Source organism: Mus caroli, unplaced genomic scaffold (assembly GCF_978045245.1).
Source record: "Mus caroli unplaced genomic scaffold, Mus_caroli_1 scaffold_1, whole genome shotgun sequence".
NCBI classification, from domain to species: Eukaryota; Metazoa; Chordata; class Mammalia; order Rodentia; family Muridae; genus Mus; species Mus caroli.
Genome location: NW_028227256.1, coordinates 107,539,614 through 107,611,702, shown reverse-complemented (window position 1 = coordinate 107,611,702; position 72,089 = coordinate 107,539,614).

Here is a 72,089-nt window from a genome sequence, read left to right as displayed (position 1 = left end):
CAGGGGAGAAGGTATAGAATGAGAAACAGCTAAAGGGCTGACTGGGAGGGGGATGATGTTTGGAATGTAAAAATGTTAAAAAATAATAAGAAGTAATAAGAAGGAACACAAATGAATTAATAAAATATAAAATTATGACACACACACACACACACACACACACACACACAAAAGACAGCCTTACTGCTCCTCCACATATACCCAAATGATTCTCCATGGTCCTACAAAGACACTTGCTCATCTTCATCCATAGCAGCTTCATTCATAATAGCCAGAAATTGGAAACAACCTAGATATATATCAACTGAAGAATGAATTTAGAAAATATGGTATATCTACAAAATCCTATTCTACTCAGCCATTAAAAACAAGTATATTATGGATTTCAGTAAATGGATGGAACGAGAAATTATCATCCTGAGTGAAGTAACTGGGATCCCAAAGCACACAAATGATATTTACTTACTTATAAATGGATAATATCTATAAAACACAGGATTACCACTCTATATTCAACAGAACGAAAGAAGCAAATTAACAAGGAGGCCCTAGGAAGGATGGATGAATCTTTCTCAGAAGGGTAAACAAAATAGATATGGGAGATTGATGGAAGGGGGGAAAATGATAGAAGAAGATATGGGGGAGGGGAGTGAGGTTGCAGGTGAAGATCATAATGTAGCAAGAGAAGAGGGGAGAGAAGCGAGATTGGTGGTGGTAGGGTGTTGAGAGCTGGCCTGAGGCTCACATGGACTGGGGCTACTCCTGGGAGGCAAACTGGGGCTATAAAGAAGGGAACTAGGCGGTCGAGAGAAAAATGGAGCTAAGTCAAGGTTCCTGATCAAAGCTCAGACGTTTAATAGAAAACTGTACTTATAAGGGGGGGGGCACATCTCCTCCCCCCTCCCCCCCCCATTCTTGGAGCCTGGAACAAGTTGCAGTGCAGGATATGGTGTAGTCTCCTACACCAGAATAGCTTAGGGGCCTCTCAGCAGGTAGCAGTGTCTTGAAGGAGAACAGCTGCAGTGGCTGAACAATAGAGTCATCTAGGCAGGAAGGCTCCACCCTAGGTAATCTCCTTAATGGCAGCATGGTCAAGGTCTGGATCAGCCTGTTTCAGGCTGGGGGGTTTGCAGTAGGGGTGTCATTCTCTAGCATGTGTCAGAGATCTGGGATGGGGAAAGGCCCCAAATGATCTATGACAACTGTAGCTGAGACTCTTAGTAGTGGGGAATATGGATTCTGGATTGGCCAGTTTCTGTAGCACTCAGGACTTCCAGTGGAAGGATAAGGATAGCAGTGCATCTACGAAAAATATTCAACCCAAAGTAAGGCTTGTCTACAAGATGTACAGAGACAAAGATAGAGCAAAGTCTGAGATAATGGCCAACCAATGGCTGCCCCAAACTGAAACCCATCCTATGGTCAAGAACCAATCCCTGACCCTATTAATTATACTCTGTTATGTTTGCAGACAGTAAACTAGCATAAGTTTCCTCTGAGCAGGTCCACTCAGCAGCCAAGGGGAAAAGATGTAGAGGCTCATGAATAAGTACTAGATATAGCTTGCAAAGTTTTGTGGAAGTGTTGGAAGTAGGACTGAGGACAAGGACTCCAAAGGAACTCCAACAATGTCAATTGTAACAGTGATCTATAATGCTTTTACAAAGTTAACTAGCCTGTACCCTTGGGTGACTACAGAGACTGAATTCCCTTCCAAGGGCAAGCATGAGTTGGACTTAAGACCCCTGCGCTCATAACCCCTACCCCACCCCCCACCCCCATAATCTCAGATGAGCAGCTTGGTCTTCATGTGGGTCCTGTGAAGGAGGGTCTGTCCTCTAAATGGACTGCCTTGTATGGCCTCAGTAACAGAGGATCTGTAAGTTCTATAGTGACTTGAAATGTGATGGTTTGGAGGGTTTGAAGGTGGAAGAAAATCCCAATTACCTATGCAAAATCAATTAACTCTTAAGAATTATACTTTGTTATCTTGACTTTATTCAATGATGATCAAGTTAAAAACAAAAGTGATAGTTTTGATTGGAAAAAGCTGATCTCATATTACCTATACTTAAGATTTCTGATACTCAAATAACTTCCAATGACTTATTTCAAAAACCAGATGATAAAGAAGATGAAGTCAATGAACCTTAGTTGTTACTCCACAGGATCAAGTTATGTCAGCAAGAGTAGATCAAAGCATGAAGGGCTATCATGTGGATTGATGGAAAACAGAAGGCACAATGCCTGTGTGTCCATAAATAACCTGAATATCATCTGAAATATCAATAGCATCATTAGTGAAGAAAACATTTGTCATCATTTATCCAAGTGAATGAGTTTATTTCCAAAATATTTCTTTCCTATTTTTGACCTTTTAGTGCTCCATTTCATTTGTCAAATTGATGTAGATTATTACTTTGACAAGAACTTTAGGTAACGTTGTACCAGTGTTGTATACTATTCCTGGAATTCAATTCCAAGTTGATCATACAATTCTTGACTCTGTAAGATCTGAGATTGTCCAAGCTCTGGCCTAGATTTGTATCATTAGGCCATCTATAATTCTATGTAGGAATCGTGTTCAAGTGTAACCTAATTTTACCATTTTATTCTTAGACAGCTTGCTCTCAGATGTTTTGTGAAATTGAGAGTAGCTAGAAAAGCAAGCCTTCCAGGGGCCAAGTGTTCTGTTCTAGATGCTCTCCTCCCTTGAGGACATGTTTTTTCAATCTTTCCTGAAGATCCTACTGACTGATGTTATAATCAGTATTAAGGAAAAGTACTTTGTAGTAAACAACATATAAGTGATTCCTTTTTCATCCAGACTTTAATGCATCTACAATGAAAGAAAAAGGGAAAAGTAAATGATAGACACATTTTTAAAAACTTAAAGGAAAATCTACAAAAAATAAGAAATTTGGCCAAAAATAATGCATACTTTAAGATAAATATCAAACCAATTACAAGTTTTATATTTCTTTCAGACTTCCAGAATACAGCTTATATTATCATAATGAATTGATTTTAATTATTCATTCCAATTTATTTATTTATTTTTTTGATGTCTTGTTAACACTATCTCCTAAAGCAAATGGTAGGTATCTTGATCATGAAAACTAAAGAAAGTTATTGTGTTTTTGTACAAAGTATGTCTTGTCATGAGAAATTTTCTTCATGGTATATTTTTATCTCTTTACTGTGTGTATTCCCAAAAATCCGTTTTTGTAATTTTTTAATCTTTGCCATATACTCTGATTAATGTAAACCATCCAATACTGTTTATTTCTACCTTCTTCACAGATTTCCATTAGTCTGATATATTTATTATTTGTTCATAATATGAAATCAAAAGGATTCAAGTAGATTAAATAACAACACATTTTATTAATTTAACTACAAATAATATTAAGTTTTGTATGTTCATTATAATGTTGTTTTGTTATGAATTATATACTAAATTTTATAAAGTACTGTTTATAGGTAGAAATGAATTACAAAATTAAATACAATAATTTGTTCTCCTAAAAATAACCAGGAAGTAGAAAATTTAAATATCAAAATGCAAAATCTAAGGCATTTTACTTGGTAGTAAATACATAGGAGGAGTAGTTCAGTCATACTACTTTGATGGGTGTTAAGCCAGAGTTCCTGGAATGAAGGAGAATAGGGCATCAAGAATGAGGAATAGTAATGACACATGTTTCCATTCTGAGCAAACGTTCTATGGTAACTTTCTATTTTACACAATATTAATGTAAAAAATTATGTAAGAAAATGTTCCTAAAGAGAAGTGTAGCAACTGTATGAGGTGTTGTCCTTTTTTTTTTATAGCTGTATTTATTTTACTTTGTATTTATGAACATTAGCCTCTGTGTTGGTATGTGCCGTACATTTGTGTAGGGTGCTTAGGGTGTGTTGTTAGTATAGTATCACTGATACAGATTTCTTTTTTTTTTCTTTTTTTTAGGCTTCATAGTCACTTGAATAATGAGATCATTCGTTGTAGAAAAAAAAATAGTTTCATGAGATTTCCTTTATACATTGTTGGCCATTAAGACTCTGCTATCTCTCCTTGCTCTGAAAGTCCTTTCTTGGTAAGTTCTAGTGTATCCCTTCCTCTGAGATTCTGAATACTAAGTCTTTTCTTAAGATTCTTGGTCAGATTGGAGTTATTTAGTGCCCAATAATATGGATCTTAGTCCATTCTCCTACATGTAGTTACTTAGTTCGGAAATCACCATTTGTGAAGATTATTTTTTTCTCCATTGTATATTGTCATTCTCTATAAAACAACAGCTCATTATATGAGTCTTTTTAATCCCACTGATTAACATGTTAGTGGGTTTTTTTAGGGCAATATACGACTGTTTTTATTAGGTTAGCTCGGAATTACAACTTGAAATGTGGAGTGGTCATATGTCCAGCCTTTGTTATTTTTCAGGTTTACGTTGTCTGTTGTAGGTTTTTGTATTCCCATATGTATTATTCCTTCATTTATAACCCTACTGGGTCCACTCTTTAGTGGTAGTGTCTCAGCTTCAGTGACACCAGGACCCCTGAGAGTCTTCCAAAAGAATGTTCCCCTGGACCCTGGGAGTCTGAGTCTCCCAGCCCAAATTCATTGTCATCCAGGAGGCACAGTTAGACAGGGATACGCCAGGGAGAATCATCTAGCTAATCCTTATTAATCACTGTCCCACAGCAGCTACTCACTCCAGGCCATTAAGCCTGTCAACTACACTACTGCTACCTGAGTGAACACATCTATTTCTGAAGAACCTGTCCTGGAAATGGTACACGTTGTCGACCAGATAACAACAGTGGAAATCAACAGTATGTCTGGTCTGATCCCAGCAAACAGTCTTCTTATAATGGAATTTACTTTTCAGTATGATTCCCATCTCATCATATTATTATAGGCTTATAAATATTAAAGAAATTCATAAAAATGTGTCAGTAAATATGTATAAAGCACATATATCAGATGTAGATGTCTTTACACAGGTAGATCAAACATGACTTTATTAGAATTACTTAAATGTTTAATATTAGTACATATTTGATATTACTGACTTCCCCGAAACTGTAGCTTGTCAATCAAAGATCAGTCTAAAACTTTCATTTGTTAAGAAAAGTTAATGTGAATTAATATGAGTTTTAAAAACCAAGGAAAACAGAAAAAAGGTTCAGATGTCAGGGCACTCTGTAGTAGTAAAATTAATCAAGAAGTAACTTTTTTTCCTAATTTTGTTGGTCCTGATGCAATGAGATTTTCAATCAAATAAGCACTACATTATTGAAAACTGTGCACCATAGATTCTAATCAGTATGGTATTGTTGTATTAGTCAATGTTCTATTTCTGTGAGGAGATACCAGAACCACAGCAACTCTTATTAAAGAAAGCATTTGCTTGGATCTTCTTTTCATTCAGAGGTTTGGTCCATTTTTGATACAGCTGGAAGCATGGCAGCACATAGGCAGACATGGTGCTGGAGAGGTAGGTGACACTTTTACATTCCAGGAGTTATCAGAAAGTGAGAGAGAGAAAGAGTGAGCCACTGTGCCTGACTTGAGCTTTTGAAACCACAAAGCCCACCCCCAGTGATTTACTTTCTTCTAGGTTTAATCCTTTCAAATAATGTCAGTCCCTTTGAGCCTTTGGGGAGCGGGGGAGATTTTCATTCAAGTCACAATTATTTAACTTCTTCCAGTTACTCAACTAGGCAAAGACCATTTTATCATTCAGGTCACTGATACATAGTTGCTTGAGAAACCACTATGATACAAGCTTAATTGTCGTCCAGTTCTGCTTTGATTGTGGTAAAATGAATTTTAGTGAAGAGATACAATCACAATGTGACAGGATGCAACTTACTGTAACCTATTTTTTTTAAGATTTATTTATTTATTATATGTAAGTACAGTGTAGCTGTCTTCAGACACTCCAGAAGAGGGAGTCAGATCTCGTTACGGATGGTTGTGAGCCACCATGTGGTTGCTGGGATTTGAACTCCAGACCTTTGGAAGAGCAGTCGGGTGCTCTTACCCACTGAGCCATCTCACCAGCCCCTGTAACCTATTTTTAATCACCATACACTGGGTATCAAAAGAGATTTATCTGGAATGAAAATGCTCAACTTCTACCCTGTGGGGTTATGGGTCCCTCCTCTACTCCTCCACAGGATTCAGCCGCTTGGGCGAGGCAGATGTAGGGAAGCCCTGAGACAGACAGAGCTGGATTTGGGGTCCCCAGACCTGCAAGGAGGTCTGGGCCATGTGTTTCTCAGGCTCTTGGACACCCAGGCACTGCTGGGGCCACGCAAAAGCTGAGAACAGAGTAGGGGTTCTCAGGCTGGAACTAGCCTAGGGTCGGGTGGGGGAGGGTAGCATTCTAGCTGGCCCTGCCTGGATAGTCCTTGGCTTGATGGCTGCAGTCTTGGGCTTGACTAGGTTGAGGCTGTGGTTGAGAACACAGAGAGGCCTTCTACAGGATATTAGACACCCGTTCTATAGGTAAAGCTTTCTCCAAGGCTCCACATGGTGGATCCTGATGAAAAGAGACAATACATGGTTTTAAGACCTTTATTGTCATTGTGGAAAGTCGATGAGTAAAACCATACCCCACTTCTGAGGGTGGGCTTGATATTAAAAACTTATGGGCTAAGCCTCCAGGCCTTTTGGACCGAATTAAAATGGAGATCTGTCTTAAGTCTACATGACCACAGGTCATGTCTTCTACATTTGGAGGGGTTTGAGGCATTGCCCTTATGTGACTGGTGGCTACAACCCTATGAAGGGCAGTGGCTAGTGACAAGGGCCTGTTTTTCCGGAATAGGTGAAACACCTAAACATCCCTTTAAGGTCTCCGGGGTTGCATGCCTTAGGTCAACTGGGAACAGGCTACTTTTCATGATCGCACAATACTTTCCCATGACTAAGAAGAATTTGTAAAGTTTGTATAAAAAACTTACCATACCTCCCTGAAGATGGGTTCTTTTAAAACATAGTGCTTTCTCATTATACAATTGCTGAAATAGTAATTTTTTAATTATAAATGATTATTTTTATAAACATTATATAGTGTCTGATCTATTATGTTAAACTTAAAGATTACTTTAATAACTATATTATTTAAAGAGCTATGAACAAGTGCCTGAAAGGTTACAGTTGTTTACTGTAATGATACATGACTCTTATGGTAAGAGTGACATAGATATACTTACATGGCTGAACACTCCACAGTGAATTATTCTCTGTACTTTGAAAATGTAAACTTGTCTGTTGCGTTCTGAGAACTACACCAATCTACAGATACTTTGATACTTTGTTTGTTCATCAAAATAACGATAGTAGTTTTATCCCTGGAGCCTGTGAACTCTCTAAGCATGTGTTCTTTGGTGCAGACAGTATAGAAATTAGAATGGTGATGCCTAACAAAATTGGAAATATAACTATCGTATTACTCAGCTATACCACTACTGAGTATTTATCCAAAGAACTCAACTTCCTACCACAGAGACACATGCTCACCTATCTGTATAGTTACTTTGTTCTCAGCAGCAAAGACATGAAAATGATCTATGTACTCTAAAATTGATAAATGAATAATAAAACTGTGGTAGTTATGTATATTGGAATTTTAATCAGTAAAGTTAAAAAGTATATAGAATTTGGAGATGAATATAGCAGGAAAACATTATTTATGGTATGATAACCTAGGATCAGAAAGATTAACATCCCTCATTCTTAGTCAAATGTGATTATGATGACTTATTTTAGATTCGTATGTTCAGCAGGAGTATCTGTAGAATCTATAGAAAACTAGAAAGAGATCATTAATGTAAAGGGTAAAGAATGATCTTAAGGGAAGGGTTAGAGTAGAGCACAGAAGGATAAATGGGAAAAATGGGGAGTGATATTTGGGTATGGAGAAAGATTGGGGAGTAGGGCATTAGAGGTTCATGGAACAGACATATGACAATAAACATGATTGATAAAGTAGACTACAGAGCCTACTCTATTATAAAATTAACACTTATGTGTTTAGATAGACATTCCCTATACAGAACAAAATGTTCAGCTGGAAGAAGAGGGATACCAAATAATAAACCCAAGTCCCAGGTGTGAAATCACTTTTTTAACTTGTTGTATTGCATGTCCAAGAGACTGTAGAATGCTACTAGAATTTTGCAATAAGAGCCCTTTTCTGAAGGTTCTAGGTGGTCTTATTAGGGAAAAAGTGTCACTTGAAGTCATGCCATGAATTGAAACACACACTAAGACTGGTGTGACAAAATATGCATATGTAGTAAGAGTAGCATAAATGTTATGGGATGAACCAAAAGTTCACTGATTAGATTTATGGACTGCTGCTCTAGAGGCAACACATACCTATTGTTGTTAATCTTCTTTTTTCCCATTTATTTTTTAATTGTTTAATATTATTTACAGTCCAGTTGTTATTCATTTCCTCCATCTCCAAGAAGAAGTCTCCATCCCTCCAACTACACCCAAGCAGACTTCCCCACTTCCTGGGGGCTCAAGTTTCTCAAGAGTTAGGTGTATTTTCTTGGAGGCCAGAACAGGCAGTTCTCTGCTGAATAAGTGTCAGAGCCCTCATAATGCTGGTGGATGCTGCCTGGTTGGTGCCTTTGGAGTCTGAGTTATCTCAGAGAACCAGGTTAGTTCTGGTCTTCCCAGGGGGTGGCCCTCTTCCTCAGCTTCTTCAAGCTTTTCCCTAATTCAACCACAGGGGTCTTCAGCTTCTGTCCATTGATTGGGTGCTAGTATCTGCATCTGACTCTTTCTTCTGCTTGCTGAGCCTCTCAGAGAGGAGTCATGTGAAGGTCTTTTGTCTGCAAGCACACTACAGTGTCAGTAACAGTGTCAGGGTTCAAACATAATTTTCAATTATTTGTATAATTATGTTTACTAAAATGTCAGTGGCCTGCTGTATCATTATTTTTAACTTAATTTGGTTAACAGGAATATTATTTTCAATCTAATGTTTAAAATTCTTTCTAGTGAAGAAAATATTAAAAATAGAAATCCCTGGATGCAAATATTTTAAAAATAAACTTTCTCATTTGTCAATTTGTCTTCTTCCTATTTCTCATTTTATAAAAAGACAATATGCAATCATTACTAATAATGATTAATTTTCTGACTCAAAAATCTTTAAAGACCACTTTTTTCGTCATGTTTATTAAAAATATCTTTTCATAATTTCATCTTTCACTACACATTTTTACAGTTCTTAGAAATATATTTTAATTATAGGCTATACAAAGAATAAAATATATCTTTTTGATATAAATATAAATTATAACTCAAAACCAGTCATCTAAAATTATCAAACAAATACTTTAATATGGAAAATATTGTTTTAGAAAAGATACAACAATTTCACTTGAATATTTTATGCTTTAGCATGATAGAGATGTGTCAAACAATATGTCCTTTATTTACATTTAATTACTCATATTTCATTCAGTGATGATGTTTAAAACCTGTGCTACTAAATGGGTTGCAGTTATGACCAGCATACCCCTTTTTTTCATAGAAATATAGTTGGCATATATATATTTGTATATATATCTATATATGAATATATATGCCATTATAATTTATATATTTATATATATAAATTTATATATATATATGTATATATGTATATATGTATATGTGTATATAGATATGTGTATGTGTATCACAAAAGAATGTTTATTTCTTTTGTGTGTGTTTGTGTGCATTTTGAATTTTAATGGATCGGAAGAACATTCGTTTTTTATTAGATATATTCTTCATTTACATTTCAAATGCTATCCCAAAGGTCCCCTATACCCTCCCCCTGCCCTACTCCCCTACCTACCTACTCCCACTTCTTGGCCCTGGCGTTCCATACTTAGATACTTCTAATGATGTGACATCTTTGAGGTAAACAAAAAAAAGATTACAATTTAATTATATAGTATTTGTGTGTTAAACTTGAGGGGGTATCCACTATATTGGCCTACGTTTTATTAACTTGATACAGCTAGAATCATTTGGAAAAAATGAAGTATTGAAGAAATACCTTCTTGAAATTACCTGTAGACATATGTGTGATGCCATTTTCTAATTTAATGGATACGTGGGAGGCCCCAGTTCACTTGGATCAATACTATCCCCAGACATGGGTCTAGGTAGATAAGAAAGCAGAATAACATGCCATGGAAAGAAAGTGAATAAGAAATATTCATCTGTGGTCTCTGCCTCATTTCTTGCCTCCATTTCTGTATTTCTGCCAGGATTTTATTCATAATGGAATATTATATTTTTTTCTCTAAGAAAAAAAAAGCTCTTTTTTAAAAAAAATATGTGATCGTCATTCTTTTTCTGTCAACTTATTCATGTCTGAAATTAACTAAAGCCAAAGTATTTGGGCACAACTATGGGGGCATTCTTGGTTGAGCCACATGAGGTTGGAAGATCCACTCTGAACCCAGGTCCTTTGAGGTTAAAAGATTGACCCTAAATCTGGGTGATTTATGTTGGCAGCTAAAATAAAAGACATGCAAGAATAAAGCATTTGCTCTTTAATTCTTATATTTACTTTCATTGGTAAGTTCATAACTTCACTGGCATTAGAACCTACATCTGAAAACATTGATATGAACAACTGATTGATTCCTGAATCTTCCATTGAGAGACAGTCATTGTTGACATAGTTATACCACAATATTTAAGGCATTCTAATATTTTTTCTGTATATGTATGCACATACATACATATGTATGCATGTATGTATGTATGTATGTGTGTGTGTGTGTGTATGTTTATTCTATCAGTTCTGTGTCTCTAGAGAACTTTGACTTACACACTCCAAGTTGTTTTTGATCATAGTGTAAATCACAAAAATGGAAAGCAAACTAAGAAAGACATGATAAAAATAGATTGTTAATTAATAGTTTTTTATTTTTAATATTTTTTTTATTATCTATTTTCCTCAATTACATTTCCAATGCTATCCCAAAAGTCCCCCATACCCTCCCCCCACATCCCTACCCACCCATTCCCTTTTTTTTGGCCCTGGCGTTCCCCTGTACTGGGGCATATAAAGTTTGCGTGTCCAATGGGCCTCTCTTTCCAGTGATGGCTGAATAGGCAATCTTTTGATACATATGCAGCTAGAGTCAAGAGCTCTGGGGTACTGGTTAGTTCATAATGTTGTTCCAACTATAGGGTTGCAGATCCCTTTAGCTCCTTGGGTACTTTCTCTAGCTTCTCCATTGGGAGCCCTGTGATCCATCCAATAGCTGACTGTAAGCATCCACTTCTGTGTTTGCTAGGCCCCGGCATAGTTTCACAAGAGACAGCTATATCTGGGTCCTTTCAGCAAAATCTTGCTAGTGTATGCAATGATGTCAGCGTTAGGAAGCTGATTATGGGATGGATCCCTGGATATGGCAGTCTCTAGATGGTCCATCCTTTCATCACAGCTCCAAACTTTGTCTCTGTAACTTCTTCCATGGGTGATTGTTTCCAATTCTAAGAAGGGGCACAGTGTCCACACTTTGGTCTTCATTCTTCTTGAGTTTCATGCGCTTAGCAATTAGAAGTTTCAAATATAAGTATATTTTACATAACAGTTTGAAGTAATTTTGACACAAAATTATATACATGTATCAAGCTATTTACACTTCTAATTTTCATCATAGAACCAGGATTCATTTATATACATGGTTTCTGTATATAGCAAACAAACAAAGAAAAAAGGACAGTTATCCTATCACATGAACGTAACATTCTTAAATTTAGTTTTATTTTTGTACTTATTGACTTTACATCCTATGTGTGTCGCCACTCCTGGTCATCTCCTCTCACAATCCTTTCTCAACCTCCCTCTCTTTCTCTTCTGAGTAGGTATATAACACTTATGTATAACCCGTAGCCTAGCTCTTCAAATCTCTGTGAGGGTAGGAGCCTCTTCTCCCACTGAGTCCAGACAAGGCAACCCTGCTAGAAGAAGATAGCATCTTAAGTGCAGGCAACAGTTTTTGAGATATCCCACAATTGAGTGGCTTGGGACCCAAATGAAAAACAAGATGCACATTTGCTTTATATGTCTGGGGAGGTCTAGGTCTGAGCATTACTTTTAAATAGTTCTACTGCTTTCCCAAGATCTGTGTCCTAAAACATCAAACGTTTCCTTATGAATGCTGTTGTTTTGGAGGTAGGTGTTTGATAAATTAAAAGCCAGATTATGGGTCTCTATCACCCTAGAATAAAATGAAAATAAGCATATTTCATCTTTCATTCTCCAATAAGCCTTCAAAATATATACTACACAGAATGTAGCCTATGTTTTTTAGAGCATTTTAGTTTAGCTATAGTTTGCTGGGAGCTAGTCAACTGTAGAATGAAACAAGAAACACACTCCATTACAAAAATAGAGAGATGAGGAGCTCTACAGATTCACAAAAGATGTGAAAGATACCTCAAAAGAGTATATATAAAAGAGTATATATATATATATATATATATATATATATATATATATATATACACACACATAAAAAAATAGGTGACACAGAAATGTAAACTAGAAAAAAACAAACAAACAACAAACCTGTAGAATTTCAGTTTCGGTAGAACAAATGAATGCCAGTTCTTATGTGCTTATTTGTGGCTTACAGTTTTTATCTTTTGCATTTAAAATTAGTTCTATTTTATATGTAGCTTGCATTTCTTTGTTTTTTGAACTTATAAAATAATGTTGATAAAACATTTTTTGTTTTTCATTCTGCTTAACCAAGCATATACAGTGGCCATAATTCAATTTTAAATGTTTATACAATAAGCTTGTTTTAACATCTTTCTGTTAATACTTGTGTGGATGGTAGTCAGTCTGAAAATTGCATGGTGACTATTTCTGCATCTATATTATTCCTGTTTGTTGGTTATTTTCCTTCATATCCAGAAGAAGTGTCTGTGCATTGGTCTTCTTTCTAGATTTTCTTGTATTTGGGAAATTGTATCTTGGGTATTCTAGGTTTCTGGAATAATATCCACTTATCAGTGAGTACATATCAAGTGACTTCTTTTGTGATTGGGTTACCTCATTCAGGATGATATCCTCCAGATACATCCATTTGCCTAAGAATTTCATAAATTCATTGTTTATAATAGCTGAGTAGTACTCCATTTTGTAAATGTACCACATTTTATGTATCAATTCTTCTGTTGAGGGACATCTAGCTACTTTCGAACTTCTGGCTATTATAAATAGGGCTGCTATGAGCATAGTGGAGCATGTGTCCTTCTTACCGGTTGGGACATCTTCTGGATATATGTCCAGGAGAGGTATTGCCAGATCCTCTGGTAGTACTATGTCCAATTTTCTGAGGAACCGCCAGACTGATTTCCAGAGTGGTTGAAAAAGCTTGCAATCCCACCAAAAACGAAGGAGTGTTCCTCTTTCTCCACATCCTCGCCAGCATCTGCTGTCACCTGAATTTTTGATCTTAGCCATTCTGACTGGTGTGAGGTGGAATCTCAGGGTTGTTTTGATTTGCATTTCCCTGATGATTAAGGATGTTGAACATTTTTTTCAAGTGTTTCTCAGCCCTTGAGTATTCCTCAGTTGAGAATTCTTTGTATAGCTCTTTACCAGAAATTCAAATACCACCAGTTTTTTATGGTGGTATTTGAATTTCTGGAGTTTAGCTCCTTAAGCTCTTTGTATATATTGGATATTAGTCCCCTATCAGATTTAGGATTGGTAAAAATTCTTTCCCAATCTGTTGGTGGCCTTTTTGTCTTATTGACAGTATCTTTTGTCTTACAGAAGCTTTGCAATTTTATGAGGTCTCATTTATCGATTCTTGATCTTAAAGCACAGGGCATTGCTGTTCTATTTCAGAATTTTCCCCCCTGTGCCCATATCTTCGAGGCTTTCCCCCACTTTCTCCTCTATAAATTTCAGTGTCTCTGGTTTTATGTGGAGGTCTTTGATCCACATAAAACCAGACTTAGACTTGAGCTATCTACAAGGAGATAAGAATGGATCAATTCGCATTCTTCTTCATTTTAACAGCCTGTTGTGCCAGCACCATTTGTTGAAAATGATGTCTTTTTTCCACTGGATTTTTTAGCTCCCTTATCAAAGATCAAGTAACCATAGGTGTGTGGGTTCATTTCTGGGTCTGCAATTCTATTCCATTTATCTACCTGTCTGTCGCTGTACCAATACCATTCAGTGTTTATCACAATTACTCTGTAGTACAGTTTGAGGTCAGGCATGATGATGCCACCGGAAGGTCTTTTATTGTTGAAAATAGTTTTTAATATCCTAGGTTTTTTGTTATTCCAGATGAATTTGCAAATTTCCCTTTCTAAATATGTGAAGAATTGAGTTGGAATTTTGATGGGGATTGCATTGAATCTGTAGATTGCTTTTGGCAGGATAGCCATTTTTAGTATATTAATCCTGCCAATCCATGAGCATGGGACATCTTACCACCTTCAGAGATCTTCAATTTCTTTCTTCAGAGACTTGAAGTTCTTGTCATACAGATCTTTCACTTCCTTAGTTGGAGTCACACCAAGGTATTTTATATTATTTGTGACAATTGTGAAGGGTATTGTTTCCTTAATTTTTTTCTCATCCTGTTTATCCTTTGTGTAGAGAAAGGGCACTGATTTGTTTGAATTAATTTTGTATCCAGTTACTGCACTGAAGCTCTTGATCAGATTTAGGAGTTCTCTGGTGGAAATTTTAGGGTCACTTATATAAACTATCATATCATCAGCAAATAGTGATATTTTTACTTCTTCCTTTCCAATTTGTATCCCCTTGATCTCCTTTTGTTGTCAAATTCCTCTGGCCAGGACTTCAAGTACAATGTTGAATAGGTAGGGAGAAAGTGGGCAGCATTTGTCTAGTCCCTGATTTTAGTGGGATTGCTTCCAGATTCTCTCCATTTACTTTGATGTCGACTACTGGTTTGCTGTAGATTGCTTTTATTATGCTTAGGTATGGGCCTTGAATTCCGGATCTTTTCATGACTTTTATCATGAATGGGTGTTGGATTTTGTTAAATGCTTTCTCCTCATCTAAAGAGATGATCATGTATTTTTTGTCTTTGAGTTTGTTTATATACTGGATTGCGTTGATGATTTCTGTATATTAAACCATCCCCACATCCCTGGGATGAAGCCTACTTGGTCATGATGGATGATCATTTTGATGTGTTCTGGATTCGGTTTATGAGGATTTTATTGGGTATTTTTGCATTGATATTCATAAGGGAAATTGGTCTGAAGTTCTCTTTCTTTGTTGTATCTTTGTGTGGTTTAAGTATCAGAGTAATTTTGGCTTCATAGAATGAATTGGGTAGAGAACCTTCTGTTCCTATGTTGTGGAATAGTTTGAGGAGAGTTGGAATTAGGTCTTCTTTGAAAGTCTGATAGAACTCTGCACTAAACCCATCTGGTCCTGGGCAATTTTTGGTTCGGAGACTATTAATGACTGCTTCTATTTCCTTAGGGGAAATGGGACTATTAGATTGTTAATCTGGTCCTGATTTAACTTTGGTACCTGGTATCTGCCTAGGAAGTTGTCCTTTTCATCCAGCTTTTATAGTTTTGTTGAGTATAGCCTTTGTATTAGGGTCTGATAATGTTTTGGATTTCCTCAGGTTCTCTTGTTATGTTTTCTTTTTCATTTTTGATTTTGTTAATTAGAATATTGTCCCTGTGCCCTCTAGTGAGTCTGACTAAGGGTTCATCTATCTTTTTGATTTTCTCAAAGAACCAGCTCCTGGTTTGGTTGATTCTTTTTATAGTTCTTTTTGTTTCTACTTGGTTTATTTCAGCCCTACGTTTGATTATTTCCTGCTGTTTACCCCTCTTGGGTGAATTTGCTTCCTTTCATTCTAGAGCTTCTATGTGTGCTGTCAGGCTGCTAGTGTATGCTTTCTCTAGTTTCTTTTTGGAGGCACTCAGGGTATGAGTTTTCCTCTTAGGACTGCTTTCCTTGTGTCCCATAATTTTGGGTATGCTGTGGCTTCATTTTCATTAAACTCTAAAAAGTCTTTAATCTCTTTCTTTATTTCTTCCTTGACCTAGGTATCATTAGGTAGAGTGTTGTTCAGTTTCCACGTGAATGTTTGCTTTCTATTATTTATGCTGTTATTGAAGATCAGCCTTATTCTGTGGTGATCAGATAGGAGAGGGTGTAGTGTTCATCTTTGTGTTGGTGTTTTCCCTTTATTATCCTTTGAAAGGCTGGATTAGTGGAATGATATTGTATGAATTGGATTTTGTCATGGAATACTTTATTTTCTCCATCTATGGTAATTGAGAGTTTTGCTGGGTATAGTAGCCTGGGCTGGCATTTGTGTTCTCTTAGTGTCAGTATAACATCTGTCCAGGATCTTATTGCTTTCATAGACTCTTGTGAGAAGTCTGGAGTAATTCTAATTGGCCTGCCTTTATATGTTACTTGACCTTTTTCCCTTACTGCTTTTAATATTCTGTTTTTATTTAGTGCATTTTTTGTTCTGATTATTATGTGTCAGGAGGAATTTCTTTTCTGGTCCAGTCTATTTGGAGTTCTGTAGGCTTCTTGTATGTTCATGGGCATCTCTTTCTTTAGGTATGGGAAGTTTTCTTCTATAATTTTGTTGAAGATATTTCCTGGCCCTTTAAGTTGAAAGTCTTCATTCTCATCTACTCCTATTATCTGTAGGTTTGGTCTTCTCCTTGTGTCCTGGATTTCCTGGATGTTTTGAGTTAGGATATTTTTACATTTTGTGTTTTCTTTGATTGTTGTGTCCATGTTCTCTATGGAATCTTCTGCACCTGGGATTCTGTCTTCCATCTATTATATTTTGTTGTTGATGCTTGCATCTATGGTTCCTGATTTCTTTTCTTGGGTTTCTATCTCCAGAGTTCTCTCCCTTTGGCTTTTCTTCATTGTTTCTACTTGCATTTTTAGATCTTGGATGGTTTTGTTCAATTCCATCCCCTGTTTGGTTGTGTTTTCCTGTAATTCTTTAAGTGACTGGTGTTTCTTCTTTAAGGACTTCTACCTGCCCATCTCTACCCTTTGAGTAAAGTATGTATGTGTTCCCAATAAATTCTCCTAAAATACCTAGAAAAAATAATAATTAAATTGTGCTTGGGGGCTAGTATGGAAACAGTACCTTCAAAATGTATACACATATGAAGATGATCTAAAAACGACTCATCAAATTATGCGTGAGACAGAGTTTTAAATGGCATATCCAGGATTTAGAGTTAGTCATATCTTGTTGGGTTGTTGGCTGTTACCAAGACTATTACTACAAAAGTTAAAGTATCAAATTTAAGAAAAAAAATGAGTTTTAACCAGAGATAGTTAAAAAATTGTCAAATATATATTGCTAAACTGAATTCACTGAAGGAAAGTATTAAAAGTTTTATTTAGTACAGAAAGTATTAGAGAGCTTATACAGTTTTTAGCCAGGTGTCATGGCTCACAACTCTAATCATATTACATGTTACAACTACTTATCATTGAGATTCTGAGAAGGGATAATAATTGTGAGTTCGAGGCTACTTTGGGTTAAATGATGCTAACTCAAGACAAGCAAACTAAAAAAACTTAAGAATGGACATTGTAGTGAATAAAGGTAAACACAATTCTGGGGAGAAAGATGAATTTTGAGTTTGTGTCTAATTTGTACTTCTGGAACACACTGTGATACATTATATCAATGATTAAAAGTTGAAATTTTATATTATGGTCCTTGCAGCGAATAGTCATTGTCGCACTATATATATCTTATGTTAGTGGATCTTCTACTCTCTGATATGTTAAAGAATGTTAAATACTGTCCAACTGAAGCTTCAACACTAGCTGCATGAGACATACATACATATTGCCTTTGCAGTACTATTGCATCACAACACTTTATGAATGTTAATAGATATGAAAATTGAATATGTTAATGAGCCCACAAGAATATAACAACTGCTTGCCCTTCTAAAATGACCAGCCCCACTTTGGTACTTTCAACTATATCCTCAGACACATGTATACCTCATACTCAGTGTTTTATCAATAATGCTGATGGTATACACCAGCATGATTTTGCTGAAAGGACCCTGATATAGCTGTCTCTTGTGAGTCTATGCCAGTGCCTGGCAAACACAGAAGTCAGCTATTGGATGGAACACAGGACCCCCAATGGAGAAGCTAGAGAAACTACCAAAGGGGTCTGCAAATCTATAGGTAGAATAACAATGTGAACTAACCAGTACCCCCAGAGCTTGTGTCTTCTCTAGCTGGATATGTAGCAGAAGATGGCCTAGTTGGCCATCATTGGGAAGAGAGGCACCCTGGTCTTGCAAACTTTATATGCCACAGTACAGGGGAACACCAGAGCCAAGGAGTGGGAGTCGGTGGGTAGGGGAGTGGTGGAGAGGGTATGGGGGACTTTTTGGATAGCATTTGAAATGTAAATGAAGAAAATACCTAATAAAAATTGGGAAAAAAAGTAATGCTGGTGGTAGGATAGAGTTTGAAAAATGAAATATTGGAACAGTGAGATGATTATTAACCTGAATTTCTGATCCCTGGGTCTCACAGGATAAAAGTGTGGAGCCTGAGCCAGGCATGGCATTGTTGGGGAAAGAGTGACATTGTTCCTGTCCCTGGGACAGGGCAGGTGAGAGTAATGATTACTTGTTTAATAATGTACACATTTTCACATTCCACTGAGGAATGTCCTCTCTGTTAGCATTAATAACTCTATGAAAATTAGACACCATAAAAATTAGAGTCCAGGAGCCTAGATGTAGCTAATGTTTTAGTAAAGTGGTAAATGCTGGGAGCTTCAGAACAGCCCTTAGGGCTATGGGAAAGATCTTGGAAACAGACACACAGAAATGCATGAGTTCAAAACACATAAAATTTCTTAACTATTCAAAATATAAGGATGTAATATGAATTATGAGGTGCTTTACAAATCCAACGAAAGAAAGGTAGCTGTATTAATAAACCAGCTCATCAGAAAAATAAACACAAAAGCAGGCGCATACAAAGGCAAACAGAGGACACACCAAAATTAGGCTCAGGTGTGATAGAAATGGTAATTTCAGAGTAGGGACCATGTTTGTATCTAACAAAGGCAGAAGGATTTCTGAATTATTTTCCATTGTGAAGAAAAAAATTATGCTCTTAGGAACCAAAGGACTGGGGTCACTGGATGCTGGTTCATTTAAAAAAATGGAAGGACACTTGTAGTAAATGACATGATGGGATTAATATGTAAAATTAAAGACTGGACCTGTATACTGCAGAAGATAAGCTATCCAGAGAATTTTTTAGGATAAAAAGAGAGAATTGCTTGGAAAGACACACACACACACACACACACACACACACACACACACACACACAAGAAGTAGGGCAGGAACAGAGAGATCTCTTAGAATAACAAGCAGAAAAAGACTGGAGAGATCTAAAATACCAACCAAACAGAATATATAGAGAGAAATCTCTAGAGAGAAAGCAGAACATAGTGAGGAGCGGACTAGAGAAGCTTCATCAAACAGATCACAGGTTGGACCCACAATTTGACTTAGAGTCTTTCTTTTCACAGCTCCCAGATGCCCTCTGCATCCTGAGGCTGGGTATTTTGGCATTATATAGATCGTATGTCAGTCAGTGAGTCTTCTACTCTCTGATATGTTAAAGATTTTTGAAGACTGTCCACCTGAAGCTTCAACACTAGCTGCATGAGACATAAGAAGAACTTGCCTTTGTTGTACTACTGCATCACAACCAACTTATGAACTTTGGTAGGTATGAAAATTGGAATATGTTGATGAGCCTGCAAGAATCTAACAACTGCTTGTCCTCCTAAAATGACCAGCCCCAATTTGATACTGTCGACTATATCCTCAGACACATATATACTTCATAATCAATGTTTTATCAGTAATGCTGATGGTAGGATATATTTTGAAAAATGACATATTGGAACAGTGAACTAATTGTTAAAGACATTTACTTCTGAACATGATGACCTGAATTTTTGGTTCCTGGAATTCACATGATATAAGGATAGAGGAGACTTCTGCAACTTATTGCCTGCCTTCCACAAGTGCATTCTTATACAAATAAGCATGCATGCTGCGTGCAAAACTTACACACACATATAAGCACACACACACACACACGCAACAATAAAAATTAAAATGGAGATTTGACTCACATAGTCTGTTTCATAATTTTTGTTATATAACACACATAAATTTGTAGACTGAAATCTTATTACCAATAGTTTTTACTCTTTTTATTCCTGGTAGGGCATTTTGTTTGTTTGTTTGTTTGTTTATCATGCTTTAGAAAGGTATGTTGGTGGCAGAAAGATGGATAAGTGGTTATAACATTTATTTGTCATGAAAGGGTTGGTACCTGAGTTTGCATCACCAGAACCCACTAAAGCCTGGTAAGTTAGCCCTAACCAGTAATCCCTGGCCTCCTATGACATTTCTCGTATGTCACTAGCATAAAAAAATCCAAAGAAGTTTGAAAAACTTCTAGCCTTGTACACACACAGTGGCAAACTACAAAATAGAGACTCATTATAAGATATAAAAAGAGAAACAAATCCTAAGATATTAATGTGATTTCTATGTGAATTGTATCAATAGCTCTGAGCCCAAAATAACACACATAAATGTGCATACATGCACACATGCATAGGTACAGTGCATAGGGTAAACTGTGGTTTATTATTTAAAATGTCTGAGAAAGTAATAAATCTAAAACTCACTTAAAAATATAAAGCCTGAAGCTGTAATCTTTTTTATTTGTATTATTTTTTCTAGGAATTCTAACAAGCAATCTCTACAGTATTCATAAGAAGAAAAAGAAAAAGAAAAAGAAAAAGAAAAAGAGAAAGAAAAAGAAAAAGAGGAAGAGAAAGAGAAAGAAAAAGAAAAAGAAAAGGAAAAAGCAAAAGAAAAAGATCAAGTGGGGGAAACTTTTCATAGTTACGTGTTGAAAAAAAATGAAACCTTTCACTTTAAAATAGGCTAATGATCTTAGGATGATTATACACATAAAAGTCTTTTTTGGGGACCTGTATATTTTTGCAGTTGGTAACAGTACTACAGCAAAGCTAATTTCAGTATCTGATGTTTAAAGAAGCATATGTTTTATCAGTTCTGAACTTGTTCTTTTATGAGTTGTCAGGCCACAATTTCAAGCATTCTGCCAAACAACATTAATAGTAATGTTTCTATGGTGATAAACAGCTCAAATGACAGTTAACAGATTTCCTTGCTATTAAGGTGGCATTTAGAAATATTTGAAGGTATTCACACTAAAGTCAGAAATGGTCTGTGTTATGAGATTTGAATTTAGACACATAGTTATAAATTATTAATGAATTATACTGATCATGTATCCGTTATTTTTACTACATATAGAATAAGTATAGTTATTTATTATAGATAGCTAAATCTACTAGTGACAATTGTGTTATAAAAATTGTATAGTATGGAGAATTAATTAATTCTGAAACTTAAAAACAGTTAATGATAATGTGGTGGTTTAAATATGTATGGCCCCCATAGATTGATGTGTCTGAATCCTTGTCTCATAGAGAATGATGTGGCATTGTTGGAGTATGTGTGTCCTTGTGTAGGAAGTATGTCACTGTGGGTGCTGGCTTTGAGGTCTTCTATGCTCAAGGTGTGCCCAGTGTGGGACACACGTTCCCACTACTGCCTGTAGATCAAGATGTAGTCTTGTCTTGTCTTGTCTTTTTTTTTTTTTTTTTTGCCTTTTCAAGACAGGATTTCTCTTTGTAGCTCTGGAACTCACTCTGTAGATCAGGCTGGCCTCGAACTCAGAAATCCGCCTGCCTCTGATTCCCAAGTGCTGGGACTAAAGGCATGCACCACTATTGCCTTGCTCCAAGATGTAGTACTTTCAACTCCTTCTCCAGAACCATGTCTGCCTCCATGTTTCTATGTTTCATGCCATGACAATAATGGCTTAAATATTTGAAAGTCTAAGCTAGCACCAATTAATGGTATTCCTTTGTAAGAGTTGTAATGGTTGTATTGTCTCTTCAGAAAAATAAAACCCAGAGTAGAACAAATATATTACTGTACACAGGCATGGGCAAACATAGACTCACTTCTGAAAAATAAAGCAGAAGATTATTAATCACATTATTATTGATCAAGTTTTTAACATATTGGAAATAATATATTTTCAAATTTAAAGAATTATTTAAATTAATATAAATATCAAATATAACAAGTAAAAACAAATTATCTTTCATGTACCAATAATTTTATTATTGCAGTATACGTAAGTTAGATTTTCATAAAATTTCACAACAAAAATACAACCCTTTCTTATTATTTTCTGTATTTCTTGTTAAATAATTAGATGTTTCCTACCTTAAATAAAACTTCTTATATCTTATCATAGAATAAATGTTGATTCTCCCTAAAAAAGGAACATAGATATTTAGTTATAAGAGTCATATCTCATATTCTATGTAACTCATTGAATATGAGTCTTCATAGAAACATGTGAAAGAGTAGTATGTGTTCATGCTCATATCTGTTATGATACTGATATCCAGCATTTGAAAATAAGTGTTTTCAGATAGAATGAGGAGTTTCATCTCTGTAGCCATTGTGACCTATGTAATGTATACTCATGAAACTATACTCTCATGAAACTTATACTCACATAAAAATACAAGAATAAACTTGCTGCTCAAAAAAAAGCAACTATACAATGAAAGTACAGTTAGATTTTAGAAAAGAGCAGCCATGTTTGAAAGTTATGTCTAATTAAGAGGCAGACAAAGTGAGAACTCAGAGAAAAATATGAGAGAATGAGTCAGAGATAGGATATGCCCAGCTCTTGAGAGAATATCACACAAATAAGAAGACTTAGGAGAACAGGACTTAAAGAGAAAAAAGAGTGAGAGGAAGCAATTTTACAGAACAGTGTTAGAGAGACAGGGTGCAAGTGAACACAGAAAGAGGAGCAAGAGAATAAGAAGGAATCAGAAGATTAGAAGAGATTGCCACAGTTAGTTTGTAGCCAAGCAGAACAATTTATTCAGAAGCTAAGAGAAGCCAAGTTGAATGAGTCAGTATGGAAAGGATTTTTGAGTCAGAAGAGCTGAGTTGAACCAGGCATAAAGGGTTGAGAAAGAACTAAAATGAGTGAGCTTATTCAGCAGTAAGTCTATGATATGATCATCACATTAGACAAATAAAAGTTCCTTTTACAGGCTGGCTTTTCTTTTTTGTTTTTTGTTTTGTGTTTTGTTTTGTTTTGTTTTGTTTTTTGGTGACACCTACAATCACAACATTTGGGAGATACAGATATCAGAGTTCAAGGTGAGTCTTTACTACATACTAAATTGAAAAGCAGCATATGTAACAGTGTCTGGGTTTGGTGGCTGATTATGGGATGGATCCCCTGGTGGGGTAGTCTTTGGATGGTCCATCCTTTAGTCTTAGCTTCAACCTTTGTCTCTGTAACTCCTTTCATGGGTATTTTGTTCCCAATTCTTAAGGAGGAATGAAGCATCCATACTTTGATCTTCATTCTTCTTGATTTTCTTGTGTTTTGCAAATTGTATCTTGGGTATTCTAGGTTTCTGGGCTAATATCCACTTATCAGTGAGTATGTAGCACGTGATTTCTTTTGTGATTGGGTTACCTCACTAAGGTTGATATCCTCCAGATACATCCATTTATCCAAGAATTTCATAAATTCATTGTTTTTAATAGCTGAGTAGTACTATATTGTGTAAATGTACCACATTTTCTGTATCCATTCCTCTGTTGAGGGACATCTGGGTTCTTTCCAGCTTCTGGAAATTATTAATAAGGCTGCTATGAACATAGTGGAGCATGTATCCTTATTACCAGTTGGAACATCTTCTTGATATATGCCCAGAAGCATATGCCAGTAATATTTTGCTGAAAGGACCCTGATATTGCTGTCTTTTGTGAGGCTATGCCAGTGCCTGACAAATACAGAAGTCAATGCTCACAGTCATCTAAAGGATGGAACACAGGGATCCCAATGGAGGAGCTAGAGAAAGTACCCAAGCAGCTAAAGGCGTCTGCAACCTGTCCCTAGGTGGAACAACAATATGAACTAACCAGTATCCCCCAGAGCTCGTGTCTCTAGCTGCATATGTAGCAGAAGATGGCCTAGTCGGTCATCATTGGGAAGAGAGGCCCCTTGGTCTTGCAAACTTTATATGCCCCAGTACAGGGAAAAGTCTGGGCCGAGAAGTGGGAGTGAGTGGGTAGGGGAGCAGGGTGGGTTGAGGGTATAGGGAACTTTTGGGATTGCATTTGAAATGTAAATAAAGAAAATATCTAATTTTTTAAAAAAAGAAAAGCAGGATGCCTTAATTTAGACACTGTCTCAAAAAGTGGACAAAGGGTGATAAGAAAAGAAAGTAATATGGGAGAGGTGTCAAAGTAAGAGACCAAATTTTTGGGTTCATCTTGGAGAACTTCAGTATTTGCATCTACATGAATATACCACCATCCAATATTGCACCAAGGGTTTTGCTATAAAAGTAAGAAAGCCATGTGTTTAAACTTGGGAGAATGATTTAGCAGTTCTTGCATACTTTCTTGGAAAATAAGGAGAGTTATCTTGACATAAGTTTAAACTCTAGTAAGTGAGAAGGTCAGTATTTAGCACTGGTTTCCAGGTTATTCCCCAACAAACTTGCTTCTCCAAGTTAGACCCCGCAATCCAGTATCTAGCACAAGTCTATAGTTTATTCCCCCAGCTGATCTGTACTTTCAGGTAACAAGATTGTTCCTGCCTAACAACCACCAATCAGCAGGAAAGTAGAAGTTAAGTTTATGGTTTGGTTCCTAGCAACAGCCAATTATACTAAAGGCCACAGTAGGAACCAAATTAGATGCTTGCCAAGCTACAAACCCTCAGCACTCTTGGCCATTTTCTATAAAACCTTGTCCCAATGAGTGTTTGGGGCTTTTACGCCACCAAAACCATCCTGTGGATCCATGGTGAGTAAAGCCCAAGCTTGAGCTTGAATAGAGACCCTAATGCTATTTCATTAGATTTGATTCCTTAGTGGTCTTTAAAGGGTTCACAAAGACTTCAGCACAACAAAAGGAGCTGAAAAGGAAATAGAGTACACAGCTGAATATCAATATTAATCTAAAAATATCCCCATTTACACTAAATGTGAGTAAGCCCCAATGCTAAGAACTGTTCAAACATTGAAAATTATTACCATTAATGAAACAGACTAGCATAATTTTGTGTTACTCATAAAGTTTTCAAATTTGTTGGTGTTTGTATAGACAACATTTTTTTTTTCTTTCAGAGATGTCAGCAAAGATCTTAGAGCTACAATGTATAATTTACCACATCTATAAAAGCTCTGGGCAATAGTTATTTATCAACTAGCACTTTGTTTTGGAAACAAAAATTCACACTGAACCTTCAAATTTTAACTCATACATGTTTTTTACATTTAATTTTTAGTACATAAAAATAAGAGCTATTTTATGAATTTCAAAAAAAGGAATTTGAGGCTATAAAATAGCAAATTCATAGGTAATAATATCCCCTGAGTATGTAGCCACTAGAAAGTTCACAAGCTGTGATTTAGTCTTTAGACATTTTACCTAAAGCCACACCCTAATAACGTGTGGTTCATAAACTTGGAAACATTACTTTTAAATTCTGAGAATTCAACATCTTGAAAAAACGGTTTATCATTAAATATAATCGTTATTAAATGATTAAATATTTGAGTCTGGAAATAATGCTTTGAAGTTTTCTAACGTCAAACATTTTGATCCATTAAGTTGAATATAAATAAAAATAGGCTACACAGTTTCATTTTTATATTTTGGAATAATTTTTCCAGTTATACATCATTAAAAAAGGCTTGTAAATTAAGATTTAGAGGAGTGATTAGAATTAAGCTCTATTACATAGCAGCATTATAGACTGTGCACTACAGTTGTGCTTTTTACTAATCCCTGATTCTAATATTTGCTTCAGGCTACATCCAGGCTCCTGCTGAGTTATCAGTCCTAACTATAATGCACTTGCTAATTGGTAAAATATGTCCTTGTCAATTGAGCACATTCAGTAATATTTTTAAGTCATTAATGGAAGATATTGAGTTGATTTCTCTACATAGCCATTAATTTCCTTAATTTATTTAAGTTTAACACTATACATATATTTCTCAAAAGGATGCCATAAAACACCTACAGACATTCTAATTTTAAACTTGCCAGAGAATACTTTCATTTTTATTCACCTAACACTGAGGTAATGAGAAATATGCTATGCTATAATAATATCTAATGGACAATAAGACTTGCCATTAAATGTGAAAGTATTATTTTTAAAACCACAAACATTATTAATTTTTAATGAGGTAATTTTACATATAAATGATACATTTAACAAAAACAAGTAAGCATTTAATAAGTTATCTGAAATCACTTCCTATGCATGAATGAAGAATATTTTTATCCTGATAGTAAATGTTGCCTTTGTTTTCCATTAGTTTGGGAAATGTTTTTGAAACCATTTCCTTTAATGATTTTCACAATTAAAAAGTAATTAGGAAATCGTCACTCTTTTAATCACTTCATTTATTATTTCTTTTCATGAATATGTTGTTTTTAGAAATTCTTACTTGTTTCAATGAAACTAAATTATGAATAGTCCAGATATTTATCCAATAAGATGCAATTACTGATTTGTAGGGTCAAACTTGAATACCAGCTACTTTTACCTAGTGATTTATATATTAGGGCTATCAACGTCATTCACTAATACTTTGATAAATTAATCTATTATGCTTCAAGCAAATTTTGCATAACATCCTTAGAAATGGATACTGGTACCAAATTATTTATGACTTTGAGACTACTCATATTTTTCATGAGAAAATATTTAATGTAATGATTTTAGTTACATAGAAATATTTGTGTTGAATTACATATAACATCACAAATAACCTCATAATAGCATCTACATATTTGAATACATGGTAGTAAGTTATACATGTTGTTTGCTAGCACTAAATTTTTTCCTTTATTGAAAATAGATTTTTCTAGCCAAAAAGTACAGAATACCCGTTACGTACCCTACAGCTTATAAGAAGGTAAACAAGGAAGAAAGCCCGAGTTATGCTTCAATCTCACTTAGGAGGGGGAACAAATGAATCATGGCAGTCAGAGGTAGGTAGGGACCTGTATGGGAGAAGAAATTGGGAGGGGGAAAGTGTCAGAATCAGGTAAGGGGGGAAGACAGTTGAGAATCCCAGAGAGGGCAGTGAAATGAGTAGAAATACACAACTGCAGGTGGTGGGAGTGTGGGTCGAGGTGCAGAATGTGAAATTCTCAGAGATCTTCAACATTTTTGACCTAGAATTGTTCCTCTCTAAAAAACATGCAGGAAAAAAAAAATGGAGCAGAGTTTGTAAGAATGGCAGACAATGACTGGCAGAACTTGGGATCAATCCCATGGGCGGGCACCAGATCCTGACACTATTACTGATCTTATGTTGTGTTTGCAGGTAGAAGGCTAGCATGGCTGTCTTCTGAGAGGTTGTACTAGCAGCTGACCTAGAGAGAAGCATATACTTACAGCCAACTGTTGGCCTGAGGTCGTGGACCACTACGGAAGAGTTAGGTGAAGAATTGAAAGAACTGAAGGAGATGACAACCTGATATGAAGACCAACAGTGTCAAGTAACCTCTTCCCTTGTGGGAGTTCCCTGAGATGAAGCCATCAACCAAAGAGCATACATGGGCTGGACTGAGGTCCCTGGAGTTTATGTAACAGAGGAATACTGTAGTTGTAAGCCGCTCATGGCCTACAAGAACAAGGCGGGCTAGGGCTGAAAGAGAGACTAGACGGCAAGAAAAGAATGAGGCCAAGACAAATTTTCTCTGATCAAGGCTCCCAAGTTTACTAAGAGACTATGCTTATAAAGGGGGAAGGCCCATCCATCCCCGCCCTCAAACAACAACCCCCAACACCACCACCATCACCACCCACCTCCCCACCCCCCACCCCCCACCCCCCACCCCTGTCCATCCTTGGTGCCTGGAGCCAGCCGGTAGCAGAACCTCAGAGAAGAGCAGCAGCAGTTGGTAGCAGAACCTCAGAGAAGAGCAGCAGCAGTTGACACAAACAAAAGAAGCCAGCCAAGTCAGAAAGCTGCACCACAGGTGGCCCCACCCCCACCTCAGGCTACAGAATACTTTGTCTGGCCTCAGTGAGAGAAAGACTCTGCGAGTGGGGGTCTTGAGCAGGCAACATTTGGGATGTAAATAATTGTAATAATTAAATTTAAAAATATACGAAAGATTATTCACATTCATTATATCTTGATATGTTTTTCCTTACCTAGCCCCTTCACAGTTCTTCTCCAAGTCCCCTCCCAGCCTGATCTACTTACTTGGTTTGTCTCATTATACACACATAGGCTTCTAGGGTATGATAAAAAAGTAAAGATTTTTTTAATCCATTTTTCTGAGTAGGCCTTTGCCACTATGCCTCCCAGAACATATGAACATGTTCATTGATGTTTAGTACCTTTCCTTTCATCATATGCTGAATATTTTTATTTTGGAATTGATGGATTTTTGTCAAATAATCTTTATCTTCTGAGATGATAATATAATAGTTTCTTATATTGATGGAATTTATTCTCCAGTTAGTGGGAGTACTTATACAATAATTTTATTAATTAATTTTTAGTTGCTTCTCATAATTCATCAGTGAAAACAGCTGTTTATATTTTTTCTTATTTTGCTGTTGTTGTTGAAGTTGTTGCTGTTGTTGTTGTTTTTATATACTTATAGTAGTATATTTTTATTTGCTTTTGAAGAATTCCAAATTTGTATACAATGAAATAGTGTCATATATGGTACATATATTTTACCCCTTCTACATATAATCCAATATATCAATCATGTTCCTAATTTAATGTTTTTTTTTTTAACTTCCCTTTGATAATTGTAGGCTTAGATTTTTCTTTATTTAGGTTTCTTGAATGCTTCAACCTCCCTTGTGTTCCCTTGGCCAGAGCTAGGGAAAAAAAGATTTATTGAAAAGAGTGTTGTGGACCTGTTTAGAAGTAGTTCTTTGGTGCAATTCCACTCCTCATTGTCATTATACCAGCAGTTCAGTCCAATAGTAGACATCAACACTAATCAGTAACAACAACTTCATATATTAGAGAACACAAGGCTCCAATGAATCAGCAGGAGTCAGTGAAATGGGCAAGAGTCACCTGGAATACCATTAGAATTTCTTTGGCAACTTTCTGTCTATGAAGTGAAGACCAGTGAGAACCAGCATAGACCATTGAAGCATTGCATGGCCAGCAAAGACTAATGAAGTACTACATGGTTAAAGCCAGTGAAGTTATGCAAAGCATTGCAATACAAGAGTATTCTTTCTCTGTTTATGGGGTTCCACTTATATACTTTCCAAACATCATGCACCATCTTAATCATCTGTTCCAGAAAAAGATTCTTTCCAGAAAAACATCATGTGATACAACTGAGTTTCAAAGGAAACCAGAAATTTCCACTTCAGATTATTCACTAAATCCAGTTAGTGGTGTACATAGATCATGGTTATACAGTCATCCACTGAAGAATGGGAAATGTACTAAAAGCCACATTTTTGAGAGATAACATTTCTTCCTCCCAAAGAACATAGCTACTGACTACTATAAGTTGTGGGTCATGGATATTGTCTACCCCATCGAGGATGGAATTTTAGAGGGCTTGCTGCTTTATATATGGATTCATGGAAAGATATCCTCCATTGCTGGTGGGATTGTAAGCTTGTACAATCACTCTGGAAATCAGTCTGGAGGTTCCTCAGAAAACTGGACAAAGTATTACCGCAAGATCCAGCAATACAACTCCTGGGCATATACCCAGAAGATGTTCCAACTGATAATAAGGATGCATACTTCACTTTGTTCATAGCAGCCCTATTTATAATAGCTAGAAGCTGGAAAGAACCATGATGTCCCTCAACAGAGGAATGGATACAGAAAATGTGGTTCATTTACACAATGGAGTACTACTCAGCTATTAAAAGCAATAAAATTATGAAATTCTTAGGCAAATCAATGTATCTGGAGGATATCTTCCTGACTGAGGTAACCCAACCACAAAAGAAGTCACTTGATATGCACTCACTGATAAGTGGATATTAGCCCAGAAACCTTGAATACCCAAGATACAATTTGCAAAACACAAGAAAATCAAGAAGGAAGACCAATGTGTGGATGCTTCAATTCCTCCCTAGAATATGGAACAAAATACCCATGGAAGGAGTTACAGAGACAAAGTTTGGAGCTAAGAGGAAAGGATGGACCATCCAGAGACTTCCCCACCTGGGGGTCCATCCCATAATCAGCCACCAAAGCAGACACTCTTGCATATGCCAGCAAGATTTTTCTGTCTGGAACTTGATATAGCTGCTCTTGTGAGGCTATGCCAGTGCCTGGCAAATACAGAAATGGATGCTCACAGTCATCTATAGGACCATGCACACAGTTCAGAACTGTATCTGAAACTATGATATCTGAATGCTTCTTAAATCAGGCTATTTACAGAATAAACATGCAAACAAACAAACAGACAAAAAGATTGAAAATTTAAAAGGCAAGGAAGGGAGTAACATCAAATTTTGGCTTTCTAGTCTAAGTATTGTCAGCTAATCTTTAAGCTGATTGGTCCTGTGTGAGGTAAGAGAGGTGGTGGATAGGTAGTGAACCGAGGAGTTTCAGAATATCGAGGTAACCGATCACAAGTGATTTAACCAAAGCCTTTTGGACTATTAGCAGCATTCTTCAGTGTCAGCTATGGTCAATTACTCCTGGGAATTGGAGTATGAGAAACTGAACTTAATTTCACCTTATGGGAAAAATGGAAACTGAACATAAAATGGTTCTCACAACCCAGAGCTCCATCCCTCAACCGTGTGATATTTCCATGGGGTGACTGTAGCTGAGACTCCTATCTGTGTGGGATATGCAAACAGCAGTGTCCACTTCCACTAGACAGGCAAGACTCCCTGTGGAAAAATAAGGACAGAATATCACTCACACAGAAATCCTTTGACCCAAAGTGTATCCTGTGGGTCTGGGTAACCTCATGTTGAGGTCCAGGAACTACTTGGACTTGAGATTTTTGCAGGGGAATAAATGTGGATCTTTTTGCCTTCTTCTACATGCAGACATCCAGTTAAATTATCACCATTTGTAAGCTTTTGCTTCCTCTGTCAAAAATTATGTGTCCCTAGGTATGTGGGTTTATTTCTGAGTCTTTGAAGTCAACCTGTTTGTTTCCACACTAATTCCATGCAGTTTTTATCACTATTTCTCTGTAGTACAGCTTGATGTCAGGGATGGTGATACCTCCAGAAGTTCTTTCATTGTTCAGAATTATTTTAGCTAGCTTGAGTTTTTTTTTTTCTATATGAAATTGAGAATTGCTCTTTCATGATCTGTAAACAATTCTAGTGAAATTTTGATGGGGATTGTATTGAATCTGTAGAAGTGAAGATGGCTGTATTCACTAAGTGAATCAAACTAACCCATGAACACAGTCGTTCTGTCATATGATCTCCTTTTCAATTTATTTCTTCAGAGGCTTGACATTCTTCTCAGAGACATCAAAATGTATTTTATACTTTTGTGGCTATTATGAAGAGGGTTCTTTAACCGTCTTCTTTCTCAGCCCGCTTACCATTTCTTTAAAGGTTAGCTACTAATATTTTTTATTTAATTTTGTATCTATACACTTTGCTGAATGTATTTATCAGGTCTAGGAGTTCCTGGGTAGAATTTTTGGGTCAGTTATATATAATATCCTATCATCTGTATATAGTGATACTTTGAAATCTTCCTTTCAAATTTGTATTTTCTTGATCTCTTTTAGTTATCGCTCTAGCTGGACTTCAGTTACTATATTAGAGAGAGAAGAAAGGAGAGAGGGAGAGAGAGAGAGAGAGAGAGAGAGAGAGAGAGAGAGAGAGAGAGAGAGAGAGAGAGAGAGAGAGAGAGAAACAGCCTTTAAGTTTTTATCCATTTAATTTGATGTTGGCCATTGATTTGCTCTATATTGCTTTTATTGTGCTTAGGAATATCTCTTGTATCCCTGATCGCTCCAAGATTTTTAACATAAAAGAGTGACAGATTTTGTCAAAGCCTTTTAGCATGTAATGAGATCATCATGTTGCTTTTCTCTTTCAGTTTGCTTCTATGGTAGATTATGTTAGTGGATTTTCACATATTTAACTACTATTGGGTTCCTGGGATGAAGCCAAGTTGATCGTGCTGTACTTTGGCTTTGATGTGTTCTTGGATTTTGCCTGTGAGTATTTTACTGAGTATTTTTACATCAATGCTCATAAAGGAAATTGGTATGAAATTCTATTTCTTTGTTGAGGTTTTGTGTAATTTAGGTATCAGGGTGACTGTGGCCATGTTGAAGAAGGTTGGCAATGCACATTCTGTTTCTATTTTGTTTAATAGTTTGAGGAGGATTGGCATTCATTCTTCTTTGAAAGTCTTGCAAAATTCTGTTTTAAGTTCATCTGTCCCAGGCTTTTTTTTTTTTTTCTTTTTTGTTGGGACAATTTGGATGATCTAGATTTAACTTTGCTAGGTAGTATCTTTTTAGAAAATCATCAATTTCCTTTAGATTTTCAAATTTTTGGAGTTCAAGCTTTTTTTTTAATTAGATATTTTCTTCATTTACATTTCAAATGCTGTCCAATTTCCTAGTTTCCTCTCTGAAAATCCCCTATACCCTCCCACTCCTCTGCTCCCCAAACTACCCACTCCTGCTTCCTGGCCCTGGCATTCTCCTATATTGGGGCATAGAATCTTCGCAAGACCAAGGGTCTCTTCTCCCATTGATTGCCAACTAGAACATCCTCTGCTACATAAGCAGCTAGAGACATGGGCTTTGGGGGTACTGGTTAGTTCATATTGCAGTTCCACCTATAGGGCTGCAGACCCCCTCAGGTCCTTGGGTACTTTCTCTAGCTCCTTCATTGGGGGCCCTGTGTTGCATCCAATAGCTGACTGTGAGTATCCACTTCTGTATTTGCCAGGCACTGGCAGAGCCTCACAGGAGACAGGTATATCAGGATCCTGTCAGCAAAATCTTGTTAGCGTATGCAATAGTGTCTGGGTTTGGTGGTTGTTTATGGGATAGATCCCCAGTTGGGGCAGTCTCTGGATGGTCTGTCCTTCAGTTTCAACTCTGAACATTGTCTCTGTAACTCCTTTCATGGGTGTTTTGTTCCCAATTCCAAGAAGGGGCAAAGTGTCCACATTTTGGTCTTCATTCTTCTTGAGTTTCATGTGTTTGCAAATTGAATATTGGGTATTCTAAGTTTCTGGACTAATATCCACTTATCAGTGAGTACATATCATATGAGTTCTTTTGTGATTGGGTTACCTCACTCAGGATGATGCCCTCCAGATCCGTCTACTTGCATAAGAATTTCATAAATTCATTGTTTTTAATACCTGAGTAGTGCTCCATTGTGTAAATGTACCACATTTTCTGTACCCATTCCTCTGTTGAGGGACATCTGGGTTCTTTCCAGCTTTTGGCTATTATAAATAAGGCTGATACATAGTGGAGCATGTGTCCTTATTACAAGTTGGAACATCTTCTGGGTATATACCCAGGAGTGTTATTGCTGGATCTTCCTGTAGTACTATGTCCAAGGTACAGAGTTAAACAAAGAATTCTCAACTGAGGAATACTGAGTGGTTGAGAAACACCTGAAAAAAATGTCCAACATCCTTAATCATCAGGGAAATGCAAATTAAAACAACCCTGAGATTCCACCTCACACCAGTCAGAATGGCTAAGATCAAAAATTCAGGTGAAAGCAGATGCTGGTGAGGATGTGGAGAAAGAGGAACACTCCTCCATTGCTGGTGGGATTGCAAGCTGGTACAACCACTCTGGAATTCAGTTTGGCAGTTCCTCAGAAAACTGAAGTTCATGCTTTTAAAGTTAGACCTAATTATTCTCTGAATTTCCTCAGTGTCAGTTTCTATATTTCCCCTTTCACTTCTGATTTTGGAAACAGTTTTGTGCCTTTTAATTAGTTGGGTTAAGGGTTGGTTTATCTTTTTTGATTTTCTCAAAGAACTAGCTCTTACATTACCTGATTCTTTGTATAGTTCTCTTTGTTTAATATTAATTGATTTCTGCACTGAGTTAAGTATTTCCTTCTGTCTTTGGTTCTAGGCCTTCCAGGTGTGCTGTTAAGTTGCTACTATATCTCCTTTTTTTTTTTCTTTTTTCATTTATTTATTTCTTTTTATTTTTTAAATTAATGTTTTTATTGGATGTTTTATTTATTTGCATTTCAAGTGCTATCACTTTTACTGAATCACCCCTACCATAGACCCCCTATCTCATCCCTCCTCTTTCTGCTTCTATGGGGTTGTACCAAGGATGGCCTTGTCCTTTATTTATTTATTATTTTTTTTATTTTTTAAAATTTTAATGAAGGTACTTAATGCTATGGATTTTCCTCCTGGCTTTTATTGTATCCCATGTATTGGGCATGTTGTGCCTTAAATTTTTGGGTTTTTTTTTTTTTAATTCTAGAATGGCTTTGTTTTATTTCTTCATTGGACAATTTGAGCTTTAGTAATCATTCTTTTAATAAGGTGGTTGCCCTTGCAGTTGGTGGATAACTGTACAGAATTGAGACATCATACTGGTGGACCATTTTCTTGTATGGTATCTTCTACACCTGAGATTCTGTCATCTATCTCCTGTAGTCTGTTTGTGATGTTTGCATCTATAGTTCTAATTTTCTCTTTCCTAGGTTTTCCACCTCCTGGTTGACTCCATATCTGTTTTCTTTATTGCTTCTACTTTTGTTTTTAGGTCCTGTATATTTTTACTCATTTCCTTTACCTGTTTGATTGTATCTTCCCGTATTTCTTTAACTGATTTTTTTTTCTTATTAAGTACTTCCACCTGTTTGGTTGTATTTTCCTGTATTTCTGTAAGGCATTTATTATTTCCTTCTGAAAGTCCTGTATCATTTTTATAAAATGAGATTTAAGGTCATAGTTTTCCTTATCAGACATGTTAGGATATTTAGGGCTTTTTGTCCTTGGAGAGCTGGGATATGATGATGTCATATTGCACTATCTTTTGTTGTTTGTGTTTGTGTGCTTGTCTTTAGCCAACAGTTTATCTCTGGTATTGGCTTTCATGGTGGTCCCTGGGAGTAGCAGGAAGCTGGGACTGCTAGTTCCAGGTAGCAGCACACCTTCGAAAGGAAGGTAGAAATGTGGAATGGTGTATGGAGTATATATCCTCATTTGCAGGAAGATGTATGACGCAGAAAGATAGAACTCAGAAAATAGAGGGCAGATGTTATGGCTGCTGACCCTGCAGGCAGGAAATTGAGGCATGACTTTCTTTTTTTTTTTATCCTCATTTCTCATTACTTTTATTTTTAATTTCTTTTTTTTTCATTTCTTTTTTTTTATTACATATTTTCCTCAATTACATTTCCAATGCTATCCCAAAAGTCCCCCATACCGCCCCCCACTTCCCTACCCTCCCATTCCCATTCTTTTGGCCCTGGCATTCCCCTATATTGGGGCATATAAAGTTTGCAAGTCCAATGGGCCTCTCTTTCCAGTGATGGCCGACTAGGCCATCTTTCGATACATAGAGGCATGACTTTCTTATCTGGTTGTTCTGAGTGGGGGCAGGCATATCTGTGGGGTAGGAAGTAGGGTTCCAATACATGATTCATTTCTTTTATTTATTTTTCTAGAGCTTTCTGATACACTTTTAAGTTGCTAGTAATGACATCTCCCTGATGTCATTTCTTAATTAAGGTGCTTAATGCTAGGAATTTTTCTCTTAGCACTGCATTCATTGTGTCCCATATGTTTGGGTATGTTGTTTAGTCATTTTCATTGAATTTATATGAAAAATAATTTATTTCTAGACCAGGGATCATTTAGTACAGAGTTGTTCATTTCCCATGAATATGAACACTTTGTTTATCCTGTTGTTGTAAAGTCCAACTTTAACCTGTGGTGGTCTGATGGAATAAAAGGGGTTATTTAAGTTTTCTTGTATCTGTTAAGGATTGATTGGTGGTGGAGTATACTGTCAGTTTCGGGAAAGGTTTCATGAAGTGCTGAGAAGATGGCACTTTCTTTTTCTTTTATATCTGGGTGAAATTTTATGTATTTATATGTTAGGTCAATTTGATTTATCACTTTGTTAGTTTCATTATTTCTTTGTGTAGTTTATGTCTTGATGACTTGTCTGTTAATAATCATGGTATCTTAAAGTCTCCCATTGTTAATGTGTGGAATTTAATATCTGACTTATGTTTTAATGTTACGTCTATGAATGTGAGTGCCCTTGAATTTGGGACACAGATGTTCAAAATCTAGATGTGGCCTTTTTTTATTATTATTATTTTAATTACATATTTTCCTTAATTACATTTCCAATGCTATCCCAAAAGTCCCCCATACCCCCCCCCCCACTTCCCAAACCACCCATTTCCATTCTTTTGGCCCTGGCATTCCCCTGTATTGGGGCATATAAAGTTTGCAAGTCCAATGGGCCTCTCTTTCCAGTGATGGCCGACTAGGCCATCTTTCCATACATATGCAGCTAGAGACAAGAGCTCCGGGGTACTGGTTAGTTCATAATGTTGTTCTACCTATAGTGTTGCAGATCCCTTTAGCTCCTTGGGTACTTTCTCTAGCTTCTCCATTGGGAGCCATGTGATCAATCCAATAGCTGACAGTGAGCATCCACTTCTGTGTTTGTTAGGCCCCGGCATAGTTTCACAAGAGAGAGCTATATCTGGGTCCTTTCAGCAAAATCTTGCTAGTGTATGCAATGGTGTCAGCGTTTGGAAGCTGATTATGGGATGGATCCCTGGATATGGCAGTCTCTAGATGGTCCATCCTTTCATCACAGCTCCAAACTTTGTCTCTGTAACTCCTTCCATGGGTGTTTTGAACCAATTATAAGAAGGGGCACAGTGTCCACACTTTGGTCTTCATTCTTCTTGAGTTTCATGCATTTAGCAAATTGTATCTTATATCTTGGGTATCCTAAGTTTTGGGCTAATATCCACTTATCAGTGAATACATATTGTGTGAGTTCCTTTGTGATTGTGTTACCTCACTCAAGATGATGCCCTCCAGGTCCATCCATTTGGCTAGGAATTTCATAAATTCATTCTTTTTAATAGCTGAGTAGTACTCAATTGTGTAAATATACCATAATTTCTGTATCCATTCCTCTGTTGAGGGGCATCTGGGTTCTTCCAGCTTCTGGCTATTATAAATAAGGCTGCTATGAACATAGTGGAGCACGTGTCCTTCTTACCTGTTGGGACACCTTCTGGATATATGCCCAGGAGAGGCATTGCTGGATCCTCCGGTAGTACTATGTCCAATTTTCTGAGGAACCGCCAGACTGATTTCCAGAGTGGTTGTACAAGCTTGCAATCCCACCAACAATGGAGGAGTGTTCCTCTTTCTCCACATCCTCGCGTGGAATCTGAGGTGAAATCTCAGGATTGTTTTGATTTGCATTTCCCTGATGATTAAGGATGCTGAACATTTTATCAGGTGCTTCTCAGCCATTCAGTATTCCACAGGTGAGAATTCTTTGTTCAGTTCTGAGCCCCATTTTTTAATGGGGTTATTTGATTTTCTGGAGTCCACCTTGAGTTCTTTATATATATTGGATATTAGTCCCTTATCTGATTTAGGATAGGTAAAGATCCTTTCCCAATCTGTTGGTGGTCTTTTTGTCTTATTGATGGTGTCTTTTGCCTTGCAGAAGTTTTGCCATTTCATGAGGTCCCACTTGTCAATTCTCGATCTTACAGCACAAGCCATTGCTGTTCTATTCAGGAATTTTTCCCCTGTGCCCATTTCTTCAAGGCTTTTCCCCCCTTTCTCCTCTATAAGTTTCAGTGTCTCTGGTTTTGTGTGAAGTTCCTTGACCCACTTAGATTTGACCTTAGTACAAGGAGATAGGAATGGATCAATTCGCATTCTTCTACACGATAACAACCAGTTGTGCCAGCACCATTTGTTGAAAAAGCTGTCTTTCTTCCACTGGATGTTTTTAGCTCCCTTTCGAAGATCAAGTGACCTAAGGTGTGTGGGTTCATATCTGGGTCTTCAATTCTATTCCATTGGTCTATTTGTCTGTCACTATACCAGTACCACGCAGTTTTTATCACAATTGCTCTGTAGTAAAGCTTTAGGTCCGGCATGGTGATTCCACCAGAGGTTCTTTTATCCTTGAGAAGAGTTTTTGCTATCCTAGTTTTTTTGTTATTCCAGATGAATCTGCTGATTGCACTTTCTAATTCGTTGAAGAATTGAGTTGGAATTTTGATGGGGATTGCATTGAATCTGTAGATTGCTTTTGGCAAGATAGCCATTTTTACAATGTTGATCCTGCCAATCCATGAGTATGGGAGATCTTTCCATCTTCTGAGATCTTCTATAATTTCTTTCTTCAGAGACTTGAAGTTTTTATTATACAGATCTTTCACTTCCTTAGTTAGAGTCACATCAAGATATTTTATATTATTTGTGACTATTGAGAAGGTTGTTGTTTCCCTAATTTCTTTCTCAGCCTGTTTATTCTTTGTGTAGAGAAAGGCCATTGACTTGTTTGAGTTAATTTTATATCCAGCTACTTCACCGAAGCTGTTTATCAGTTTAGGAGTTCTGTGGTGGAATTTTTAGGGTCACTTATATATACTATCTTATCATCTGCAAAAAGTGATATTTTGACTTCATCTTTTCCAATTTGTATCCCTTTGATCTCCTTTTGTTGTCGAATTGCTCTGGCTAGGACTTCAAGTACAATGTTGAATAGGTATGGAGAAAGTGGACAGCCTTGTCTAGTCCCTGATTTTAGTGGGATTGCTTCCAGCTTCTCACTATTTACTTTGATGTTGGCTATTGGTTTTTTGTAGATTGCTTTTATCATGTTTAGGTATGGGCCTTGAATTCCTGATCTTTCCAAGACTTTTATCATGAATGGGTGTTGGATCTTGTCAAATGCTTTTTCTGCATCTAACGAGATGATCATGTGGTTTTTGTCTTAGAGTTTGAATATATACTGGATTACTTTGATCGATTTCCATATATTGAAGCATCCCTGCATCCCTGGGATGAAACCTACTTGGTCAGGATGGATGATTGTTTTGATGTGTTTTTGGATTTGCTTAGAAAGAACTTTATTGAGGATTTTTTCATCAATATTCATAAGGGATATTGGTCTGAAGTTTTTTTATCTTTGTTAGGTCTTTTTGTGGTTTAGGTATCAGAGTAATTATGGCTTCATAGAATGAGTTGGGTAGAGTACCTTCTGTTTCTATTTTGTGGAATAGTTTGTGAAGAACTGGGATTAGATCTTCTTTGAAGGTCTGATAGAACTCTGCACTAAACCCATCTGGTCCTGGGCTTTTTTTGGTTGGGAGACTATTAATGACTGCTTCTATTTCTTTGGGGGATATAGGACCGTTTAGATCATTAACCTGATCTTGATTCAACTTTGGTACCTGGTATCTGTCTAGAAACTTGTCCATTTCATCCAGGTTCTCCAGTTTTGTTAAGTATAGCCTTTTGTAGAAGGATCTGATTGTGTTTTGGATTTCTTCAGGATCTGATGTTATGTCTCCTTTTTCATTTCTGATTTTGTTAATTAGAATGCTTTCCCTGTGCCCTCTAGTGAGTCTGGCTAAGGGTTTATCTATCTTGTTGATTTTCTCAAAGAACCAGCTCCTTGATTGGTTGATTCTTTGAATAGTTCTTCTTGTTTCCACTTGGTTGATTTTGCCCCTGAGTTTGATTATTTCCTGCCATCTACTCCTCTTGGGTAAATTTGCTTCCTTTTGTTCTAGTGCTTTTAGGTGTGTTGTCAAACTGCTAATGTGTGCTCTCTCTAGTTTCTTTTTGCAGGCACTCAGAGCTATGAGTTTTCTTCTTAGAAATGCTTTCATTGTGTCCCATAAGTTTGGGTATGTTGTGGCTTCATTTTTATTGAACTCTAAAAAGTCCTTAATTTCTTTCTTTATTCCTTCCTTGACCAAGGTATCATTGAGAAGAGTGTTGTTCAGTTTCCACGTGAATGTTGGCTTTCTATTATCTATTTTGTTATTGAAGATCAGCCTTAGTCCATGGTGATCTGATAGGATGCATGGGATAATTTCAATATTTTTTTATCTGTTGAGGCCTGTTTTGTGACCAATTATGTGGTCAATTTTGGAGAAGGTACCATGAGGTGCTGAGAAGAAGGTATATCCTTTTGTTTTAGGATAGAATGTTCTGTAGATATCTGCCAGATCCATTTGATTCATAACTTCTGTTATGTTCACTATGTCCCTGTTTAGTTCCTGATTCCATGATCTGTCCATTGGTGAAAGTGCTGTGTTGAAGTCTCCCACTATTATTGTGTGAGGTACAATGTGTGCTTTGAGATTTACTAAAGTTTCTTTAATGAATGTGGCTGCCTTTGTATTTGGAGCATAGATATTCAGAATTGATAGTTCCTCTTGGAGGATTTTAACTTTGATGAGTATGAAGTACCCCTTCCCATTTTTTTGATGAATTTGGGTTGGAAGGCAATCTTATCAGATATTAGAATGGCTAATCCAGCTTGTTTCTTCATACCATTTGCTTGGAAAATTGTTTTCCAGCCTTTCATTCTGAGGCAGTGTCTATCTTTTACTCTGAGATGAGTTTCCTGTAAGCAGCAAAATGTTGGGTCTTTTTTGTGTAGCCAGTTTGTTAGTCTATGTCTTTTTATTGGGGATTTGTGTCCATTCATATTAAGAGATATTAAGGAAAAGTAATTGTTCCTTCCTGTTATATTTGTTGTTAAAGTTGGCATTCTGTTCTTGTGGCTGTTTTCTTTTAGGTTTGTTGAGGGATTACCTTCTTGCTTTTTCTACGGCGTGGTTCCCATCCTTGTATTGTTTTTTTTTCTGTTATTATCCTTTGAAGGGCTGGAATCGAGGAAAGATAATGTGTGAATTTGGTTTTGTCCTGGAATACTTTGGTTTCTCCATCTATGTTAATCGAGAGTTTGGCTGGGTATAGTAGCCTGGGCTGGAATTTGTGTTCTCTTAGTGTCTGTATAATATCTGTCCAGGATCTTCTGGCTTTCATAGTCCCTGGTGAAAATCTGGTGTAATTCTGATAGGCTGGCCTTTATATGTTACTTGGCCTTTTTCTCTTACTGCTTTTAGTATTCTATCTTTATTTAGTGCAATTTGTTGTTCTGATTATTATGTATTGGGAGGTATTTCTTTTCTGGTCCAGTCTATTTGGAGTTCTGTAGGCTTCTTGTATGTTCATGGGCATCTCTTTCTTTAAATTTGGGAAGTTTTCTTCTATAATTTTGTTGAAGATATTTGCTTGTCCTTTGAATTGAAAATCTTCATTCTCATCCACTCCTATTATCCTTAGGTTTGGTCTTCTCATTGTGTCCTGTATTTCCTGGATGTTTTGAGTTAGGACCTTTTCGCATTTTCCATTTTCTTTGATTGTTGTGTCAATGTTCTCTATGGAATCTTCTGCACCTGAGATTATCTCTTCCATCTATTGTATTCTGTTGCTGATGCTCACATCTATGGTTCCAGATTTCTTTCCTAGGGTTTCTATCTCCAGTGTTGCTTCATTTTGTGTTTTCTTTATTGTGTCTACTTCCCTTTTTAGGTCTAGTATGGTTTTGTTCATTTCCATCACCTGTTTTGATGTGTTTTCCTGTTTTTCTTTAAGGACTTCTACCTGTTTTGTTGTCTTTTCCTGTTTTTCTTTAAGGACTTGTAACTCTTTAGCAATGTTCTCCTGTATTTCTTTAAGTGAGTCATTAAAGTCCTTCTTGATGTCCTCTACCATCATCATGAGATATGCTTTTAAATCCAGGTCTAGCTTTTCGGGTGTGTTGGGGTGCCCTGGACTGGGCGAAGTGGGAGTGCTGGGTTCTGATGATGGTGAGTGGTCTTGGTTTCTGTTAGTAAGATTCTTACGTTTACCTTTCGCCATCTGGTAATCTCTGGAGTTAGTTGTTTTAGTTGTCTCTGTTTAGAGATTGTTCTTCTGGTGATTCTGATTACCATCTATCAGCAGACTTGGAAGACAGGCTCTCTCCTCTGAGTTTCAGTGGTTAGAGCACTCTCTGTTGGCAAGCTTTCCTCTTTCAGGGAAGGTGCACAGATATCTGATGTTTGGACCTCCTCCTGGCCGAAGAAGAAGGCCCAAAACAGGACCTTTCCCAGATGCTGTGTTGCTTTGGCAGGTCACAGAAGCTGTCAGCTTCTGTGTTGCACACTCTCACCTGTGCAGACTAAGTTCCTATGTTCGGTGGAGTCCCGGAACCAAGATGGCGCTCCCTGCTCCTGAGGCAGAGGGCTCCCGTGCCGGGTGGACTCCTGTCCTCTGACTGGGAGGGTGGCCGGATGTCTGTGGCCCGAAAAGGGTGCTGCCTCAGCGGCTCTGTGGCTCCTGCCTGTCCCAGAAGCTGTCTGCTTCTGTGGTGTACACTCTCACCTGTGCAGACTAAGTTCCTAAGTTCGGTGGAGTCCTGGCTAGATGTGATCTTAATGGACATTTTTCTTTGATATGTATTAAGTGTGTATCCCCATCTCTTTTTATTTCTTTGCCTGAGAGTCTAGTTTAGTAGATATTAGAATGGCTATTTAAGCTTCTTTCTTGGATCCATTGTTGGGAACAAAAAAAGGGGGGGCCCTAGGGAAGGCCCTGGGGAAGAAATGGGGTGAAAAATTTCCCCATGACCAGCCAGAGTTCCTTGCTTTGTGCAGGCAGACATGGGGAGAGCTGCTGGGCGCTTTCCACTTGGCCCCGGGTGGGCATCTAAGCCTCTGACCCCACTTGACCAGGGCTGGAGAAGGGGCAACCCCCCAACCAGGGACCCTGAGGCGATACCCTCTTCCCCCTTGGTTATAGGAGGGAGGGATGAGGGAAGAGGTTCCCAAGACTGACCAGAGTGTGCAGCAGATCTTGATGGAGCAGAGACTATCTATGGTTTAAGAGCTTTACTATAGAAATGCAGGAGGAAAAAGAGAGAGGAGAGAGAGAGAGAGAGAGAGAGAGAGAGAGAGAGAGAGAGAGAGGAAAGAAGACAAAGAGAGGGGAGAGAGGAGGTTAAAGTGAGGAGTAAGAAGTAAGAGCATAAGAGTACAAAGGAGTGAGAGTAAGAGAGTGAGGTGAGGGCCTAACAGCCTCTTTTAAGGTTCTTACTGTTGCTAGGTAACTGGGGAGGAGTTTAGCCTGAAGGTCAGAAGCTTGGGCTATTGTCTATGTGACAATGGACCATGCTTCTCTTAGGTGGGCTCTGGGAGGTGGTAACTTAGGTAGGGGCCAGAGTTCCAGGAGCATGAGGAAACGCCTACCATGTCATGTAGGTGAATTATTACCATCGGGGTGAATTATGACCATTGGGGTTCAGACCTCAACTGGACTGGAGACCAGCCTGCAATTCCACACAGTCCATTTCCTCACAAAACCTTTTTTAGCCCTTTACTCTGGAGTAATGTCTATTTTTATTTTTGAGGTGTGTTAATATTCAGCAGAATGATAGATTCTGTCTATGTATTTACCCTATGGACCTGTATCTTTTTATTGGTGAATTGAGATAATGATATGGAGAGATAATAATGACCAGTTATTGTTTGTTTCTGTTGGTGGTAGTATTGTGTGTGTAAGTGTGTGTGTGTGTGTGTGTGTGTGTATGTTTATGCATGTGTGTTTTACTTTTTTTGATTATGCTGTTTTGGAATTATCCATTTCTTGGGTATATTTACAAACATTGTGTTGATGTTTTCCTTCTAGTATCTTTTATGGGGTTGTATTAGTGGAAAGATGTTGCTTAGATTTTGTTTTGTCATGGAATATCTTGTTTTCTCCATCTGTAGTGACTAAAAATTTTCCTGTGTATACTAGTCTGTTTCCCATTTTCCTTATGTAGGCATCTAGCAGAAGGTATGGACTAGATTAAATGTTATATAATACCAGGCTTAGACCTAAGCTGTTCTTTACTTGGAAATTGTTCTGTCCTAAGCTGGTCTTGAGCTCAGAGATCTTCTTGACTCTGCTGCCTTGTATCACCTTATCTGGGCCTAAGTTTTTCATTACCACTATGCATCAATATTCATAAAAAAGCCTCTGTCTTCCAGCTTCAAGATCTTGAGGACAGATGTGTCCTCCATTTTGGACATTCCAGATATAGTCAAGTTGACAACTGGGAATAACTCACATTTAGTGTTTTAAGTATTATGTGATGGCAGGATTTTCTTTTGTGTTCCACACTATTCAGTATTCTATAAGCTTCTTCTACATTTATAAGCATCCCATTCTTTATGTTAAGGAAATTTTCTTCTATGATATTGTTAAAAATATTTTTGGTACTTTGAGTTTGTAATTTTCTACTTCTTCTAGTCTTATTATTTTTAGGCTTGGCCTTTTTATAGTGTTCTAAATTTCCTGGAAATTTTGTGTTAGAAACTTTTTAGCTTCTGGATTTTCTTTGACCAATGTATTAACTTCATCTATGGCATCTTCTAAGCTTATACTTGTAATTCCTGTTCTCTTTTCAAGTTTTTTTTTCATTCCCAGTATTCCATCAGACTGTGTTTTCTTTATTTCATCTACTTCCATTTTAAGATCTTGAACAGTATCATTCATTTTTCAAACTTTTTTATTGTATTTTCTTGAGTTTCTCTAAGGGTTTGATTGATTTCCTCTTTAGAGCCTTCTAATGTATTTATAAGATTGTATTTAAGCTCACATTTTCTTATACTTCAGTTGAGTTAGGATATCCAGAGGTTAGCTTTGCTCTAAAACTGCAACATTGGCCTGGGTTTTGTTGATTATGTTCTCATGCTGACCTTTATACCTCTGGCTGTACCTAGCTTTAACAGTACTTATGGTCTCTGATGGGAGCAGCCTTTATAGATTTCAGGTGGATCTCGTGTTCCCTAGTGAGAGCAGGCTTCTGAGGATGCAGGCAGAGCTTGAAGACCCTGATGGCTTCATCTTCTGGTTGTCTCAGGTGGGGGCAGTCCTCCAGGAATGCTGGCATTGCTGGAGATTTGTGATGGTTGCCTGCCTCTATTTATGCTAGGAAATATCAGGCCTCAAGGGATGCAGGTAGATTTGTGGTCTGGGAAATGGATTGTAGAGGGGAAAGCAAGAACTTGCTGCTAATGGATTTGTCCAGTAGTGCTGGCAGGCTAGGAATTTGGGTAAGATCTAACCCCTAGTCACTGAAAGCTGCAGGCCTGTGAAATTGTTACAGTTGTGGACCAGAAGATGGAGCTCAAGAAGACAGATCTTGGCTCCAGCTGCATATGCAGGGGAGGATGGCTTTGATGGACATCAATGGGAAGATAGGTGTTGGTCCTGAAAGGGCTCCATGCCCCAGTGTAGGGGAATGCCAGGACAGGAAAGCAGAAGTGGGTTGGTTGGTGAGCATGGGAAGAGTGAATGGAATAGGGGGTTTCTGGACTGGAAACCAGGAAAGGGGATAACATTTGAAATGCGATTAATTTAAAAAAAAAAAAGGAAGAAGGAGAAGAAGAGGAAGAAGAAGAAGAAGAAGAAGAAGAAGAAGAAGAAGAAGAAGAAGAAGAAGAAGAAGAAGAAGAAGAAGAAGAAGAAGAAGATCTTACTGCTGCCGGACTTACTGAGGACCTCACAGGCAGTAGTTTGGGGCTTGTGGAACTCCAAAATTACTTTTCTAATCAGAAGTAAAGAGAGACTTTTCCAAATCAAAGACAAACAAACTAAACAAAACTATACCATAGGATAAAAACAAATCTTTAGAAATTTAAAATATCTGTAAATACTACTGGTATAATACCTGATAAAAAGGAGGTAATACATAAAATGTATATCAAGAAAGAAAGAAAGAAATTCTACCCCACCCAAAAAAGAAAGAAAGTAAAAAAAGAAAAAGTCATAGTATGACAAATTCTCTGGGATATATTGAAAGTTCTCTAGAAAGAAAGTTTGTAACTCCAAGTGACTGTATTTAAAAAAAAAAATCAAAAGCAGCACCAAAATGACTTAAGGATGCAACTCAAAATTTTAGAAAAATGAGAACAAACCAAAGGCAAACCCAGTCAATGACAAGGAAAAAAATGCTAGAGCAGAAAATTGAATAATAAAAATAGAAATATAGAAAACAACAAACAAAAATCAATGATTCTAAAAACTATCTAGTTTGTTAAGAAAAGACATAAAATTGACATAATATTGCCCCAACTAACAAAAAGGAAGTACCCAATTTAACAAAGTAAAAAAATAAACAGGAAAACATTATAATAGACAACCAAAATCAGAATATCATAAAGGAATGCATTAAAACTCTGTTTTTGTTTATTTTGGCAAACTGTAAAATTCTAGAGTCAGCCTATCTACCAAAATTAAAGCAAGAGCTTAAGAACTTAAAAACACTTATAATAAACAAGGACATTGAAATAATAATAAAACATTCCAGATCTAGATGCATCCATAGTAGAATTATCTCACACTTTCAAGGGAGATCTGTAGTCAACTATTTCAAGCTATTAAAAGTAGAAACAAAACGCTCAAAGTCCTTTTGTGAAGCCAGTATCATTCTATTACAAAAACCAGTTACAGGAAATAAAAATCTTATATCTATTTATATATTTTATTTTTAAAAGTATAAACCAATAGGACAATATCCCCAATGCCTATAAACTCAAGAATGTTGTATAAAATGTATGCAAACAGAATACAGACTTATTTTATAAAGATCAAACATGACCAAAAATATAGGAAAGTTTATATCATTGAAAGTAAAATGCAGAGGATAATCCGCATAAATCGAACTGAAGACATAAATCACATAATCATCTCAATAGATAAAGACAAGTCAATTGACAATGCCATTATGCCTGGGTGATAAAAAAATATCATAGAAATTGTAGGGCTAGTAAACATTCCTAACATAATACATGTTACATATAAGTATAACAAACCAACATTCAACATAATCCTAAATAAAGAAAAGGATAAAATAATCCCACTTAAGATGAAAATGGAAAGGGATAGTCATCCTCCATATGCCTTTCTAATATTGCGCTTGAATTACTATCTGGATTAATAATATAAAAAATAATACAGAGAATGAACAAGTAAATTATCCCTATTTGCAGAAGACATAATACTAGTGGTGGCACACACCTTTAATTCCAGCACTTGGGAGGCAGAGCAGGTGGATTTGTGAGTTCAAGGCCAGCCTGGTCTACAGAGTGAGTTCCAGGACAGCCAGGGCTACACAGAGAAACCCTGTCTCGAAAACAAACAAACAAACAAACCAAAAAATTTCTAACAAAAACTTGTAGAATTAATAAACAATTCAGCAATGTGTCAAGATAGAGAATACATTTTCATAAACCAATAGCATATGCAAACACCAACAAGACATATAAGGAGATATTGGATATATTCTCATTCACAATAACCTAGAAGAAAATAAAATACATAAGAAAAAAAAGCATAAACAAGAAAGTGCAGGCAGTCTACAATGGCAATTTAAACTTGGGAATAAAAATAGATAAAAGCAAAAAAAAAAAAAATAGACCTCCCATGATCATGGATTCATAGAATTAATATTATGAAAATAACCATTTGGCCGAAAGCTATTTATAACTTCAATATAATCTCAATCAATACCCCCATCTTGTTCTTCACAGAAACAGAAAAAATAAACAGCAGAAAAATCTATCCCTAAAATTTATATGAAAGAAAAAAGTACCCTGAAGATCAAAGAAAAAAGTCCTGAATAATTACAAAAAGTGTTTGGAGTGATTACTGTTCCAGATCTTGAGATATATTAAAGAGCCACAGTTATCACAGTTACAAAAACAGTATGTGATACCATGTTCTGCATTTTGGCTTGGAATGCCTGGGAGCTTCAAACATGCTTCCCACAGAAGGCAGAGAAAGTCCTGAAAAGGAAGGCCACAGACTATGTTTTCTACCAGGGCATCAGAGAACATTACATGCTTGGACTGCAAGGGGAAACAGTATGGTCTGGAATGACTGCTGTGGTTTCTATTCTCCTCTCTGCTTACCCAGGCATCACTGTTTTTCTGTGTGGTGAGCAGGTCAGGAGCAGGGTCTGCAATATATTTTTTCCTTAGGGCTTTTCTGTGCCATGTGGAGACTTGGAGGCTGATCCTGAGAAAATCTTGATCTACTTTGATTGGGAGTGAATGCCCAGTACTGGAGGAGCTGGAGGAGTGAGAGACTTCTTCCAGAGTTTTAGGTGAGGCTATTTAATTGAAGGTTTCCCATTGATGTTCGTTCATTAAGCAGCTCTGTGAGACAATATTGATTGCTCATATTGCTTTGCTAAGGGTGGATGTGGATGCAAACATTTTATTTGGGCTGAATCAAGCATTATCTAGCTCTTGTGGGAAGGAATACCAGAGGAAGGGAAGGCCATTGGCTGAAGGCTATGGTAATGAATGCTTCATTAGTATGAAGAAGCATTTCGGGAATCTCAGGTGCTAGTTTACTGTATTCTTATAGGAAGAAAAGAAGTTATATATGTAATCTAAACCAAAGTTATGTGACATTCTGCAGGTGGAGGAGTTCAAACCCTCCCATAAAAGGCAAAAGAAGGGGAAACCCTCCCAATGAAGGGGAACTCAATAGTATATAGAGTTTTCCCACAACACTTTAGTACTAACACAAAACAGACAATGATATACTTTGATTTTAATTAGCAGAGTTTCTCACAACAGTATGAAACTGACAAAAAACAATCAAACAGGTTAAGAGAAAGCCAAGAGAATAGGAAAAAAGATTCCAGGTATTATATATATATATATGGATTATTATTTAGAATCCATAAAAGAGGTTTAAATAAACCAAAGAATAAAAATATTAAATAAGTAGACAAATAAGTAAATACAGACAATTACAAATACAAAAAACCCAAAACAAACAAAAATATAAAGTATATGGTCCATTTAAAAAATGGACCTTGGATCTGAACAGAGAATTCTAGTTGTAGATTAAGAGTAAGAATAAGAAAGAATAAGAATAAGAAGAATAAGAATAAAAATCAGAATAAAAATAAGAAACGAGTAAGAGTAAGAGTAAGAGTAAGAGTAAGAGTAAGAATAAGGCCTTCCAGCTTGTGCCCTCTGCTAGAGTATCTACCACTCTGAAGACAACACAGTCTGAAGCCCTCCCAGGAGATCTTCTGAAACAAGCACAACAGACTCCCACAGCTGGAAGGTCTCCCACAAGATCTGTTACACCCAGGGCAAGAGCCAAGGGACCTGCCCAAATAACTTTAGTATTGGGGACACCTCAAGGAGCCCACAGACCCCTCAGGAATTCACATGACCCTTCTAAAGAATAAAGAAACCAGTCACTGGGCAAGTAGATGGGAGAGGAAGAGAAGAGGCTAGAGAGAAATACAGGGTTTTGGATGGAGACAGTTGGAGGACAAGATGTAGCTATTGATGATCCCTTGTTTAGATGGCAAATCTGCCAGGATTCACCACCTGAAGATTTAGATTTAATATGGCTTACAAGGTTGGGATTCTAGTTTTTGTGCCCAGCAATTGAGTTACCATCGATTCTGAACTAAATCTGTATGGCGTTTTCTGTCACGTGGCAGCTTCACTGGGTTCCAGAGAGAAAGGTATGGTGGCAAAGTATGGGTTTGCCAAAGTGCACTCCAAAAGACAATGGAAATTTTGAAGCATGGGGCTGACATGGTATTGAGCCACAAGTGGGAGCTTAATGAGCTGGGAGGAGAGATTTTAGAGCTCTGAGTCAGTGTCTCAATGAGATGAGAACAGACTGGCCACGCCCTCCAGGGAACTCTGGTTTTTTAAATATTTCGTGCAACAATCTCACAACAAAGGAGAGAATCATATACAACAATGCACATATTAGAACCTAATAATCATGTGTCTTTAATATCTGTCAACAGCAATGGACTCAATTCCCCAATAAAAAAACGATAAACTAACAATGTATGCTACATTAAAGAAACACACCCCAATGACAAAGACAAACACTACCTCAGACAAAAAGGCTGGAAAAAGTCATCCAGGGAAATGTCCCAAGAATGAAGATAGAGTTGCCACTCTAATGTCCAATAAAATAATCTTTCAACCAAAAGTTATCAGACAAGATGGGGAAAGAAATTTTATATTTTTCATAGGGAAAACCCACCAAGAAAAATTTCAGCTCTGGACAACTATGGCCCCAATGCAAGGGCACCCACATTCATAAAATAAACTTTATTAAAGCTTAAAAAATCCTGAACCCCACACAATAATATTGGGAGACTTCAGCACCCCGGTCTCACCAATGGACAAGACATGAAAACAGACTAAACAGAGACACAGTCAAACTAGTAGAAGATCACACCGATGTGTGGAATGTACAGTCCTACTCAGAAGGGGAAGAAATTAATCTCTGTGAAGTAGAGGAAGAGAAGGATCTGGAAGGGAGAGAGAAGGAGGAGGAGAAAGGGGGCCAGTTCGGATATGGGAGGGGATTGGGGAGAAATACAGAAAGTTAGGAAGTTGAAAGTAGGTGAGTAGCGGGGTGGGGGGGGTGCAGAGTGTAGCCACAAGAAAGTCCCAAATTTCTGGGACCCAAGAGTTCTCAGGACACAACAGGGAGGACAGAGGCTGAAATAGCCAATAAAGGGGAGAGAGAACCTGTAGAGATCATATCCAGTAGATAGGCACGGCCCCCAATTGAGGGATGGTGCTACCCACCCACCTCAAAAATATTAATCCAGAATTCCTCCTCTAAAAAGAAAGTACAGGGAGAGAGAATGGAGCAGAGACTAAAGCAAAGGCCATCCAGAGACTACCCCACCTAGGGATCCATCCTATCTGCAGATACCAAATACAGACACTATTGCTGACGTCAAGAAGTGGTATACAGAAGCCTGGTATAGCTGTCATGTATAGCTGTCCCCTAAGAGGCTCTGCCAGAGCCTGACAAATACAGATGTGTGTGCACACAGCCAAACAATGTACTGGGAACTGGTACTCCAATAGGTGAGTGTACTGGATAGTTTTGTGTCAACTTGACACAGCTGGAGTTATCACAGAGAAAGGAGCTTCAGTTGAGGAAATGCCTCCATGAGATCTAATTGTAAGGCATTTTCTCAATTAGTGATCAAGGGGGAAAGGCCCCTTGTGGGTGGTGCCATCTCTGGGCTGGTAGTCTTGGGTTCTATAAGAGAGCAGGCTGAGCAAGCCAGGGGAACCAAGCAAGCCAGTAAAGAACATCCCTTCATGGCCTCTGCATCAGCTCCTGCTTCCTGACCTGCTTGAGTTCCAGTCCTGACTTCCTTTGGTGATGAACAGCAGTATGGAAGTGTAAGCCGAATAAACCCTTTCCTCCCCAACTTGCTTCTTGGTCATGATGTTTGTGCAGGAATAGAAACCCTGACTAAGATAGTGAGATAGGGCAAGGATTGAAGGAATTGAAGGGGTTTGCAACTCCATACACGGAACATTAACCAACTAGACGCCCCAAATCTTTGAGGGACTAAACCACCAACCAAAGAGTGCACATGGCTGGACTCATGGCTCCAGCAAGATATGTAGCAGAGGGCTGTCTTATCAGCATCAATTGCAGGGGTGGCCCTTGATCCTATGGAGGCTCCATAACCCAGGGTAGGGATCTGAGGCAGGAGTGGGTAGGCAGGTGGGAGAGCACCCTCATAGAAGAAGGGGGATAGAAGAGGGGATAAACGGCTTATGGAAAGAAAACTGGGAAAGGGATAACATTTGAAATATAGATAAATAAAATAACCAATAAAAATAAAAAAAAAGAAATATGCTATTCCTTCACCTCACCCTACAGGACAATACAATTAAACAGGTGAAGGAAATAAATAAAACTGTTTAAAACCTAAAAGTGGAAATAGAAGTAAAAAAGAAAACATAAACTCTGGAAATTCTGTAGATGGAAAACCTAGAGAAGAAAACAGGAAAAACATATGCAAGTATCACTAACAGTATACAAGAGATGGAAGAGAGAATACAAGGTATAGACCATACAAAAGAAGGCATTGATACATCAGTCAAAGAAAATATTAAATCTAAAAAAATTCCAGACATAAATATTCAGGAAATCTGAAATATCATGAAAAGACCTTAACTAAGAATAATAGGAACAGAAGCAGGTGAAAAGTCTTAGCTCCAAATACCAGAAAACATTACCAAAAATATCATACAAGAAAATGTTCCCAATCTAAAGACAGATAAAGCTTATAAAATACAAGAAATTATAGAATATCAATTAGACTGGACCAGAAAAGAAAAATTCTCCCACCACATAAAAATCAAAATTTAAAACCTGTAGAAAAAAGAAAAAATAGGAAAAGCTCCTAGGGAAAATTGCCAGGTAGCATACAAAGGCAGATCTATCATAATTACACCCAACTTCTCAACAGTGAATCTTATAGTTAGTTTCAATTTGTAAAAACAAACAAATAAAACAAAAACAAACAAACAGGTGCCAAGGGAGACTACTATACCAACCAAAACTCTCAATAGAGATAAACAAACAAAAAATACAAAGAAACAAAGAATCAAGGAAAGCAAGAGCTTGTTCTTTGAGAAAATCAACAAGATATACAAACTCTTAGCCAAAATAACAAACAAACAAAAAAACCCAGAAAAATGGTATCCAAGGAAACAAAATAAGAAATAAAAGAGAAACATAACTACAGGCAATGAAAAAATTCAAAGAAAAATTAGGTCTTATATTTAGAACCTCTAATTTACAAAATTGGAAAATCTTAAGGAAATGGAGGTTTTCTAGACAAATACCAATACCGAAATTAAATTAAGATCAGGTAAAGTATTTAAACATCCCTGTTTAAATTGCTAAAGAGACAGAAGCAGTCAATAAAAATCCCCTGAACAAAAATGTTCAGGGTCAGATGTCTTTAGTGCAGAATTCTATCAGTACTTCAAACTATTCCACAAAATTGAAACAGGATACCCGATCAACTCATTCTCTGAGTCCTCTATCACCCTGATACGTAAACCTCAGAAAGAGTCAACAAAGAAAGAGAACTACGGATTGATTTTTCTTATGAACATTGAAGTAAAAATAATAAAATACTGGAAAACTGAATCCAGTAACACATAAAAGACATCATCATGATCAAGTTGACTTAATCATATGGATGCAGGGTTGGTTTAATATATAAAACTCTATGAATATAATACACCATATAAACAATCTGAAAGAAAAAAATATGATTAATTTATTGGATGCTGAAAAAATGTGTGGTTTTTGTGTTTTTTGTTTGTTTTGTTTGTTTTTTTTTGTTTTGTATTTGATATTTTCTGTATTTACATTTCAAATGTTATCCCCTTTCCTTGTTTCCCCTATGAAAACCCAATATCCCATCATCCTTACCCTGTTTCTTTGAGGGTGTTCCCCAACCCACCCACCCACTCCTGCTTCCCTGTACTGGAGTCCTCTATACTATAGCACCTAGCCTTCACAGGACCAAGGGCCTCTCCTACATATGCGGATGGAGCTATGGGTCACTCAATTTATACTCTTTGGTTAGTGTTTTTTTTTTGATAAAATCCAACATCCTTTCTTGTTAAAGCTATAGCTATTAGAGAAATTATGTATACAGAGCATATTCTTAAACATAATCAGGGCAAGACACAGCAAGCCAATAACCAAGAACAAACTAAATGGAGAGAAATATAAAATGATTCTACTAAAATCAGGAAAAGACAAGGAGGCCAAGTCTTTTCCAATCTATTAAATGTAGTTCTTCAACTTAAAGCCAGAACAACAAAACAACTAAAGAAGACCAAGCAGATTAAAAATTGGAAAGGAAGAAGTCAAAGTGTTGCTATTTACAAATTATATGATAGTATACATAAGTGAAGCCAAAAATTCTACCAGAGAACTCCAACAGTTGTTCAGCAAAATCGCTGGACACAAAATTAACTCAAAGAAAAACAAGTAGCCCTCCTTTATACAAACGATAGACAGAGTGAGAAAGAAATTAGGAAAACAATATGCTTTGCAATAGCCACAAATAATATAAGTTATCTTGCTCTAACTCTCACCATGCAAATAAATGATTTATATGACAAAAAATTACAATCTCTGAAAAAATACATTTTAGAAGATATCGGAATATGGAAAAGTCTCCTATAATCAAGGAATGGTAGAATTAACATAGTGAAATTGACCATCTTACCAAAAGCAATCTAAAGATTAAGTGAACTTCCCACAAAAAAATCCCAAATCAATTTAAAATAGATCTTGAGAGAGCAATTCTCAACTTTATATGGGAAAAAAACAAAAACAAAAACCCTAGTATGGACAAAAGAATCCTGAATAATTCCTCATTCTGGAGGAATCACCATCCCTGACCTCAAGCTATACCACAGAACAATAATGATAAAAACTACATGATATTGGTACAGAAACAGACACATTTATCAATGGATTCAAATCAAAGATCTGGAAGGAAACCCTTATACTTATGGAAACTTGATGTTAAAATAAGAAGCCAAAACCAAGCAATGAAAATATAAAAAGTATTATTAACAATTTGTGCCGATCTAACTGAAGATCTACATGTAGAAGAATGAAAATAGAGCCATACTTATCACCACGCAGAAAACTCAATTCCAAACAGATCAAAGACCTCAACATAATAGTAGATAAACTAAATCAAATAGTGGAAAAACGAAATATCCTTGAATGCAGTGGTACAGGAGAAAATTTCCTGAACAGAGCACCAATAGCTGAGGATCTAAGATAAACAATTAATAATTGGGACCTCATGAAACTTTCAAGATTCTGTAAGACAGAGGACACCATCAGGAGGACAAATAGCAGCCTTCAGATTGGGAAATGATCATTATCCCCTGATCCTTGAAAGAGGCTAATATGGAAAATTTACAAGCTCAAGAATTTAGACACCAGAGAAAAGCACCAGGGTAGCTAGAGCGCAGGGTCGGCTTACACCCGCCAGCTACCCACGACCCCCGCCACAGGATTTTGAGACTGCTGGTGAGTGGAACACAGCTTCTGCTCCAGTCCAATCACGCGGGACCTGAGACTGCTTTGGTTGGGGAGGCAGAAATCCGGCCTGAGTAGGGCCACAAGCCTCTTCCGGTCAGAAAAGCACCCGGGTAGCTAGGGCTCAGGGTCGGCTGACACTCGCCAGCTACCCACAACACCCGCCACAGGATCTTAAGACTTCTGGTGAGTGGAACACAGCTTCTGCCCCAATCCAATTGCACGAGGGACCTGAGACTGCATTAATTAGGGAAACAGAAAACCGGCCTGAGTAGGGCCACAGGCCTCTTCAGGCCTGAACAGCACCTGGGTAGCTAGAGCGCAGGGTCTGCTGACACCTGCCAGCTACCCACGACCCCTGCCACAGGATTTTGAGACTTCTGGTGAGTGGAACACAACTTCTGCTCCAATCTTTAAACAGTGACAACGACAACAACTAACCCCAGAGATTACCAGATGGCGAAAGGTAAACATAAGAATCTTACTAACAGAAACCAAGACCACTCACCATCATCAGAACCCAGCACTCCCACTTCGCCCAGTCCAGGGCACCCCAACACACCGGCAAAGCTAGACAGGGATCTAAAAGCATATCTCATGATGATGGTAGAGGACTTCAAGAAGGACTTTAATAACACACTTAAAGAAATACAAAGGAACACTGGTAAACAGGTAGAAGACATTAAAGAGGAAGCACAAAAATCCCTTAAAGAATTGCAGGAGAACACTGCTAAAGAGTTACAAATCCTTAAAGAAAAACAGGATAACATAATCAAACAGGTAGAAGTCCTTAAAGAAAAACAGGAAAACACATCCAAACAGATGATGGAAATGAACAAAACCATACTAGACCTAAAAAGGGAAGTAGACACAATAAAGAAAACCCAAAATGAGGCAACACTGGAGATAGAAACCCTAGGAAAGAAATCTGGAACCATAGATACGAGCATCAGCAACAGAATACAAGAGATGGAAGAGAGAATCTCAGGTGGAGAAGATTCCATAGAGAACATCGGCACAACAATCAAGAAAAATGTAAAACGCAAAAAGATCCTAACTCAAAACATCCAAGAAATACAGGACACAATGAGAAGACCAAACCTACGGATAATAGGAGTGGATGAGAATGAAGATTTTCAACTCAAAGGACCAGCAAACATCTTCAACAAAATTATAGAAGAAAACTTCCCAAATCTAAAGAAAGATATGCCCATGAACATACAAGAAGCCTACAGAAATCCAAATAGACTGGACCAGAAAAGAAATACCTCCCGACACATAATAATCAGAACAACAAATGCTCTAAATAAAGATAGAATACTAAAAGCAGTAAGAGAAAAAGGCCAAGTAACATATAAAGGCAAGCCTATCAGAATTACACCAGATTTTTCACCAGAGACTATGAAAGCCAGAAGATCCTGGACGGATGTTATACAGACACTAAAAGAACACAAATTCCAGCACAGGCTACTATACCCAGCCAAACTCTCAATTAACATAGATGGAGAAACCAAAGTATTCCACGACAAAACCAATTTCACACATTATCTTTCCTTGAATCCAGCCCTTCAAAGGATAATAACAGAAAAAAACCAATACAAGGACAGGAACCATGCCCTAGAAACAACAAGAAGGTAATCCCTCAACAAACCTAAAAGAAGACAGCCACAAGAACAGAATGCCAACTTTAACAACAAAAATAACAGAAAGAAACAATTACTTTTCCTTAATATCTCTTAATATCAATGGACTCAACTCCCTGATAAAAAGACATAGACTAACAAACTGGCTACACAAAAAAGACCCAACATTTTGCTGCTTACAGGAAACTCATCTCAGAGAAAAAGATAGACACTACCTCAGAATGAAAGGCTGGAAAACAAGTTTCCAAGCAAATGGTATGAAGAAACAAGCTGGAGTAGCCATTCTAATATCTGATAAGATTGCCTTCCAACCCAAAGTCATTAAAAAAGACAGCGAGGGACACTTCATACTCATCAAACGTAAAATCCTCCAAGAGGAACTATCAATCCTGAATATCTATGCTCCAAATAAAAGGCAGCCACATTCATTAAAGAAACTTTAGTAAATATCAAAGCACACATTGCACCTCACACAATAATAGTGGGAGACTTCAACACACCACTTTCACCAATGGACAGATCATGGAAAGAGAAACTAAACAGGGACACAGAGAAACTAAGAGAAATTATGAATCAAATGGATCTGGCAGATATCTACAGAACATTCTATCCTAAAACAAAAGGATATACCTTCTTCTCAGCACCTCATGGTACCTTCTCCAAAATTGACCACATAATTGGTCACAAAACAGGCCTCAACAGATACAAAAATATTGAAATTGTCCCATGCATCCTATCAGATCACCATGGACTAAGGCTGATCTTCAATAACAAAATAAATAATAGAAAGCCAACCTTCACGTGGAAACTGAACAACACTCTTCTCAATGATACCTTGGTCAAGGAAGGAATAAAGAAAGAAATTAAGGACTTTTTAGAGTTCAATGACAATGAAGCCAGAACATACCCAAACTTATGGGACGCAATGAAAGCATTTCTAAGAGGAAAACTCATAGCTCTGAGTGCCTCCAAAAGGAAACTAGAGAGAGCACACATTAGCAGCTTGACAACATACCTAAAAGCACTAGAACAAAAGGAAACAAATTCACCCAAGAGGAGTAGACAGCAGGAAATAATCAAACTCAGGGGCAAAATCAACCAAGTGGAAACAAGAAGAACTATTCAAAGAATCAACCAATCAAGGAGCTGGTTCTTTGAGAAAATCAACAAGATAGATAAACCCTTATCCAGACTCACTAGAGGGCACAGGGAAAGCATCCTAATTAACAAAATCAGAAATGAAAAAGGAGACATAACAACAGATCCTGAAGACATCCAAAACACCATCAGATCCTTCTACCAAAGGCTATACTCAACCAAACTGGACAACCTGGATGAAATGGAGAAGTTCCTAGACAGATACCAGGTACCAAAGTTGAATCAAGATCAGGTTAATGATCTAAACAGCCCTATATTTCCCAAAGAAATAGAAGCAGTCATTAATAGTCTCCCAACTAAAAAAAGCCCAGGACCAGATGGGTTTAGTGCAGAGTTCTATCAGACCTTCAAAGAAGATCTAATCCCAGTTCTTCACAAACTATTCCACAAAATAGAAACAGAAGGTACTCTACCCAACTCATTCTATGAATCCACAATTACTCTGATACCTAAACCACAAAAAGACCCAACAAAGATAGAAAACTTCAGACCAATATCCCTTATGAATATTGATGCAAAAATCCTCAATAAAGTTCTTGCTAACCGAATCCAAGAACACATCAAAACAATCATCCATCCTGACCAAGTAGGTTTCATCCCAGGGATGCAGGGATTTTTCAATATACGGAAATCCATCAATATAATCCAGTATATAAACAAACTCAAAGACAAAAACCACATGGTCATCTCCTTAGATGCGGAAAAACATTTGACAAGATCCAACACCCATTCGTGATAAAAGTCTTGGAAAGATCAGGAATTCAAGGCCCATACCTAAACATGATAAAAGCAATCTACAGCAAACCAGTATCCAACATCAAAGTAAATGGTGAGAAGCTTGAAGCAATCCCTCTAAAATCAGGGACTAGACAAGGCTGTCCACTTTCTCCATACCTATTCAACATTGTACTTGAAGTCCTAGCCAGAGCAATTCGACAACAAAAGGAGATCAAAGGGATACAAATTGGAAAAGATGAAGTCAAAATATCACTTTTTGCAGATGATATGATAGTATATATAAGTGACCCTAAAAATTCCACCAGAGAACTCCTAAACCTGATAAACAGCTTCGGTGAAGTAGCTGGATATAAAATTAACTCAAACAAATCAATGGTCTTTCTCTACACAAAGAATAAACAGGCTGAGAAAGAAATTAGGGAAACAACACCCTTCTCTATAGTCACAAATAATATAAAATATCTTGACGTGACTCTAACTAAGGAAGTGAAAGATCTGTATAATAAAAACTTCAAGTCTCTGAAGAAAGAAATTATAGAAGATCTCAGAAGATGGAAAGATCTCCCATGCTCATGGATTGGCAGGATCAACATTGTAAAAATGGCTTTCTTGCCAAAAGCAATCTACAGATTCAATGCAATCCCCATCAAAATTCCAACTCAATTCTTCAACGAATTAGAAAGTGCAATCTGCAAATTCATCTGGAATAACAAAAAACCTAGGATAGCAAAAACTCTTCTCAAGGATAAAAGAACCTCTGGTGGAATCACCATGCCGGACCTAAAGCTTTACTACAGAGCAATTGTGATAAAAACTGTGTGGTACTGGTATAATGACAGACAAATTAGACCAATGGAATAGAATTGAAGACCCAGAAATGAACCCACACACCTACGGTCACTTGACCTTCGACAAGGGAGCTAAAAACATCCAGTGGAAGAAAGACAGCATTTTCAACAAATGGTGCTGGCACAACTGGTTGTTAACATGTAGAAGAATGCGAATCGATCCATTGCTATCTCCTTGTAGTAAGGTCAAGTCTAAGTGGATCAAGGAACTTCACATAAAACCAGAGACACTGAAACTTATAGAGGAGAAAGTGGGGAGAAGCCTTGAAGATATGGGCACAGGGGAAAAATTCTTGAATAGAACAGCAATGGCTTGTGCTGTAAGATCGAGAATTGACAAGTGGGACCTCATGAAACTGCAAAGCTTCTGCAAGGCTAAAGACACCATCAATAAGACAAAAAAACCACCAACAGATTGGGAAAGGATCTTCACCTATCCTATATCAGATAAGGGACTAATATCCAATATATATAAAGAACTCAAGAAGGTGGACTCCAGAAAGTCAAATAACCCCAATAAAAAATGGGGCTCAGAACTGAACAAAGAATTCTCACCTGAGGAATACCGAATGGCAGAGAAGCACCTTAAAAAATGTTCAACATCCTTAATCATCAGGGAAATGCAAATCAAAACAACCCTGAGATTCCACCTCACACCAGTCAGAATGGCTAAGATCAAAAATTCAGGTGACAGCAGATGCTGGCGAGGATGTGGAGAATGAGGAACACTCCTCCATTGTTGGTGGGATTGCAAGCTTGTACAACTACTCTGCAAATCAGTCTGGCGGTTCCTCAGAAAATTGGATATAGTACTACCGGAGGATCCAGCAATACCTCTCCTGGGCATATATCCAGAAGATGTCCCAACCGGTAAGAACATGCTCCACTATGTTCATAGCAGCCCTATTTATAGTAGCCAGAAGCTGGAAAGACCCCAGATGTCCCTCAACAGAGGAATGGATACAGAAATTATAGTACATTTACACAATTGAGTACTACTCAGCTATTAAAAAGAATGAATTTATGAAATTCCTAGCCAAATGGATGGACCTGGAGGGCATCATCTTGAGTGAGGTAACACAATCACAAAAGAACTCACACAATATGTATTCACTGATAAGTGGATATTAGCCCAAAACTTAGGATACCCAAGATATAAGATACAATTTGCTAAACGCATGAAACTCAAGAAGAATGAAGACCAAAGTGTGGACACTGTGCCCCTTCTTAGAATTGGGAACAAAACACCCAGGGAAGCAGTTACAGAGACAAAGTTCATAGCTGTGATGAAAGGATGGACCATTTAGAGACTATCGTATCCAGGGATCCATCACATAATCAGCTTCTAAACGCTTACACCATTTCATACACTAGCAAGATTCTACTGAAAGGACCCAAATATAGCTGTCTCTTGTGAGAAGATGCCGGGGCCTAGCAAACACAGGAGTGGATGCTCACAGTCAGCTATTGGATGTATCACAGGGCTCCCAATGGAGAAGCTAGAGAAAGTACCCAAGAGCTAAAGGGATCTGCAACCCTATTTTTGGAACAACATGATGTACTAACCAGAACCCCGGAGCTCTTGTCTCTAGCTGCATATGTATCGAAAGATGGCCTATTCGGCCATCACTGGAAAGAGATGCCCATTGGACTTGCAAACTTTATATGCCCCAATATAGGGGAATGCCAGGGCCAAAAGAATGGGAATGGGTGGGTAGGGAAGTGGGGGGCGCTATGGGGGACTTTTGGGATAGCAAAAAAATTTAGACACCAAAAATCTAAATATACCAGTTAAAATTTGGGACACAGGGTTGGAGAGATTGCTAAGAAGTTAAGCATGCTGATTGCACTTCCAGAGATCCTGAGTTCAATCTCCAGCAACCACATGAAGGCTCATGGTCATCTGTCATGGTTTCCGATGCTCTTGAAGATAGCGAAAGCGTTCTCACATAAATAAATAAATAAATAAATAAATAAATAAATAAATAAATAAATAAATAAATAGAAACAAAAATATGGGACACAGCTAAAAATGAGAAATCTCAAACGGCTGAGAAGCACTCAAAGAAATCTTCAATTTACTTAGTTATCAGGGAAATCTTGAAGTTCTATCTTAAATAAATCTGAATGACTAGGATCAAAAACTCAAGAGAAAGCACATGCAAACAAGGATGTGTATCAAGTAGAACACTCCTTCATTGCTGGTGGAAGTGTAAACTAGTACAGCAACCTTAGAAATACTTTAATCATTTCTCAGAAAACTGGCAATAGTTCTACCTCAAGACCCAGCTATTCAACTCCTGGGAATATACCTAAAGATGTTCCAATATCCCACAAAGACTATGTTCAAAGTAACTTTATAATAGCCAGAAACTGTAAATAATCTACATGTCTCAGCAATGGATAAAGGAAATGTGGTACATCTACATAATAAAATACTGTTCAACTACTAAAAACAAAGACATCATGAATTTTTCATGAATGGAAGTTGAGAATATCATCCAGGGATAAGGGGGGCACACATGAACCAATAGGGTTGACCCTTGCAGTGACTCACAACATAAGAGATATTGAACCTGTAAAGGCTACCTCCTGAAGCCTGTCTGAAACTGTAGAGGAGTGATAGAGATACTTACCCTCCCAGAAAACTTTCAACTCAAAATTTATCGTGTCTACAAAAAATATAGACACATGGATTAGGATGTTTGACTAAGGGAATGAGTAACCAGTAATAGGACCAACTTGAGACCAATCCCATAGTCAAACATCAATGCCTAACACTATTCATGATTCTCTGTTGTGTTTGGAAACAGGAGTCTAGCATGGCTATCCTCTGAGAGTCTCCACACAGCAGCTGATTCAGACAGATGCATGCACCAGCAACCAAGATGTTGATGGACCTTGGGTACTCTTATGGTAGAATAAGAGGAAGAATTGTGGGCCCAAAGGGTATAGGAACTCCACAGGAAGACCAACAGAGTCAACTAACATGGACCCATGGGGATCTCAGTATCTGAAACACAAACCAAGAAACATACACAGGCTAGACATAGGCATTCCTGTAGAGATGTAGCAGATATGCAGGTTGATCTTCATGTGTCTTCCGAATTGCTGGAGTGGGGAATCTATCTCAAAGCTATTGCATAAACATGGCATATATTTTTCTTGTCTTGTCTAACCTCAGTGGGAAAGGAAGTTCCTAGCCCTGCAGACCAGGGCGGGGGAGGGTCACTTATTCAGAGGAGATGGGAAAGTGGGATGGAGGAGGATTATGGGAGGAGGTGGCAACGTGCAGTGAGCATGATATAAAGTGAATGCGTGTAAAAAAAATAACTAAATTAAAAAAACAATGTAAGAATCAAGCTACAAAAGTCTATATGTATGAAACAAAGTGGAATATTATAGAAAAAATCACTTGAAAATGTTATTTTCAACAAGGGTCATTTACATATTTTGCTATTTACTAAATTAATGATTTCTTTTTAAATATCATTGCCAATCTTGCAAGACTGATATATTTAGGTAATTTTAATTAATATCAACTGATAGTTAAAGCAAAAACAGAAAAACAATGAATTGTATTTTTACGAATGTTATATACAGGAAATTCAATAGGTGGGTATTCATAAATGATTTGATTTGTTTTTATTTACATATAAATAGTAAGCTCTTTTGCAAGATAATTATTACTCTTCTATTTCTTAGATACTTCATATTTTTAAGTCTAGTTCTTTTAAATATGAAACTATAGTTCAGAAATAGAGCTCAGTGTTTGCCATGTGTCCAAGTCTGATTTCTTATATACTTCTGATATATTTATAGGTAATCTTACTACTCATGTCAATCAAACTATTTGATTTATAACTCACATTCTTCTCTTGATCCAAGAAAGTAAAGAAAATTCAGAACTATAGAGTGTAAGAAAAATATCAATGAATTACATTTCATTGAAGTTATATATAAATTTAATATATATATACATAAATTATATATACATACATATATATACATATATATGCATATATATGTATATATATTCGTCTCCAGGATGTATTCTTGATTTCTACATTCAAAGTTTCTTTATTTTAGTCTTTAGAATCTCAGAGTTCATGATCCCTAAGGATACATATAAATATTAGATTGAAATTTTACAAAATAGTAAGAAGCTTTTCAATATCACAATTTACTGGCCTATTACATTCTTTACAATAAATAAAATATAATTTCTAATGTTTTTTCATAAAAGTGTGTTGTTTAGTTCTAAAATTATTAAAATTGTATTCTTTCACTGGATACTTATTAATTACTTACTGTGGTCTAGGCATATTTCTTGGTGTCAGTAATAATATGGTAATGGGAAGTTTAAAATTTGCTTTGTTTTATCAGAGAGAACAAGGTATTTTAAAATGTAAATAAAAGAGAAAAACATGAAAAATTTCTGAAGCATGATTAAGAAAGTTAAGTGAATAATGTATCTTGTTTAGTTAATAATGTCAGGAAACCTAGTTTGTTGGATGTTCTCACATTAGTTAGGTGATTATTAATTCATTTCTTTATTTTAATGAGATATCTCTATTTTCTGCTGAATAAAATTTCAAATCAAAAACCAAATGTAGCAATATAGATAATACATTTTTTCTTGACTATCTCATAATTGAAAACTTTCATAAAACCCAAAAATGAATACAAAGGAACTCATTTTGACCTGGGCTATCATACAAATATTGAAAGAAGGAAATTTTGTAATAATTTGGTATGTAGCTGATAAATCCCTAATACTGTTTGGACACTATAACTGCATTTGTAGGTTGTATTAAATGTTTCTCTATAAGATACATATCATATTTTCTCTCAGATTAAAAGCTTATATGTGATTTTTTTTCAAAAAATATCTAAAAATATATGTGAAAAATAGTTATAACTTATTGTGTCATGAGTGTTTCCATAAACTGATTTTCTCTGAAAATCATCCTCATTTGCTGTCTATTGCTGTGATTAAAAACCTTTACCAAAAATAATTTGGGGAAGAAAAGGTTTCCTTATACTGCCAGGCACTTATCCGTTACTGAGAGGAGCCTGAACTGGAAGTTAATGAAGGCCCTCAGAGGCAAAAGCTGAAATGGAGGCTAAGAAGGACTAATTTTGGTTTGTTGCAAAGTTACCTTTTCTACAGTGAATGCCCACGTGCTGAGAAATTGTACTTTTCACATAAGGTTTTTCCGTTCTGCATCAGTCAGCTCAAGAACGTGCTTCACAGACAATCACACAGGTCAATCTGATAGAAGAAAATCTTTAGGCGAATTTCCCTCTATCCATAGGTGTCAAGATAACAATCAATTTTACCTAATACAGTAAAGTATACTTATTCTCGTTTGTATGGTACCATACCATGATGTGGAGTCCAGTAATAAGCAAAATGGGGAGAGTGGGCTGAGTACCAGCCTTTATCCATCTCACTTATCTACAATAGACTCAATCAGCACAGGTGCCTCATGTTCCTGACATATGACTTCTCTCCCTGATAGACTCTATCCTCTAAAACTCTAAGCTTAAAACCCACCCACATTAACAAAAGTTGGCCTGTAATTCTCACAGTGAAAAAAAGCTAACAAAGATAGTAGTGTTCTGATTTTCACACACCTTTCTCACACTTCTAAATACAGTCTCTTTGTTTGGTGTGGCTTCAAGCACAATTCCTGCATAAGGACCGGTTGGAGAATAAATGCACAGATAATTGTCCTGAACGATGAGACTGAATAGAGGGTATCTCCTCCCAAATATTTGAATTTGAACTCATAGGACTTTATTGTACAAAATGTTTAATGAAGTCTATTGTTGGTGCTCTTAAATGGATCCTACATTTTAGTGTTTCTACTTCTTTCCTTAATTATTTCTCGATTCCAAGTCTCATGATCTTGTACTATGTACACAAAATTAATTTTAGCATGCAACTTCTGTGTAGCGCTCATTTAACTCTTCTTTTAAACCCGTCTCACAGTCATCACACTTTATTACCCTGACTTTCTTTTCATACATAACTAGCACGTTTGCTGTAGGATAATTCATTTAACTTTTACCTCTCCACAAGCCCAGTCTTGAGCCAAACTACACCAGGGAATTAATTGGTAACATCTAGTTATCACAGTTAGCTAATTCACTCAGCTATTTTTTATTGTATGATGAGATGTGTTTTGCATGATCCATACCATTTTCTTCCTTCTAGATATCTTACACATCCCCATAATCAATTGATTATCCATTTTGAAAATGTCAGCCCTAAAAATTTATACACAGGAGTGAATTCATACAGACTAATCAGATTAAACTAAGGACTATGCGTATGTATACTTTTATATAATTATGTGCATGGAGCAACAATTCATAAAGACAAGTGCTATGATTTTTAAACAAAGAGAAAGAGCATGAAGAAGTACATGGGAGGGTTTGGAAGGAAAATGATGAAATTGCATTCTATCATATAATTCAGGGAATAAAGAATAAAGTCTTCAATTCACAGTAGATAATATTTGAATTTATAGAAAATTATGAAGTTGAAATTATAGATTCCAACATGTAATTGTCTAATTAATTTTTATCCATAGGTAATTATAACCTAAGTTGATAGCAAAATAAAATGCAAAGGCTTGCATATAGGGCCATGGTTTGTTGCTTCTAAAATTATCTAAAATATTGCTGAATTTATAGCATGCAGCAGGCATGGGAGAAATGAAAATAGAGGATAATATGGCATTTTCTTGCTCACTGAGTCATTATAAAAGATGTAATTTTACATGCATAAATTTATTTTTTTTGATAATTATAGATTCCAGCATATAATTTTTTGTATCTTAATAGATATAAAGAATAAATTTTCATTAACATCTTATAACCATATCATTTTTATTTTTGTTTCTGTCATATCATACTTTAAATATATTTTATATTAATTAAAACAAAGTTTTAAAAACATGTCATATGTGATGTTCAGACTATTATTTCCCTTTTTCTCAGAAGACAATGGATTATATCATGACACTTTAGTATCATGGCTTAGGAAAATGTATTTGACCTATTAGCCTACTATTTCGGACAGGAATTATGTCCAATCTATAAATTCCAGTGTCAAAATGATAAATTTGTGAGAGAAATAGTTTTCTTTTTCAGTGAAAGAATACATTTCTTTTTTTAGCACCAGTTCCTTAAGAATTCTAAATATTTAGAAGACATTTCCAAAATTACTACAAATGTATGTGCTAAAGAGCATGCCAACTGGTGGGTAAAGATGAGAAAAGCATAACTCTATTGGGAGTTTGTTTCTAATATCAACACATTAATGAGTATGTTAAAACTATTTTAATACTGAAATCAAAATCTCATTAGCATATTTAGTGTTGATATTTTTAAAGAGACAGTTAAGTAAGAAACTAAATATTCCTCCTGTAAAGTTCAACTTCTGTGAAGAACAACTAAGCTATTGCTTTCTGTGTAATTTTTCTTAATTTTTTCTTAATTTATAGTTACCATGTTTGTGTGTTTATATGTGTGTGTGTGTGTGTGTTACACATGATGTATAAAGGCGAGAGCCTGTGATACAACATGTGTATGGACAAAGAACAATTTGTAATGTTAGATCTCTCGTTCATCTTTATGTGATTTTTAGAGCTGTAAATTCTTATCACCATAGGTATTAGTTAATTTTATAGAATACCATGACCAAGACAACTTATAAAGATTTGGGCTTAGCATTCCAATAGGTTAAGAGTCCACCATGGCAGAATAGAGACATGATAGTAAATAGCAGGAAAACCATAGGAGAAGAAAGCTGAGAAATCAAATCTTGAAATACAAGAATAAAGCTAAAAGAGTGAACTAGAAGTACCCAAGATTTTAAGTACTCAAATCCTAACTCCAGTGTCATGATTTCTCTAGTCTAGCCATATATACTAAACCTTTCTGAACCACTGAAAGACAAAATGGTCAATGCCTGAGATCGTGAGAATCTTTTTCCCTTCAAAGCAACATACCATTTTCTTTGTGACAAGCACTTTTACCTACAGAGCCATCTCTGTCAACTGGCCAAAGTGGCTGTGGCTGTGTAATTTGTCTTTGCCTTTTGTTGTTTGCAATTGTAACATCATATCCAAGGTTAGATTAATACTCACTATATGCTAAACATATTAGTATGCATTTTCATTATCCCCAATGCCTACAAAATATCTCATTCTCTTTACACCTCACTGAGGATGATCTCACTTCCTGTTTTATAGTTATAGTTTGTCTAGGCCCTTCTTAATTCTACTTAAATTTACATACAGCTCAAGTAAAATTTTCTCCATATTTCAACAGGAAAATCATTACTCTTCTAGAACTTGGCTTCCATCCAGAGAACACATTCTTTCACAGCCCCATGCAGCTTCAGTCCCAAGTTTCATTAATTTAATTATTTTTTATTTGCTTAATTTCTTGTCCAGATCAAAAGGTCAAGACTCACAGATATCCATATTTATTATTCATGACCTTGGTCTTTAGCACAAAGTTCCACAACAAGAACGAATAAGTTCTTAATAGTGTGAATAAATAATGAGGACTGATATTTTTTCCATGTATAATTTCTGAATTAGATATGGGGAAAATTAATTCACCTGTTTTAACATTAAATAAGTTAATTTCCTTTTCATAGATATAAGGTTAACATTATTGTCTACTACATGTAAAGATTAAATATGAAAATTATGATAGAGAGGAAAAGACAGTAATGGCAGTTCACATACACACATATAAACACATAAGCTCATGCATGCAAACACACACATACACACACACTCACACACACACACACACATGCACTGTGGTTGTTTTTATATGGTTGGCCAATGGGAAGTTTGGCCATTTTGTAGGAAGTATATCTTTGTGGGAGTAGGCTTGGAGAGACTCCTCTTGGCTCCCTGTGGAAGTCAGTCTTTTCCTAGTTACCTTAATCAAGATGTAGAACTCTTGATTTCTCCACCACAAAGTTTGTCTACTTACTGGCATTCTTTCCGGCATGGTGATGATTGACTGATCTTCTGAAACTGTAAATCAGCCCTAGTTAAATATTTGTTTTTATATAAATTGCCTTGGTTATGGTGTTTCTACACAGTAATGATTCCTAGCGAACAAATATGCTCACATGGGTGTGCATGCACACACACACACACACACACACACACACACACACCTGAAATAAAATAGATTAAAATATTTTTCTATTAGGTTATATTTCATTAGATATATCCTTGCCTACCTTAACTGTATTATACATTCTATTAGCTATTCACTGTTTTTTTTTTCTTGTATAAATAGGCATAGATACAACAGCAAAACACATTTCTGTTTGTTTTCAATAAGGGTTAGCTTGTTCTGGGTTAAATTGGTCACTGTCAGGAAAATATGCAATGGTCTTTAGCAGACTTTATAAATGCAGAAGCTTCTCAAAAGAGAATTTTTGTAAATTCTATGCTTCAGCCCTTCATTTATGTTCTCTGGGGTTTTCATACAACTGGACTTATGCTAATGATATAAAATTTAAATATCTGTGGGAGATGTTAGTCATGTTCTGCCAGGAATAAATGTAATTTTAGCTTTCATGAACAGCAACAACAGCAGCTCAAACCTGACTACTTATATCAAAACAGATGTGTGAGTTGACTGTGATACACAGAATTTAAAAGAGTGTAAATGCAGAACTGATCATACAACACATTTTCTATTCTCAGTAATATTTGAAGAAAAGAGGTTTGGGCAGGTGCTCTATGGTTATTTTCTGTTTAAAAAATTGGGAATTATTCCACTTGCAAAGTTACTCTCTGTTAAGTAGAAAGAATCAGAAGATATATTAACAGTTTTTCAAGGAAAATATTTCATTTTATATTGTTTTTTGATTTGGGATAGTTGCATGTTGACATGTTTCATACCAAAGACAATCACATGTCATCATGGTTATATCTCTGAATTGACGTTTTTTTCTTTATTTTTCATTAATTAATTTCTTGATTCATTTTACATCCTGATTACTGCCCCACTCTTACAACTACTCCCAGTTCTACTCTTACAAATCCCTCTTCCATTACCCAACATTCATTATCTTAGAGATGGGGAAGCTGTTTTGGGTACAATCCCACTCTGGGACACCCATGCCCTGGAAGACTAAGCATATCCTCCTCCACTCATACCCAAAACTGTAGTCCAGTTAGGGGACGGAGTTCCAATGGCCAGCAGCTGAGTTAGAGATAACCCCTGGTCCATTTGTTAGGGAACTCACATGAAGATCCCAGTGCTCATCGGCTACAAATGCTTAGGGTGCGTAGGTCCAGTCCTGAATAATTTTTGATTGGTGCTACTGTCTCTGTGTGCGCCCATGGACCCAGGTTAGTTGACACTTTAGGTCTTCTTGTAATGATCTTGATCAGATTACTTAATTCTATTCCCCACTCTTCCATATGACTCAGCGAGTTCTGCCTGATGTTTGACTGTGGGATTCTGCATCTGTTTACATCTACTGCTGGAGGAAGCCTCTCTGGATTTATACTATTTATATTCTTGTCTACAAGATAAAAACATATTATAGTGTCAGGAACTAGCTCTATCCCACACAATTGGTCTTAAATCAGGACAGTCATTGGTTAGCCTTTTCCTTTCAGTTTGTTTCAGCTTTTTTCCTGTGTATCTTGTAGGCAGGACAAATTTTTGGTGGAATGATTTACAGGTGGGTTTACATCCCTCTCCTTCCATAGAAGTCATGACTTGCAACAGGAGGTGGCCACTTCCTTCAGTCTCCGTATCCCACCTGGTAAGAACCTCAACTAGGGTCAACATTCTGGAGCCTCCCCTGGCCCAGGTCTCCAATTAGTCCCAGAGACGATTCCCATCAGTTTCTATCCTCATTCTCAGACCTCTTTTGCCTCTACCAAACCCCTGATCCCCATCACCATGAAACTGCTCATGCACTATCCCACCCAGTTCCCTCTCTTCTTCCACTCTGATGAGTGTTTTGGTTCCACTTCTGGGTAAAATTCGTGTATCCTAACTTGGAGCTTCCTTAAGTGAGTACAAAACATGCTAATTTTTCTGTGTCTGGTTACTTCATTCAGGATGACATGTTCTAGTGCAGTTCATTTGCCTGCAATTTCATGATGTGCTTCTTTTTAACAAGCATTGCATTCTGTAGAGGTACCACATATTTTTTTTAATCCAGTGTTTTGTTGAGGGACATCTGGGTCATTTTTAGTTTCTGATTATTATTAATATAACTGCTCTGAACATAGAGGATCACTTGTCCTTGTGAGATAGTGGAACATTTTTGCACATATGCTCAGGAGTGGTATAGATCTATCTTGGGGTAAAACTGCATCCAATTTTCTAAGAAACTGCCAAATTGATTTCCAAAGAGGTTTTACAGGATCACACTCATACCAGAATAGAGGAGTATACTCCTTCCTCCAAATCCTAAGTAGCATGCAAAAACTTGAGTTTATGATCTCAGCATTTCTGAGATTGAATCTCAGGTTTTTTTTTTTTTTTAATGTCCACATCCTTGGTGAAAAATATAGTTAAATATTTCATTGTTTGTTTCTAAGCTATTATAGATACCTCTGTGGAGAATTATCTATTTAGCCCTGTATCTGATTTATTATTTGGGTTATTTGGATTACTCTTGTCTAATTTCTTGTGTTTTCTTTATGTATATATTTTAAAAATTAGCTCTCTATCTGAAGTAGAGTTGGTGAAGATCTTTTCCCATTCTGTAGACTGCAGATTTGTCCTATTGATACTACCCTTAGTTTTGCAAAACTTTTCAGTTTCATGTGGTACCATTTATTAATTGTTGTTCTTAGTGTCTGGCATATTTGTGTTCTATTCTTGAATTTGTCACCTGTGCCAATTTGTTTAAGGCAGTTCTGCACGTTCTATTCTATTCGACATAATGTGTCCAGTCTTATGTTGAGGTATTTGATCCATTTAGACTTTATCTTTGTGCAAGGTGATAGATATGGGTCTATTTTCATTCTCCTATATACAGACATCCACTTAGACCAGCTCAATGTGTTGAAGAATTTTTTATTTTTCTATTATTTGGTTTATGGATTCTTTGTCAAATATGAAGTATCTATAGGTGTGAGGTTTACTGCTGGGTCTTTGCTTCAATTCCACTTAAAAACCCGTCTATTTCTATGACAAAACCATGTGGTCGTATTTACTACAAATTCTCTGTAGTACAGCTTGAAATCTGGGATGATAAGCTCAGTAGGTCCTTTTATTGTAAAGGATTGTTTTAGATATCTTGGGGGGGGGTTGTTTTTCCATATGAAGTTAAGAATTGTTCTTTCCATGTCTGTAAAGAATTGTGTTGGAATTTTGATGGGCATTGCATTGACTCTGTAGATTGCTTTGGGTCTGATGTCCTTTT